This window comes from Argiope bruennichi, chromosome 8 (genome assembly GCF_947563725.1).
Source record: "Argiope bruennichi chromosome 8, qqArgBrue1.1, whole genome shotgun sequence".
Classification (NCBI taxonomy): domain Eukaryota; kingdom Metazoa; phylum Arthropoda; class Arachnida; order Araneae; family Araneidae; genus Argiope; species Argiope bruennichi.
Genome location: NC_079158.1, coordinates 72057822 through 72129910, shown reverse-complemented (window position 1 = coordinate 72129910; position 72089 = coordinate 72057822). Strand labels below are relative to the sequence as shown.

Genomic DNA, 72089 nt, shown 5'->3' with positions numbered 1-72089 from the left:
ACTTCTTTTTTTAAGGAAGAATAAATTCTTTTTTTAAATTTGGGAATAATTTTATGTCAGGTTTTCGTTCATTAAATGGATGACGACATTTCAACTATGTAGTATTTCAAAATCTGTTAAACTGATTGCTGCACTTGCTAATTCTGGAATTTTAACTAACAGAAATATAGTACATTCGCCAAACTATAATTTGTAAAGACGATAAGGCTCCATATATGACGATCTAATTGTATTCTTTAATTTGGAGAGTTTTTTACTGTTTGGCAAAGATTGTTGAAAAATATGTGCTGTTTTCTTTAGTTTTACCTAGATAATGAAGGATGGTTTGGCTCATGATCACTTTAAATTTTTTGATATATTTTTTTTAACTGCTGTTAATTAAAAATTTAACATAATCTATACTAGAAAAAAAATTACTTTTACAAAATGGACTGTTGAATTTTCTTTCTATTTAATTCTTTTTGTACTGAGTAACACAGTGCTGGTTTCTTCTTGAATTTTAGATGTCAAATCTTCTTCCTTTATTAGCAATGGCAGTGTGTTTGGAATTCAAATAAGTTAAATCTTTTTTTTTTTTTAATTGGGGTTTTGATCTAAAAATATGAAATGATTTTAAAATTATACATCAGATTAAAACTGTCGATTTTCAAATGACAAAGATTGAAAATAAATGCATACAGTTTTGGATATTATTTAATTTTTTGGATATTTATAGGGTTTTTGAAGAAAAAGTAAAGCCTGTTTAATTGGAACTAGATAGGAAATTTTCTACAAAAGTTTAGTGATTTAAAAAAAAAAAAATACTTTGGTAACATAGGAAGTAAAGTAGTTTGTTCACTGATAATAGTAATTAAACTATTTATAAAAAAATTACTGTTATGGCAAAATTTTGTTAAATAACTTAATTCTCCCTGAAATATTGAATGTAAAATATTCATAGTTTTAAATTATAAGAAATCGACCTGGTCACAAAATTGCTGTTATAAAACTTTGCTGTAATTTTGTTAAATAACTTAATTCTCCCTGAAATATTGAATGTAAAATGTTCATAGTTTTAAATTATAAGAAATCGACCTGGTCACAAAATTGCTGTTATAAAACATTTTTTTAACTACATTCATTGCATCTCTCCCCCCCTCCCCCAAGTTCTTGTTTTAGTTACTGTTTTCATTACTAGATTAACTTCATTTATTTGATCATGAAAAATAATGGGAATGTTAAAGGAAAGCTTTGGTGTACCTTTTTCTATTCGCCAAAGATAATATTAAATTCCAATTATCTAAAGAAACAATGTTGTTAATATCATTATATGCCTTTCAGAGTTAATATTGTGTTTCATTAATATTATATTTAATGTTTAATATTAGAAATATATAGATTTAAAACTCAATGAAAATATCTTTTTTATGAATAATTCTTTAGACTTGGCATTAAATTTAACATGGTTAAAATCTCATTGTTTGTTGCCATGTTAATGGCCCATGAAAGTTTTACAAACTTGGTACTAGTTTTTTAATCTAACCATTTTATAATTACAATGAAGTAATTCATCTTTTGTTTATAATTATTGACTAGTAACTTCAATAGCATAGAAAGCTAACGTTACGGCAAAAAATAGTGAATACTTGTGTCTGCTCCTATGTTTTTCGGAACTTAAAAAGATAGATAAGGAATGTTGTTTTAAGTCAAATCAAACAATTTTAAAACAAGTCGCCACTATTTCAAATATTTTTAAAAAGAAGGCACTTTTTTCTTATTTATATAAACTTAGAAAAACAAATTTTCACATGGGTGTATTAATTTAGTTTTAAATTATAGCTAAGTCTATTTTCAATTTTTTTTAATCAATTTTTTTAAATTGCTTTTAAAGTTATCATTATTGAGGTAGAGAGCTTAAAGATATTATGGCATTTTTTAATGCTCGTTTTTGTATTCTACATATTGTTGCTAATATGCAAAAATTTTTTGTCAAAACCTAAATAAAAGTCCAAACTTTTTTTTAAAAAAGTGCATGTTTTGAAATTTCCATTATTAATATTTGCCTGGAAAATTGTCATTAATTATGTGATAAAATATAAATTGATGATGGGATACTTGAAAAAATATCCGATGCTTGGTTTTTATTAATTCCTTGTTTTCAGCTGAATAATATAAAAAAAGGCTAATAGTTACACTTCTGAGCAAATAAATAGGAATGCTAAACTGACAATAAGTAATGAGCAATAATATGTTCTAAAACATTTGAATTTTATAGACTTGTAATCAGCTGGCAATACTTATTAGCTCGTAGTTAAAAACTTAGAAATGCTCATACTTTTAAACTTTACTTTTATAAAAATTGTTAAAATTTTATTTATTATTTTATTAATTAAAAATCTTGCTACAAATGTGATGAAGTATACATTCAATACTGGTTTAGCAATATTTCTTGTATTTATTTTATTAAAAAAAGAAACTTTTTTCAAGTAGGCCTGTTGCTTAATACAAAAGTAAGAAAAACCTTCTTGAACATCTTCTTTCACAAGAAACATTTTTAATTAAGAGAAGAGCGCATTACTTAGCTATAACACATTGAAAAGAGCTCTTCATTGGAGTAAGGGGTACAATAAGAAAACCAGCAGCATCTGCTAGTTCATAAAGGTGATTAAATTCAAACTCCAAGACAGTTTTCTGAACACATAATTAAAAGTATTACTAAGATAGATTTTGCTTAGTTAACCCAAAAGGAATGTGTATAATCAGAATTGTTCTAGAACAATTGCGTTATTTATATTGACTATTCTAAGAATGCATAAGTGACATACATTTATTAGAGAAACAACTTCAGATTGCTAGCGAAATAGTTTTCTGATGATTTGCAGAGTTAAGAAAAAGTCTCAAAGTCTACAAATAAATTAATATTATTCCTTCCATATGTAAAACGGAATTCTCTTGTTTAGTGTGGTTGAATTGGTTCAGATGATTTTAATTATCATTAGATCAGATAGCTTTTGCAGGACATCAACATTTTATTACCAGATTGCATAATGTTGTAACATATTAGACTACATCACAATATCTATGAAGAAAACTGGTGGCTTGGGTATGTTTTACAGAAATACAAAGAACTTAATGGTGTAAAAATTACTTCTATCTGGGCCATCTAAGTTTTTCTCGTATCCCAGAAACACTGACAGTAATAAACTTTCTAATTGATACAAATCCCATAATTCCCACTTGAAGTTATGCTTTACTTGGAAGCATTGTATGTCAATAAATATGACTTTTTGAAACTTAAATCATAAATATATCATTACTTATAAAATTATCTTATTACTTACTAAAAAGTTTTATTTTAGACTTATTATTGTAAAGTTTGCTCAAGTTTGTATTCAAAATTATTTTCATAGAAGCATAAAAATTAGCATTCATATATTATTGATTTAAATACATGGTATTAATGAAAAAGTAAACTAATTTCTACATTATTTTAGAATAATTCATCTCCAATTTATATTTTATCCCTGGTGATTTAATACATTTTTAGTGGAATTAATTATAAAATATATGTTTTGTTAAAAAAATTTTTTTATTTAGATTTTGACAATTTTTTAAATATTAACCTGTGGTATATTACATGTCACTAGAAAGAACATGGTAAATGTTATAAAATGGCACCTCTATTACCTCTCCATTTCCAGCAAAAAGTTTGTTAGTGATATTTGAACAAATTTTTAAAAATTTATTTTGCTTTACCTTTGAACTAAGTTGATATATCTCAGTGAAATTTGATATTTTTCCATGTTTATGTACATCAGTCCCAGCTGTTGTAAATATCTGAAAAGATGAGATTCATAGAATGTGTTAGGCCAATTCGGTATGAGCCAAAGGTAAAGAGCTTTGATCTTTTCTGTAGAATTGCATAGCGCATATTATTATCCATGTTTAAAACTAAACTCTGTGTTAATATTAATAAGTCATTTATGTTATGAGGAGTTTAGTAATCTCTGCATTAATATATTTTTTCTGTATTTCGTATTAATAAAAATTGTGCGCAATCATAATTTAAAGGTTATAAAAATAATCTGTTATTTTGCCTTATAGTGGTCCTCAGATTTTACAGCTAAGCAACAGAGCAAATCTTTTAAATGTTTGTATTTTATATAATTAAGCTTGGCACAATCCAAAAAATGCCACATAAACTCAGGAGCCAATATACGATGCAGATATAAAATTTTTTTAACAATATCTGATGTTGGCATTATGTAAAAGCATAAGTCAGGTATCGTTTTGCTCATTTAAATCTTGGTTATAATCTTGCTGCATTTTAAAATGTTTTGCATATTTGAACATAAATAATCTTATCCATATTGAAATTCTATATTAATGTCTTGAAGTTCTTACTTTAGATTTGATATGATTGTTTGTATTTTTTTTATGTCATCAATTTGAGTTATCTTTGACTATTGTAAGGATTGCAGTCTTCTTGCAAAATTTAATTATTTTACAAACCTGGTTTTGTTTGTATTCCTATATGTAATTCCGGATATCTATTACTGAGTACATAGCATTATGATAAGTGTTTAATTTTTTAAGGAAGTTCTTTAACCCTTTATTTACTGACAGTACTTAAAAGTACCATTTAAATCTGTTTTATATCTTCGGAATATAACAATTTTTGCTGATGGCATTCTAAAGAATATGGAAAATGTAACCCAAATAGCAAGAAAATATAAGCTAAAAGTAGGAATTAAAAATATTTAATTAATAATTAAATTAAGATATTTCTATTAATTAAAATATTTTTCTTGGTTTCCCTGGGATTATTTTGCAAGGAAACTAGTGCAAAAATGAAGTTGAAAAATTGATGGCAACATAATTCAGTAAATAAAGGGTTTAAAAAGTGCTTTTTTTTTTAAATGTGCAAATAAGGCTTTTTTTAATGTTTGTTTTTCTAGATGTGGAATACAATAAATCAAAAGCATGGCCGTAAAAGTTTGTTTACCAGATGTATCAAGAAAGAAAACCAACAAAAGAGTAGTATTCAGAGAAGGAAACCAGGATGAAATAGATCCAGAAGTGGCAACACATATGAAGGTAATCCTTACTGATCTTTCTCTTCTGCTTCCTCTTTCTTCAGAGATATACATTACAGTTTTTTGGAATAAAAGAATGTTTATTCGAAAGGGACAGTATGAGTACATAGTACGTTATATTTGTCGCTATTCAAAAAAATGCTCCAACTTTAATATTTAGTGTTTTAGATAATGAAGAATTTTAGTTAATTATACCTGATGCTTAACCTTTTATGTGTTGTAAAATATGAATGCGCAGTCTCATCCGATCAATGAAAAATAAGCAGGCAACAGAATTTGGGGCATCAAGGACTTATCAAACTTGGAAGAAGTTGCTCTAAAAACACTTAGAAAAGCCTCTTTAGTATAATACACCTTCTATTATTCCTATTAATATGTCATTTTAGAGCACTCTCTTGAAAAACCTATTAAAGGGATTTTACTACTGTAAATAGAAATGTATTTTACTATGCTGTGTTACGTTATTTGCATTGTGCAAAATCCTATATGATTAAATTTTTACTTTAAGTTTTCAATGATCATGATTTTTTTTTTTTAATGTCCCAATCCATTTGAAAATTACTTATTGGCCCAATCTTGCCAAATTTAAGTTTTTATAAAAACATCTGCTAGATTTGATGTTTAAAAATTTTAAAGAAAAGTTTTTCAAACTTTTATTCTTCAAAGTTCAGATTCTGTCATTTTTTAATGATTTTTGCCTTTTCTCTTTTTGTAATTAAAGAATTTTTGTTTCCCAGCCTAATCTCTATACATATTAAGGTTTGTTCTCTTTGACCTAATGAGGACCATTAACAGCAGTAAACCATTGAAGTTAGGAAATGAAATTTGACTGAAAGTTGCTTCTTAGGTATTGAAGGCCTACTAAAAATGAATTTTAATCGGTTTTCCTGTATAACATCAAAGTATATTGTATAGAAATGATTTTTATACAAATTTTAAATTTTTGAAAAAATAACTTTTTAATTATGCCAATTTTATTTGAATAAATTTTTTCATTAGCTTTAGTAATTAAAAAAAAATTATTTTAAGCTGCAATTTGTAACGATGATTTTTTTATAATGAAATACAAAACAATTTCATTGCTTCATCGAATTATAAATTCATTTAATTTTAATCTTGTATTGTAATAAATAAAATGCTTTCTTTATTTGATGTTGGCTACAAAAAAAAAAAAAGTTTTTCAAATTTTTGCTCATAGCAATGCTGGTAGCAAATGAATTTATGTTATGAATGAGCATGTTTAGGAAAATGACTTGCAGAATCTTGTCTTAGTAAAAAAACATTGGAGTTGCTGTTTGTTACAAAAATGTGTAATGTTTAAAAATATTTGTTTTAATTAATTACAATTCTTTGGAAATATCTGTTCTTCAATAATTTGTTGATACTATATTGTTTATAATATATTGGTAAGAAATGCTACTGATGTCTGAGCAACCAGTGCTGGAAGTATGGTTGCATGACGTTACAAATAAAATATTCTAGATTGTTAAATCTAGTGAGTAGTGCAGATAGAAATTTTTTTTTTCGAACCTTGCCATGTCAGATTTTATTTGTTGCTACATAGATAAACTTGGGTTATACTATGCTTTTATATTAGCTGTCTTCATCATCAGCACAGAAATGTCACATCAAATTTCAATATTTCTAAATGTCGACATTTTTAGAAATGATATATCCATTCAAATTAACTAGCAGTTTATTTATTTTAAGAGATGTTGAAAAAGATAAGATTTTTAATGTTAATCTTATAAAAGTTAACTTTATTTTTTTGTAAGTGTACTTTTTTATGATCATTTTTGTTTTTATAAAAACCAATAGGTCATTGTTTTATAACAGAAGATGTTGTGCAAATGCAGCAATAAATATTAAAATTTTAAAAATTCACACTTAAAAATTTTTATTTTAGAAATATTTAATAAAAACTATGCATTTAAACATAAAACATCCTGGTCTCAGAATGTATGCATGCTTACATACACATGCTTGTATAAAGGTGTTTAATGTTCTTGGCTAAGATGCTAGAAAATCCTAATTTTTGCAACAATTTCAATTAAAAAGTAGTTAATAATTCCTAGTAATAGCAAGAGTTGAAAGAAAGCAGCTTATTTTCAATATAACTTAATTTGAATTGGATTTTATTTAAAGTATGTAATGTGTAGAAACATTTACTAAAAAGTTAAGAGTGTCTCGGCACACTTATTGCAATGTTTTTAATTCTTTCTATTTGATATTTGAACATGACTATTTTGAAATATTAGTGATTAATGGATTGTAAAACATAATGTTTAAAACGACAACTAACTCCAAGAAGAGAGGACAAGTCAAGTATTTGCTTTTTCAACATTTGAATTTGATTCATAATTTTGAACTTTGTGCAATATTATTTGATATAACCTACAAAATTTCATTATAGGATTTCATTATAGAATCAGGATATGAAATACATATTATGAACGAGTGCATACTTTCATTTTATCAAATATTGTTAGTTATCAAGAAAAGAAAAGGGGAAAAAATGCCCGAAATCAAGTACTATTTAACAATGCTGTAGTAGAAAACTAGAATAAATAAATAAATATCATAGTACTATTTCAAAGAATAAAAGATCAAATTTTGTGCATCATACTTTTATTTGTAATGCTTTTTTTTAGCAAAATTGCTACTGTAAAGTCAGTTTTTTGAGTATAAGATGTATAATTCTATAAGTAAATGCTGGATTTTCACTAGGTGAAGGGAGGAAACTAAATATATTTCAAGTTCAATGTCTGGAGATGCAAAAATTTTCAAAAAAAAAAAAAAAAAAAAAAAAAAAGATGCTTTCATATTATGTTGCTTCCAACTTTGCTTATTATTCCTAATTTGTGTTTCTATTTTATGTTATTCCTCTAGATCTCTTATTTCAGTGAGCAGTATCTTGGTCTAAATTTATTTTTACATGCAAACTTGAATTAAATGAACAAATGTTCTTTTCTAAATTTTAAATAAAGTCATAAGCTTGATAGAAAAATATTATTTTCCTTTAAGTATGACATTTTTATTTTGTATGCATTCTAGAGATTTGTTATTCTAATATGTATTATTTGTTGAAATCAATTTTGCAGAAGGTCATATTAAAAGATTTTTTTTACAACCTACTTAAAAAAATAGTTAGAAAAATCTTAATTTATTTATAAAAAATTATTAATTTATAAATTTCCATATTTTTTGAAAATTTCTTTTCCAAAAGTGAAACTCTAAAAATTTGTGCCTTTTAAATTTTACTGTATTCTATGAAAAAATGAATGCAGTTATATTTTATAAAAGAAAATAAAAAAGGATTACATTAGGAAATAGCATTAATATTGTATTCAGTGTTTCAATCTGTGAATTAACAGATCTTTTCTGAATCCTCCATTTGTGAAAATCATATGTAGATGCTTGCATCCTGTAAGGGAATTTGAATTTCTTTTTATCTAATGTGTATTATTTAAACCAAATGTATCAGCAAGAATACAGGATTATACTTCAGATTTTTAGAGAATGGGTAGCTACCTAAAAACTTGAAGAATCAGGTTTCTAGGTACAGACAGAGGTTTCTTTCATCAGAATTATCCAGTCATTTTTTTGACATTTCTTCTCTATAGACTGTATAATTTTACCATTTATAGCGCAGGATACGAAAAATTATGGTATCTCGCTGTTTGACAATAGCTCTGTTATTGCATGATGAGAACCATTCTTTTAATTCTTGTGGATTGCAAACCAAAAAAAAAAAAAAAAGAATGCGATTCTATTTTAATAGAATTTAATAACTATTTTAATAATGTGGCTTACAGTTCAGTAGGATTTGAGGAGTTTGGAGCATCCCAAAATCGAATTAACAACTTTTCATTAAACTCTCAAAAAGAATAAAAGGCTGATCAAAAATTGTGGGAACTAATTAATATATCAATAGCCACACTATAGCTGATAGGGAATTTTACTTTAACTGAAAATACTGAAGTTAAAGAAGAAATATATGTTGTGAAACATTTAATTTTAATTAAATTGGTGGTGGTGGGGAAATGGAGTAGAAAATTTTTAAATCCTAAAATAACTTATATTTGGAAAAAAATATCTGCTATAAATATGTCACAAAAAAAAAAGCACAAGTGAAGATAACCTTCTCAAAATAAATAAAAAGCACAAGAAAGATAAGTACATTGCAGATAAGCTAAATGATTTATAATTGAAGATATGGTTTCTTCACTACAAGAATCTGCAAACTAGTTGAAAAAGCAGAAGAGAATAAAGATTTTCTATGCAATGTAGAATCAACTAAATTTAGGAATTGAGGCTTTAATAGAGTAATCTTAAATGTAAATTTAGAATATTTTAATGATTTATTGTTACTAGTTTTATTTGTTTCAGAGTAAACAAAGATTTCTTAATTTATATTTGTCTTGCATTTTCCCCATCACTCTGTCAAGCACTAGTTGAAAGGAAAGTTATTGACTTGTATAGATTTAACATTTTTTAATGAAATTTCTTTGAACTAAAGAGTGAAAGTTTTTGTGAAGTCAACACTCTGTAATAGTTTATGTAGAATTAGGATATAATTGTTGCTGTATGGTGACTAATGGCAAAGGCTATTTCATTATGAATTTGAAATTTATTTTATGCTGCTAGCTTTAGCATATCATATCAAGATAAACATCGCAAGTGTCATTAGTGTTCTTCTCTTAAACATTTAAAAATAGTAAACAAGAAACTAATCATGTATTTGAAATTAATAGTGAAAGTATTTTATTAAAATTTATTATTTGTATTTTTATTTCTAAAGTATGTAATTTTATGATCTTTTGAATTTTCTAAAAATGGTGCTTAAAAGTCCTTGATTTTTTCCCCCCTTCTGGAAAAGTGGGTACTGTACCTGTACTTGTAGTTTTCTTACCCTAGTTCTAAATATTTTGCTTATTGTAAAACATGTAAATTTTTTACTTTCCGAAATATGCATCGAGAAAGTATTAATTTTTACAAAGCTTGATTTCAAGATTTTGACAAAGTAACATATTTTATACTTCTCTAATTCCAATCCCCCTCCTCCCTCCCCCCTTTTTTTGAAATTATGCACATTCACATGGCAATATAGTTAAAATAAATAAAGACAGATGAAATTTGACATATGACCTGTGGATTTGTTACAGATTTTTAGGGCAATGTACACAGGTAACTTTTATAAGCACATACTTAATTTAATCAATATATTAAGAAATTAAAGGGAAGAAAAATTGCTTTATTACTGATTTTAACAAAATGTATACTGCCATTCACATAATTAAAAAAAATCTGATTAAATTAATTTTACTTGCAAAATCTAGGAGATTAAATAATTGTTGAGTAGCTATGAATAACTCAGTGTTATTACTCTATTTTTGCATGTTATCGAGAATGTTGCAAAAAATGAGATTTGTATATGAAATGTTTTGGTGGTATTATATAGATATACCTTTGATCAGTAATATGTCTTAAAAATAAAAAAAAAAAAGTCATAAAATTGATTAATTTTATTGTAAGAATATCTTATAATATTTCATGATAGGGGGTTATAATTCACATTAGACTACATGAATAGATATTGTTCAAAACATCCTAACTTGGTTCTTTTTCATTTAGAGTAATTTTTTTAGGACTCGTGTATCTTGCTCTTTCCTCAGAGTGCCAATTTATTGAATTTCTCTTGCTTTGTGTTGGGATCTCCATAAGCAACATTTATTTACATACCATTTAATTTGCATGTCGTTGTCCATTATGTGATAAATTGCAGAGGAAACCAGACCACAATAGTATAAAGTTATGAAAACAAAGTAAAAGGGAATATTGATTTTTTTCATGTCTACTTTTCTTCATAGCACTGATATCATGCATGAATACAAATTGGAAGAATGATTTATAAATATATATATAGAGGGAGAGAGAGAGCATCTTGAAGTTTAAATATATCTTCCAGATATCCTATTTATAGCTTATATTTTTAATTGGCTGTAATAATAATATATGGGCTCAAGATAATTTTTTATTGCACCTAATCAATTTACCTGCTGAATATGACATGTATCAAATCAGTGAAGTAAAATTTATCTCAACAGATTATCTGTGGATCTATGTCAAAATTCTTTGAACTCATTCAAGAAATTGATTAATTAAAAATTATTGAATAAAAATTTTAATCATTTTTTTAAAATTAGAAATTATCACTTAATGTGTGTATGATTATCTAAAAAAATGTGCGAAAGATATCAGATTAGATTGTCAGATGCATTAATTTTAGTTTTTTTGTGGGAGAAATTACTAATTTTTTAAAATTTCAGTATGTCAAAAGTGTAAAACAAATTTCTTTAGGATAATGATTATTTATTTTCTTCAATAATACTAAGTTTTTTTTCTTTCATCCTAACATTATTAAAAGCAATACTAAGGGCAACTCCTTTAACACATTTAACTGCGTAACACATTTAACTCCTTTTCCTCATTTAAATTTTAAAATTCCAAGTTTTGAGATATATTAAGCTACTATTATCGCTATCTTTGAAATCAATTCCTCTATTTTTTTTAAAAAGAATATTTTATTGCTTTTATTTGTGATTATACAATGATAACAAAAGAATGCTCCATTTTTGTAAGATTATATATATATATATATAAATGTTTTTCAAATTTGTCAACATGATGGCAAAACATTATCAAGCTGATGACAATAGTTATAACTTTGGTAACTCCAACTGGAGCTAGCATATCCCTCTTCCCGTTAATAATGTTATAAATATAATTTGTTGCATTTGTGTTAATCTTGTTTTCTATGTCATTTTATTATTATATTTTGTTTGAAAAATTGAAGAAGATAAATTATTATAAGTCAGATATCAAACTACAAGGGATTTGCAGAAAATTCTAACAGTATGGCTGTTCAGCATTTCTTTGTCAATTCTCCTTCAGCATCAGTTTTTAAAATTAAAAAAAAATCATTAAAAAAACTTATTTTATGTAAATTTTTTTCCTTAATCTTAAGAAATATAAAACTGCAGAAATAGAAAATGCTGTTTTTGACAATAATTAGCAATTGATTGTCTGTCAAACAAAAAGGTAACTAGAGTGGCTTCCAAAAATATTTGTACTCTTTTAAAATATGAAGAAAAAGCATTGTCGTCTAGTATTGAATTCTAAGTTCAGTAAGTTTTCATGTGATACTGAAAAAAAAAAAAAAAAAAAAAAAAAAATTCATTTTTTAATTACAGATAAAAAAATAATTTTAATTTGTTTTATTTTTTAATGAAAATTAAAATGTAAGGAAGCAAAGATAAAGACACATCACAAAAGTGATTGTACATCAAACATTTTTTCTAATAAATTATCATAATTATAACTTGTAAAGTGTTATTTTTGAAATGAAAATAAATGAGATAGTAAAAGTTTTTGTTAATATGATCTTCATAAGTTGAGGTATTCTGCAAGAAGCATCCTATGTAATAAGGAATGCTTTTTCATTTTATTTATTTATTTATTATTGTTATTTCCAAGCTAGTTATCACTTGTGCATTTGACTTGAAAGGAAAATATATACAAAAATTGCATTTTATTTCTTGATTTTATGAAACTCTTTCAGCTGATTTTATGCAAGCTTTGATTAATAATTTGTGTAACCATCAATAAGTCTGAGATTATCAAATTACACAGTCATTGCTGCATAATAGTTTGGAATTTAGTTTCTGCGATTCCTGACACCATAAATTACATAAATGAAATAGCAGTTGTTACTGTTCTATCTTTTTAAATTTGTTCTTTTTAATCTCCTTTTGTAATAATATCTTTGTTAAATATTGTTTTATATATACTTTTAAAAATGTGCCATATTTTCTTGTTTCTTTAATTTAATTTTTATTACTTTAGGTCCAAATTAATTTTATCATGACAAGATAGTTTCAAAGATTCGAGGATGATTTTTAACTTGCTAACTTACAGCTTTCAATTTGTTGAGCTAGATGGAATTTGCTTTTGAGAGGGTTGTTTTAAAGAATTTCTCTCAGTTGCATATATCTTTCTGGTAAAATCTTCTGTTATTTAATACTTAACATAATAGTGGAATGCAGGTAATTATATTTTATTATTACTAGCTGAAAAGATTTTATGCAAAATTTTAAATATATCTGAATATTTGCTTTGCCATTTACTTAATGTTATTTAGTGTTGTATGCTAATCTTTTTAATGATTACATATTACTTTGTTTCTACTTAAGACCACTGACCATGTGCTGTAATAGGTCTTCTATAAAGGTAATAACCTTTTGCAGTGATGCTTGAAAAATATAGTAATAAACAATTATAAAATTCATCTAAATTATTTTTTCTCCTTTATTATTATTTTTTATTACTTGCAATTTTTTTGCAGTATTAATTTATTATTGAAAAAGTTTGTTAATTTAATCTTTTAAAAACATTTTCTTAGTAGTATTTACATATTATGTAGCTATTCATTCTTCTTAAATGGTATTTAGAGATAAAAATTGAAATTAATTAGAAATAATTATCTTGAAATAGTAATGTTTTATTCTGTAAAAAATAAAGCAGCAATTTTAAACATTAAATTTTGATAACAAAATTATAATCAAATTATTTTAGAATTTTTTAATCAAAAAGGGATATATGTATTATTGTCAATCAAAAAGGGATATATGTATTATTGTCAGTGCATGAAACACCTGCATTCTGTAGCACCTAAGTATTCTTCTACCTAAGCATTTTACAGAGAGCTTCATAATTTTAGACAATGTATGAAAAATTATATATAATAGCTCAGCATTCTATGCAGTAACAAATGCTATTTAAGTAATGTATGAACAAAAGGGCTTGATAATGCCATTATTTAAACAGTTTTTGGTTTAAAAAGAAAGAATGTCCGAAATATAATTTTGATCATCTTTATTAGCAAGGACACAGATGGTGTGTATTTTTTTTTCTTTAAGGATGCTTTATCTTTGCATATGTATCATTGCATACACATATTAAATTTGCACAATAATTGCAGTTATGGAAATCTCTTCAATAAGCATGCCATCTTATATTAGTTTATTCTATCATTGCATGCCATCTCATTCATCTTTTTTCAAAACAGGTTCTTTTCTTACTTCAAAGACGGATTTCAGAATTTGCTGGTTTGTTTGTGTGAAATATGTAATTTTGTACATTGCTAACCATGTTTTGGCATTTTATAAAGTGCCAGGTATTCTAAAGAATGCTGGCTTTCATACATTGATACTAACATAATATGTTAAATGCCTTGGAACTTTATACTTTTAAAAGAAGAATTTGAAGTGAGCCAAATGCTTGACTCAGGCCTACATTTAATATAAAGTTTTGTTCTCTTAGAATTAAAAAAAGAAATTAATGTAATACTGCTTTTTTTTTTCTTCCCCCTCTCTCTTTTCTACTTGCATAAAACTGCATTATTTGGTATATAGAATACTTTATAGATTGTTGAGATAAAATTCTTGCCCTCATTTTAAAATCAATTTTTATTATGTTATTTAATATCTGCTTATTAATATCATTTCTCAAATTCTGGAAAATAAATCATCAGGTATTAAATTTTTTACTTCTCAAATTGCATGAAGAGACGAACTATGAATAAGATATTTTTGAAGTGCTTTTATTGTTTTCTTTTAAAAAATATATGAGTTGGGTCATTACTTTTTTTCGTTTTTCCTTCAGTTTGATTCTCATTGATGAGATTACAGTGATAATATTCCATGTACAGTAAATATTTAAAAAATTTTCAAAAGCTAATTGATATGAAACAAAATTTGTTAATATATTTTAATATAAGCTACACATAGATTAGTAAAAAAAAAAAAAATCTGATCAAATGATTTAAAAACTGACTACCGAAGACTACTTGCCCTACCGAATCCAAGATATATAGTTACTTCATTTAGAATAATTTTATTATTAAAATGACATGAATGCTTCAAAGTGCACTCTGATTTGCTAATTTCTCTAATTTATTAGGTCTTTATATTGTGTTCCTTTTGCTAGAATCTTGGATTTGTGATCAAATTTGAAAAATAATTTCTTTTAAAATTCATTGTGTGAGAGGAATACTGCAGCATCTTAAAATAGCTTGAAGCTGGGTTGTTATAAAAGTTTAGTGATGTTGTACTAGTTTTTGTATAATATGAATATGCATCATGATTTAGTATAACTTTTCATTTGGATATATCAGTGTAATTGGATGACTGGGGCACTCCCCCCCCCCTACACACACGCAAACGGACATTTTGTTATTCAAAAAAGCAAAAATTTTGTATTTGCTGTTAGATTTGTAGATCATTAATTAAAAGGAATTTAGAATCCATCCATTTCTATTTGAATCTAGGTAAATTGCCAACTTGTTAAATTTGTAAATCTGTCATATTACAATGTAATAAATATTAATTATCTCTTTCTTGTTTAGGACTTTCTTTGTTATTATAATTATTATGTTATCAAATATATTATCATTTTAAGTTTTTATGAGAATTTTTTTAAATTTGGAATATTTCAATCAAAGAATTAGCATTATTATTTTTGATGTTTATATTTTGATCTTCTTGACTTTTCCATTTCTGTTAGTTCTAATTTTCCATATGCAAAAACTAAAAGTTCATTGGTAGTTTTGTATTCAACATAGATTTTAGTAATATATATATTAATGATTAAATGATTCACATTTTGAATGTTACTTTATATGAAATAATTAAATCATTTTAGTGTTTGTGTTCTTTTTTGCTATCAAAAATGTGCCTTGAGATTGATGTAATTTTTTATTTTAAACTAATGAACTGTGATTTTCAGAATCTATTTATAGTGTCAATGGGAAATATTACTTGAAACTTCATGTGGGCATTATGGGTATATTGCAATTTCTTTTTTAATAATAGTTTTATTTACATAACTAAGGTTTTGAAATGTTTTTTCACATGTTGTTAAACAGCATTTCCTTAACCTTGCACATTGTTAAACAGGATTTTTGAAATTTTTTTTTCCCAAGATATCATAAATTTAAATTTTTTCATCATTTTCTTTTGTGTATTTCTAACATGAAAATTGAAAAATAAATATGAATTATAAGCATTATTCAATGATAAATAAAATGTTATTTTTTAAATCGATTTTATGATATAAACTTAAAAAAAAACACCTACCATCCATGGGCATCCAAATTTTGAATAATTGAGATATTGCAATAATTGCACAGGTACTTGGTACCTGCAAAATAATTGTCTGACCTGACCATAATTTTTACCATAGAAGAAGTTTGCCCATTATTGAAAGCACACTCAGCATAAGTTTACAGCCATTTATTGTACCTACCAGAAATGTGAGATCCTACTTACTTATATAGCAATTTCTCATCATTTGTTTGAGGTCTCATCAGAAGGATGATTAAATGTTGTAGCTAAGACCGACATTTTTATTTTATTCATAAGTATAGAAAAAAAATGGTGCTGTAAATATTTTGATGACTGGTTGCATTTGGAGTTGCCACTCATAATTTAGGACCAATGTTCTAATTTTTATTATCCCAGTAACCACTAATATGTGATTGCTGGGTATTTTCAAATTTTCAGTGATAGATTTATAATACAATAGAGGAAAAAAATCATATTTTCCTTTTGAGTCATTAAAAGTATTAATGGAGAATGTATTCCTAAAATGTTCAGCTTATAGTATAAACATATGAAAAGAAAAGATAAATTGGATATCTTATACATCAAACTAGTTATGTGAAATAGTAAAATGACAATTATAAATAATGAAATTATAAAATTATAGGCTCTTTGAATAATTGTGTACATTATAATCTTATGCAAGATGTATAAGATTATAAAAGAAAAATTCTATGAACAGTGAGATTTTTAAATGACAAATGTCTGCTTAAAATTGGAGAAGAGGGGAATGATAAAAAATAATTTCTACTTAAAACTCCCATTTGGTAGCAAATGAAATATAATTTCTCTCAATAACAATATAATAGTTTTTATAGTACAAATAGTTTATAATGAAATATAGTTCGTTAAAATGCTTATTTTAAAAATTTTTGATTGAATATTTGAAATTAGAGGAAATAAAAGCACTGATAAATTTTGCAATATCTGAAAATAGTGACTTTAGAATATTGGTCTGGATTATTACTAAATTTGTAAGAGTTAATTTTAATCACAAGTTTCTGTGTTAGCATTTTCTGGCTAGGGAATTTCTCAGTAATCTTTTTATACCAATTTTTAATTTGTAAAACAATCAAATATTTTTTTAAAAATTCTGACTTTTTAAAATTTGCTTTTTTTTTTTTTTTTTGTCTAGAGAAAATTTGTTTTGAATAAATTAGTGTTCAAATAAATCAAAATTTGGATTTAATATGTCCAAAATCAGTACTACCCTATGACATATCAAATAAATCAACTTTTGAATGAAATATGTGTTTCTGTTGTTTATTTTTTAAATTTTTATATGTGCATGATAGAATTATCTGAAACTACTTCATTTAATATTTTCATATAAAAATATCTTTTTTCTCTTTAAAAATGTAGCAAATTCTTGCAGTTGCAATTATATAAAAATCTACTTATTACAAGTAGTCTATAAGTTTTTCTTTAATATAACTTCCTTATACAAACTTCATGTAAATAAAAAATGAAGCTAATTTACATTTTTTGATTTTATTAAGTTGTTAATGGGAAGTTTTTCATTGAAATACTCTTTCCAAAAGAATTAGCATGTAAATGTAGGGGAAGATAGGGCAGAATGTTACATATTTTATTTATTTATTTTTTATTTTCAGCTGTGGTATCCAGCAAGCTAAGTACATTATGCGATCTTTGATTTTTTTTCCATTCATTTAATTATCATTAAAATTAAAAACAAATAACATTTATCTACAATATTTAAAGTTTTTGAATGGGATGAGTATTGTAACTCTATGCTGCACTGCCAAAGCACAATGTTACATTATAATAGCAACAACAATAATAATAATTAATGGGTTTGTATTAAAATTTGATTGAATTGAAATTGCTGGTACTTAATGGATCCTCAAGCAGAATTAAAATAAAATACCAAATTTAATAAATTCATGTGTAATGCTATTTTAAATATGGGAGAAAATATAGACATTACATGTTTTATATGTCTCCAGATTTAAAATCCATTTTCTTTCTTTTGATGCTTTTCTCGTGTAGAAATACTTGAATCAAAATGAACGAAAATCTAGACAAAAGGAAACTGCTAGTAATGTAAAAAAATATTGTAAACATCTTTTAATATGCAAACCTATATGGAAAAATAGTTTTTGGAAAAATTGGCCATTGTCTTTATTTATATTTCTAATTAAAAATTTTAAATGAAAAATGCAGAGCTAATGTAAGTAATAAAATGTATATTGTGAATTATGTTTATTTGTGATGTGTTAATTGGATGCATTATGTATACAATGGTGTCTATTTCATTTTTTAAAACTGTACTCCAACTGAAATAGCTTGAAACAATTTTTTTATAGCTACATAATGTGAATTTATAACATCCATTTTAATTTAATTGAAGCTAAACACAATTGATTTGTTACTAAAATATTATTCATTGTAAAATAAATTCATGAATAAAAAGAATTTAATTACAAACTCTGAATTTTACTTTTAACCTGTAAAAATACTTACTTACTTGTAGATATGTAACTAAGCAAATGTAATGCAAATTCTTCTAAAACTTATAAAGGTCTGGAAAAAAATGACAGACAAGATTTTAAATTAATTAAAGATAATGTTACACTACTCTAAAATGAAATTCACTGTAATACTGTGCTCCATCCACTGCATTATAGCATCCCCACCTCCTGCAATATTTAATTTTTTCCTAAAAACATTTAGAGGAAATTTGTATTGTAGGTGGGACCAGAAGAATCATACTACATCAAGGAAAAATTATTTCTTTTGATTCTGTATAAAACATTAAAGTTTAAATAAAGGAACTATTTAGTTTTAGAGTTTTTTTGTACATTGATCTAATCTGTAAAAGAAGGTTAAAAGTGTTTTGAGTATTATTTAAAAGAGGAATTTTCAAAAATTTTATTTAGTGATGTGATTATTCTGATACCATTCTGTTACACTCAGAGTCATGGTACTATTCTTTTTCAAACTATAAGCAATGAATTCCATATAAAATTGGAAGTAATAAATATCAGTTAAATTTGCATTTTCATTGCACAATTATTTTTTATAAAAGTAACTAGAGATTAAGGTGTATGTACACACTTGAAACTTCAAAAATCGTTCAAAATATCGAATATTTGTTTATTGTTTAATAATATTCTCTGATCCTTTAGCTTTCAGATGATACCAAGATGTTGTCAATATTCGAAATATTTTTCGAGTTATAATTATTTTTCTTGAGGTGCTTTCATTAAAAACTCTAGTTATGGTGTTTTCAATACTCATTTTATGAAGAATGATATTTTTCCACTATGTTGCTTCATTCAAACAATCATAACTCAACAAGAAATGAACCAAATACAGTTATTTATATATCAAAATAATCTGTATGAAATAGCGGATGTTTTGTACTTCAATCAAAGTTATATGTATAGAAATAAATTTTTTATAGCTATTTAAAAGTTAAAATTGCAGAAAAAATCAACGATTTTTCTATTCATCGCTGATGAAAAAATTAAAAAAAAAAACTATATATTTTTATAACTTGATTGAGGCAGACAACATGAAGACTAATATTAGGCATAATTTCGAACTAGAATTGTGTGTTTGTACAAATTAGAATTTAAGATATCATGTTTCAAAAAATAGGCTAATTAGCTCATTAAATATTATTTAATTAATTAATAATTAGTGCAATGTGGTTTTTTCTCGCAGAAATGAGTTTAAACATATATTAATGACCTACTGTGAAAAAACTGGATTTTTAAAGTTAAAATTTTAAAAAAATTTTCAAGTGTGTATGTACATCTTAAATGTTTTCCAAATTTCTGAAACTTTGTTCAGATTCCTTAAACAAATTTATTTCAGGAATGTATTATATTTTTTATAGCCATCAGTAAAATTATTATACCTGATAAAAGTTGCATTTAAAGTTTTCGGTAGCATTAAACGCATTGTAATCTAATAAGGCCTATTTGAAACAAAAAGTGCCTCTGTGCTTCATCTGTGCCATATTCAGCACAAATTATACAAATTTCAATTACTTTTGAAAGATTTTCATTGACTGAGTTACCTTCACACGATCCCTCTTATTTAAATCATCGTCATCAATAGAAAATACAATCAAGTGTTAATCGTCGATTATAGGTTTAAAAAAAATAAACCTATCAAGAGTGGCCTTTGGAATATTAAACCATATGGCCATACTTTTTATTGACTTCCCGTCCATGATTTGCTTTAAGTTCATTATTTGTCCATTTTGATTTTTCAGCTGTTCATTTTCTTATGGAAAACATCTAATAAATTAATGGAAATTGTTAATTATATTATTAGATAATTATTCTAAGTTCTATCATAGCGGAAATAGTCCCAGTTTTAATGGCCGCTGGGACAATCTAATCGATCCTTATTCATAAGTGAAAGACGCTTATTTATAAATATTATGATATAGAAATATTAATGAATATTTGAAGAAAGCGCCTACAGATTAATTATGACTAGAAATTAGCATATAACATTTATCTTTATCCTTGAATAAACCAGAAATTATTAGGAAACTATAAAAGAACAATATTTTCGCAATTTCTCGAGCCGGATATTTAATAATCCCGAGACAATTTCGTGAGATTACAACATACGTCGGGATTTTTCTACGCATATGGAATGCCGATCGATATTATCCCTTATGGCGCCATTCCCCTGTCTGCCCTAACAGATAAGTTTTGGAAGATGTTCAAAGATGGCGCTCGTAGCTGAAATAAAAATTCACTATTAAGATTAAGCAAATAGACAGTTGCTTACTTCATTTGGAAATAGTAATATGCCAGCAATTCTTTTTACTCCTCTCTCATAAATCACTAAATTTTTTTATGAATTATAATAAATTTTACTATAAACTGAGGACTGTAATTTTTATATTCTTTTTGAACTTCGAATTGAAATAAATATTGTCACCTTTCTTTAACCCGAATGGCATTGGGAAGAGTCTGTAATTCTTTGATAATATCGTTTTCAATAACTAAGCGAAAAAGTTGACTCATACTATTACGCAAATAGTTCTTGAATATTTTAGAACAGAAAGAACGGTTTCTCAACTTGCATTACAGATGCGGCATGATTCGGCATTACAGATTCTCTTCGTTAGATTTAAATTTGGAGAAAACTAAACAAAATTCAACCAAAGAATTTTTATTTAAATATTTAATCACCATTTATTACTTACTGCATTTAGAACGTATTAATTAACTATAAAAAATAGTAATTTTATACTTATTAATTTAAGTCATTTGACATTATTTATAAAAAAGTACTCGCATTGAGCAATGATGACACTTTTGAGGTTGAAAAAATTAAAATCTCCTCATTACTGCAACTCTTATTCAAACAGAAAAGAAAAATCGTATTATAGCATCAGAATTCGGCGATTGATGTAAACGATTACTATTCAAAATTAATTCTTTTCATTTGATAAACAAAAGATTAATAGATATTCTCTTTTGCCTTTAGTTTAAAAGATACTAACCTATTTCGGAGATCAGCTGTTCTCGGTTCATTATTAAAAACAATAATTTAGCCATTTCATCTACTTTTGATCAACTGCATTTTCCCAGACAAATGAAATAATATTGCTTTAAAGCATTCTTCTACAGTAAACACAGACTGATTAGCTATGGGTGCAAAGAGACGAAATTAATTGGCAAATAAAATTGACATTTTCTGTCTGCGTTATAGTTTTATTTTGCATTAATTCTAAAAATGGAGTGGTGGAGCAGATCATTGGCGACTTATCATGAAGCTTCCTGTGAAATAGAATCTAACTGATGGTTAAGGCTGGGTGACTAGTTAATAGTTACCTAATTATTTTAACTATAGATTGTTGATTTAATAATATCGCGTTTTTTTTGTCATATACACTATTTGATAGTCTTTTCTTTCTTTCTTTCTTTTTTTATACTCTATATTTTCGTCAGTTTTTATTCTTTCCAACATTTCATTTAGCTTTTTTTTATATTCATTTTTTAAAAGTAAAGGTAAAAGGTGAAAATTCTGTGAACAACGCCAAAGAAAAAAACTGTAGACGACAAAAGAAAAAAAAAAGATATAAAATATTTAATTTAATTAAAATATTAATTATTCCGACTGGTTAGTATTGATATATATCGAAATAGATTTTGAGGCCGCCTGTAGATCTCGAGACACGAGGCGACCACCTTCACCGCATGTGCGGAAAACCGCCAATGTTGCCACTCCCTAATATCATTTACAGTATAGAATGGGGCAATTGAACGCAGGACATTGTATTATCTTATCGCTGCGTTTTCGCATTTGGTTTTAAAAGCTGGTAGATGCGCAGTAATTCTTTCTGTCTGTGGAATCCTCCGCCCTGAGCATTTTTAATTCCCATTGACCTTCCATCGCTATGCCCTTGTATTTATAATGTTAGATTAGCATAGAGTCAATCCATTGGGATTAATATATCCTTTACTGGATTCATTTTTCTTTTATATATTATTTTACTTTCTCACATTTGAAGAGTACAAAGTGAAAGTAGTATAATAGTAAAAACAATTTGAATCGAGATTTCGACGAATTTCTCCATTGCGGCTTCCTCTAAGTCTAAAAAATACATTGCTTGAATTCTGTCTGTGTGTGTTTATGTTGATGGAGAACTTTTTTAAAGATAATTTGAAAAATTAACTATATATACGATTTTTTTCCACTTTTGTATAATGTGTAAATATTTTCTAATTAAAATGTATGCATAATACGAATTCCTACTAATTTTTTTCCCAAGTATTTTGGTTGTACCGAACACTCGGATATAGTGATTACTTTGGCTTGAAACCAAAGTTATCATTAATAGTGTGTTTACTGTACTAATAAAGATAAATATGTGTATGTTTGCGTGGTGTGTGTGTTGGTGCTCTACAGATCAGACCATTTGACCTAGAAGTACCAAACTGTGGAGGAATATTCATCTTGAAGCAATTTTTTGTTGTTGAAATTTTTAATAGAATCTTATTTTTTTACAAATGCTTAAGATGAATGTGTCTGTGTGATAATACTGTATAGCCTTGACTACTTGACTTGTATCTACCAGATTTGACGCATGTTTAATTTGGAGGGTAAAAATGCGCACCTCGGAGGGATTTTTTTTTTTTTTTGAAATTTTTAGAATTTTAATTACTAAAAATTAAGTTGAATTTTGGAGTTTTTCCGCAATAATTTCCAAAAAATATTATATCACAAAGATGAACTTTACACTGTTTCAAAATTAAAAAAAAAAAAATTGTCCTTTTATTGATATTAATTTAATAATCGTGCGAATTTTTCCTAAATATTGGCATCTTTAATTTTTTTTTTTTTTTTTTTTTTTTGCATTATTTCCAATAATCAATTACATTGTTGTCCTGAAGTTCAAACTTTTATTGCTTTATCAATTATCTGATTGCATGATTTTCTTCGATTGTTGAAATCTAAAAAGGAAATATTTTGTGTAATTTTATGAGACGGATTTAAAACAAAAATTGAAGGTATACAATACCGTGAAATTTAGGAGAGAGATAAACAGGTCATTTACGTTTTTAATAGCGCTGTAATGTCACGGGATTTATCTCCATTAGAAAGATTCATGTACAAAATAAATAAAGCGAATGTGTGGCAATTAAAATAACACGGCTTTGTTGTCAGATAATTTCGCAGAATCATGAACATAAAGTTATGTGTAGTGATTGGATTTTGAAGCGTTAAGAAAATAAACGTTCATAGATGGCGCTAGGCAACTAGCGCGAGTGTAATTCAAAGAGTGATGTCATTCGAGTGTTTGCTCTTGGAGGAGAAGGAGTTACTGAGCAGAGTAACTCGAACGAATCTGCAATAAATTTGTTAAGTTTTCTATTTGCCTAATTTTTTTCAAAGCACTCACGAACCAGCCACGACATTATGCCTATATGATTTGAATGAAATTAAATTTAACTAATATTACTGACAATTAAAATCTAGTTATTAATAATTAATCACATTTTTTCAACTTAACCTTTGAAAATATTACAGCCCAAGAATGACTTTTATGTCATCATAAAATTTTTTAAAAATCTATTTTTATATTACATTTTACAGTATAATTTTTCTATTTCTAGTTAAATTTTTAAAAATATTTTAAGTATATTTTCCAGCAATATATTCCATTGTTGAAGTGAAATTCAAATCGTTTTCATTATTGCTACTGATATTTCATCCTGGCATTTTTTGCCTTCGTTCTGGAGCAAGATTCGGAGCTTATGTAAGGGATAGTTTTAATAACTTAAAATTCTTTTTATAATTAATGTTTGACTTCAGAATCAAATAATGTTGACAATTTTTAAAGTGTGTTTAAATAGTTTTTCAACATTGCTATTCTCTCCTTTTACCTTTTGAGAGCTAATTACTCCAAGTTAAAGCACTTAGATAGTAGCGATCGCTGGTGTTGAATACGTGTTCGCTTATTAATATGGTTCTTATCGGCGACATATTAACTAATATCCTGGTTTAAAGCTGTAGGTAATCTATTTTATGACAAACCTTTTAACTCTTGGTCAATTGGGGTAATTAATTGAGGGCAACTGAATAACAATTGGGGACCCTTTAATTAAATAATTCAATTAAAAGGATAGCCGACTCCTGAGCTGGCAATCCCCTTCTGAACCTTCGCTGTATATTAGAAGGATAATGTTTGATCTTCGAATAGCTTAAAATATGACAAGTATGTTCACATAGCAGATTTTGGGTGAAATGAAATCTGGAAGCTACAACTCTGCCATGAGGTGGCCATCTAATTATATGATATGCACAGTCATGTTTGTCATATGAATTAACGTAAGGCAATAAAAGAATTTTAATTATTTTCCTTAATTAATTAATTTCCTAAAATGATATATGTTTGAAGGAATGGAGGTTCTCTTTTTAAACTCGAAACTGATTGATGTAACAGGTAATTATTTTAAACTTTTGATTCATCTGATTCATTATATTATTCATTTTGTTTGAAATTTTGCATGGCATTAAATTTAGGGAGACCTTTTAATAGGTTCTGGTAAAAATATTTTAACTTTCACTTTTTTAGAGCATTGAAATCTCTGACTCTTCTCGTTATATTCTAATTTATAAAGATAATAGACGGCTATGACGACCTACTGTTTCACCGGGAAAATTATTATTACGTAAAATTTCAGTAAAATCTTTTAACTTCACCCTAATTGCTTCTTCAGCAAAATATTTTTAAACTACAAATATTGATATATTGTCATATAATTCGTACTATTTAAGGTTTATTATACAGTTATGTTCATTATGCTGTATAGGCCTTATTAATTTTCTGTCATTTTACATAAAATTTGAATTTTGAATGGAAAATGGTTACACTTGAACTAATCTGGTAACATGCCTGCTGAATTGCTGCTCTTTCGTAATCTATAATAATTGTTCATTAAAATTTTCTCTAATTTAATAAAAAAGATCAATGTAAATAAGGAAATAAATCTGTTGTCAAGTTAAAAGTGAGAGTTAAAAAATTTTTTAAACATGATGAAATAAAAAAAAATCATAATTGCTTACTTCTGAAGTTAAATGTTAGATGTAATTCTCATAGTAAACAAAAAAGTAAATAAGTTCATGCATTAAATGAAAAAAATCTCTTCAGTTTAAAAAAAATGAGTTAACAGTGGAAGAATGAAATATTATTAACAACAGTGAAGACGATTTGGGTTTCATTTACAAAATAAAAATATTATTTTAAAATATACTTAACATTTTAAAAAAAAGTTTATAATAACTAGGCAAAATTTTTTTTACAAAAACTAGGTTGGTACCAATGAAAAATTAATTGTTTTAAATTTTAAGACTGTAAAATTTAAATTTGTGAAATTTTTTGTAGTATTTAGTTAATATGAAAGCTATAGCATAAAAATGGCTCGATCGTTCTTAGTTTTTAAATAATTAAAATACTAATTAAAATTTTAAAAATCATTCCAAAGTGCATATAACCCCACCCCCACCCCAAGGGTACATATGCTAAGTCTAGAAGCTCAACGTCTGTTAAGCTTACCGTTTTTTTTATTTGTTTTTTTTAAAGCGTTATTATATACACGTTCTCTTTTATTATGAATTGAAATGGAATTGGATTTACACAAGAATGATAGCTTTACAGAAGAAAGAGACAAAGTTCTTGCTTGTGTTTTTTAAAGTTAATATGTTTCTTTTTAAAATATTACCAATATTAACAGGAATTCTCTTGAACATCGCTTTATAACACAAATAAACCGTAAAGTAGAATTTATTTTTGCATCTATTAAAAATAATATATATACAATTATTTTTAATTACATCGACTCTTTACAAAGAGTCGATGTAATTATCTTTTACATGCGTCTGGTTAAATTCATAACAGTATTATAATTTTTGTTTCAGGTGCACATAAAATTAAGAACCCTTTCCAAAAATAAATAAAAAATAAAAAGCTGTTTTGGTTTTTCATTAAATTTGGAAAAGTATGATAATGTGAAACAAATAGACGCATAGAGAGAGAAAACCAAAAAAAAGAAAAGAAAAAAAGTGGAATACTGTAGCTTTCTTCAGTAGCAAGATTTACTATAACTAATAACGAGCGATCATATATTGAGTAATATCAATCTTTTCATTAGTGGTGGTAATCAGGAGCTTTAAATTTAATCTTCACTCATTATTTTTCCATTACGGTCAAAAGATTGCACTTGAAATCTAGTATTTAAGAGAAAGTAGTGTCAAAATAAAGCAGCTTACAAGTCTTTTCACCTGAGGTTACTATCCATCATGCTAGCTCGTGAAATAGTAGGTTTTCTAGTTCATTGACATCAAAGAGAAAGAGAGTTGGCGAGAAAATTCCGATTGCGACATCTTTCATATTGCGAAATATTGCAACTTTTTCTTTTCATTATATACAAAGAAAAAAAAAAGAAAGAAAGAAAGAAAAGAAGTACACTTAACACTATATTTTCTGAAGTTGATTGGTTCTTTTTTTTTACGGACTGAAAAAGATGTATTTGGACATATGGGCTAAAATTTTTTACATCAGTTTTGTTTTGCGTCAATAGCGGAGGGTTGGCCGTCGCCTGACGTAAATAGAAAGATTATCTCTAATTGGGTTTTTCAGTTTTTTCGAAATCTTCGAGATTTTGCCTTCCAGCATTAGGCAATATTATATACTTTTACTATGTTTTTGTGTACCAAGTTGTTTATGATTCTGCCAAATTGTTAGACATTAAAGCCGTGTTATTTTTTTAGTTGCCTTACTTCTTTGTTTATCGTGTGCACGAACTATTCTTATATGTTTTAGCATCATAGTCCAGTCATCCACTAACATCCTGTATCTAACATCATAGCGCTATTGAACATGCAACTCTATTCTCTAATAATCTAATTTTCACTATATTATTACTTCACTTTTTTATTCGTCTTTTAAACAGTACAAATATTAAACAAAATCATTCTTCTTTAGCTCTTAATAATGGAAGAAAACCAGGCGATCGGAAAGTTAATGAAACAATGATAACGATTTGAATTTCAAGATAACAATGTACAATACGTTGTTGGAATTCAAGGTAAAATATATATAAAAAAAAACTGGCAAGATTCAAAAAGAATTCGCGCAACAATTAAAATTGATAGTATGAAAAAGTAATTTAATTTTTTAAATTTTGAAATAGTGTAACATTTATTTTTTGCAGTAATATTTTAGGAAGTTATGGTGTTAAAACGTCAAAATTCAGGTAATATATATACTAGCCGCCTTTGGCGACCAGCCGGTTCGCCAATCTTAATGTTCGTTAAAATTTTAATAATTAAATATTTTATGCAATTCCTACTTTAATAGCTTCTTCATCAAAATATTTTAAAACTTCACATTTTGATAGTCATATAATTCTCTCATAATATTATAAACGCCTTCAGTCATAACGTAATATGTATCTCTCTAATTTTCTGTTAGTTCCCGTAGAATTTATACTATAAATTAAAGTGGAATGGATTAATCTGCAAGTAATATAATAATATTTTTTACTGAAACAAAGTATTTTTTTTTTTGTTTTTGTAATATGATTACTGAAAACAGTCACTGAGCGTTTAAACTTTATGGGCACTAAAGAATATCTTTCCTAATTTATGTAATATTTCAAGAATTTGTCAACAAAATATTCTCAGATTCATTATGACCAGAACGATTAATTAATAATGTTTAATTTTAAATGCATCAAACACTAAGAAAATAAAACGAATCGTTTAAAATAATCGGTTGAAAACAGGTTAAAAAAAACTAAAAAAAAACGATGTACTTAAAACTATAAGCGTACACAAAAAATATATAACTAACATAAATACAATTCAATTACAAAAACATGCAACTAACCTAAAAGTAATTTAAATCATCCGTTGATAATAGTTGTCATGTCAACAATCAGAACACAATGCGCATGTGTGAATTTTCTACGCCAGTTGGGGTAACGCTATGCAGATTAGAAATTTTTAATTTCCTTTATTCTGTTTTATTTTAATTCAAAAGTACTTAAGAATGAATCTGAAAGATCGATTAATTAACAATGTTTAATTTTAAATGCATCAAACATTAAGAAAATAAATAGAATTGTTTCAAATAATCAGCCGAAAAATCTTAAGCCTAGCCTCATGACTGTTGGGAAAAAAAAACTGAAGCCGTATTCATTTGGCGGTGGGGAAAATGAAAAGATTTTTTTGGCGGGAAAGTTAGTTTTTAATTGATAATTAAAATTCTAATTAAAAATTCAAAAAAAGGGCTATCCTATCTTTTAAGCTAGATCAAACTGCACACGGTGTGCAAATTTGATTAAAATCGGTTAAGTAGTTTAGGAGTCCATCGCGGACAAACAACGTGACAAGTAATTTATATATATTAAGATTTCAGATAACAATGTATAATTCAAGGCAACAAGTATATATTATTATACATTGTGGAAAACAGGTAAAAAATATTTTTTAAAAAAATTGCTGAAATTTAGCAAAAATTTGCACAACAATTAAAATTGATATTATGAAAAGGTATTTTTTTTTTTTTTAAAATTTTGAAACAGTAAAATTTTTTTGCAATAATATTTTTGGAAGTTATCGTGGGATAAGGCCAAAATTCATTTAGTTTTTAGTTATTAGAAATTTTAATAAAAATTTCAAAAAAAAAAATATATTTTTTATGATGCACGTTCCTGACCTCCAAGGTATACATGTATGAAATTTGACATCTATACGTCAAACGTTCTGGCCATTAAACGCACGAACGCAAGCACACACACGCACGCACAGATGCACGCATATACACAAAAGTTATACTCAAAAGTATAATGATCGGGCGCATTTTAAAAATTCATCCTGGGAAGAAAAGCTGCTCAATCACAAATTTATGATCCAAATAGATAAAAAAAAAAAAGGACAAGGTTGTTAATAATGTTCAATTCACAAAGAATTCATTGCCTTCTATGACCAGCTATATGCACTGTTTAGCAATTTTTGTTTGCCAATAGACGGATTTGTTGGTAAACAAACTAATAATGCTCTCTTTGGAAGAGAAACAAAGCACGTGTTATTGCACGTGGCTTGAAGATAAAGGTTAATTATTATCAGTAATTATCTGCTGAAAAGTTTTGACACCTTAGATAGAAATCATTCCTTTTTCAACCTTTTAAATGGATATTTATTGACAAGTTAAAAACAATAAGCGCATGCTTTGGAACATACGTGACAAAAAAAAAAAAAAAAAAAAAAATATTTGTTAATAAAATATCCCACAGAGATTTTATTAATATGACAGAGATGGTTCTATTCCGTATTTAATACATCCCATGACGGCTCATTGCCAGAGGCTTGTTGTGTTTTGAAATATTGTTCAAGGTCATTTCTAAGTAGTGTTTTATTTGGAAAACTTTATATGCAAGAAACTAAAGACGACTGGATATTATTACAAAAAAATTATTAATGTTTAGTTATTAAACATGTAATTTCCTTACATATTTCAGATGTTAGATAAAATTCCTTTGAAATAGAACTGTTTTAAAAGAGGAAATTCCTAATTCAATTTTTTTTCTAAAAGTTCTTAAAAATATTATTAGAATTATTCGACATCATTTGTTGTCACCAATTCAATTTTATTTTTAACGATGCTTGAAACGCGTTAAGATTGCCTCTACTATTAATAAGAAAGAATATGTGTATGTGCGTTCGCACTCTGCAGAGCAAATCGTTTGGCTCACGGTCGTTCACCTTACTAAATTTGGCATATATATATTTTGGAGGCTCATAATGTGCATCTGGGAGGGATTTTATAGTAAATTAATTAAAATTATGAGATATTTTAGCATTTTTTCACAGTAGCTTTCGAAAATATTACAGAACAAAAATGATACATATTCTATTTTAAAATATATATTATTTATAAATTTTAAAACAGTGTATGTATTTTATATATATACTAGCCGTCTTTGGCGACCAGCCGGTTCGCCAATCTTAATGTTCGTTAAAATTTTAATAATAAATATTTTATGCAATTCCTACTTTAATAGCTTCTTCATCAAAATATTTTAAAACTTCAAATTTTGATTGTCATATAATTCATTCATAATATTATAAAGGCCTTCAGTCATAACGTATTATGTATCTCTCTAATTTTCTGTTAGCACCCGTAGAATTTATGCTTTAAATTAAAGTATAAAGAATTAATCTTCAATTAATATAATAATATTTTTTACTGAAACAAAGCACTTTTTTTAATAATATGATTACTGAAAATAGAGTCACTCAGCGTTTAAACTTTATGGGCACTAAAGAATATCTTTTTTAATTTATTTAATATCTCAAGAATTTGTCAACAAAATTTTCTTAGATTCATTATGAGCAGATCGATTAATTAACAATGTTTAATTTTAAATGCATCAAACGCTAAGAAAATAAAGCGAATCGTTTAAAATAAACGGTTGAAAACAGGTTTTAAAAAAACTACTTTAAAAACGATGTACTTAAAACTATAAGCATATACAAAAAATATATAACTAACATAAATACATTTTAATTACAAAAGCATACAACGAACCTAAAAATAATTTAAATCCAGTCCGCATCCGTTGATAATAATTGTCAACACAATGCGGAATTCAGAACACAATGCGCATGCGTGAATTTCCAACGCCAGTTACGTAACGCAAATACGTGATTTTTTCTACGCCAGTTGGGGTAACACTATGCGGATTAGAAATTTTTAATTTCCATTATTCTTTTTTATTTTAATTCAAAAGTACTTCAGAATGAATCTAAAAGATCGATTCATTAACAATGTTTAATTTTAAATGCATCAAACATTAAGAAAATAAACAGAATCGTTTGAAATAATCCACCGAAAAATGTTAACCCTAGCCTCATTATTGTTGGAAGAAAAAAAAAACTGAAGCCTTACTCATTTGGCGGTGGGGAAAAATGGAAGATTTTTTGGCGGGAAAGTTAGTTTTTAATTAATAATTACAATTCTAATTAAAAATTCGAAAAAAGGAACCCCAGGTGCACATTCCCAACCTCCAAGGTATACATGTACCAAATTTGGTAGCTGTAGGTCAAACGGTCTGGCCTGTAGAGCTCCAACACACACACACATTGAACTTTATTATAAGTATATATATATATATTAATCTGATTTAAATCCTAAATAATTTCCTAATTTTTATCTTAATTCAGCTTATATTAACTTCATTCTAAAATATTCTCTATTTCCTGATCCAATTCCCACTTTTTATTGAATTAATTCTACACGCGTTCTATAAAACTGTTGGTCTCATGCTCCGAATAAAGAGATAAAAATCCTTAATGTTTACAGCATTTTTTCAAAGGTACCTAAGACTCCCTTTCCTAAATCGACATGCGTCAGTGAAATCCCTATCAAAATTTCACAGTAAAACCACTGAAGGAAAAAATTCTGGTTATTTCTTTTGTGCTGGGATGTAGTCTGGCGTACTTCTTATCGCTTAATATTTGTCCGTAAATGTTTAAAAAAATTTTAAAGTTTCAAAAGTTTTTTTCTATTTGGCCACGCAACTGTTAAAACATGTTTACACACACACACACCATTTTGTGGATAAAGATTTCATTACTTTCTTAAATTTCAATTTTTTCACAATTTTTAAATATAGAATTTGCGTTTTATAATTTAAAAAAAACTAGAGTTGAATATTTTAAAACATCACATTATGATAGGCATTAAAACTGTTTTATTTTAAAAGATTTATAATCGTTCTGTTTATTATGTACCTGAACGTTCATAAGTTCCATCACGTCATAGAGACATTGAAAACGAAATTGTTCTTTAACTATCATCTAATTACATTTCGTCTGGAACTTTATTCTTTATCCCTCATGCAAATTTTCCAGATAATAAACCGAATTTTTCATCCTTGGCTTTAATTAAAACAGTTCGGAGAAATCATACGAATTAGTATTTGAGGAAACAGTGATAACGATTTGAATTTAATTTCAACATTGAAAATTAATGTTAAAAATATGCAAAAAATATTTTTAAAAATTACCGAAATTCAGGGAAAATTTGAAGGGCAACTAAATTAGTATTATTAAAAAGGAAATTAGAATTAAAATCAGTTTTGTATAATATTTTCGAGTTATCGTTGAAAAATGTTTAAATCTCGCTTAATTTTTGGTCATTTAAAATTATAATTTTTTTAAAAAATCGTTTTATGGTACATATTTTTATTATCATCTAAATTATATCGTATCAAATTTGATAACTCTAACCAAGTATTTTGTCTAGTAGAGTGTCAACACATCAGCTCAATTCTACGTATTTAATTTTTTGCGGTTATACTTTTGAATTAAAAAAAACTTTTATTAAATGTAAAAGTTTCCTTTATATAAAATATTACAATATGCTAAAACTTTGCATGCTATGCAAGTTTATTTCAATTAAAATCAGAAAATCTGTTTCACTAAAATTTTTTAATATCTTAAAGTATTTGGAAAAAAAAAAAAAAAAAAAAAAACCCATAGAAAAACCATTTTTAAAAATTGCATAGTGCGAATTTTTTTAAAATAATTTGTGGAGAATGATAAACATTTTTATTACGTACTAGCCGCCTTTGGCGACCAGCCGGTTCGCCAATCTTAATGTTCGTTTAAATTTTAATAATTAAATATTTTACGCAATTCCTACTTTAATAGATTCTTCATCAAAATATTTTAAAACTTCAAATTTTGATAGTCATATAATTCACTCGTAATATTATAAAGGCCTTCAGTCATGACGTAATATGTATCTCTTTAATTTTCATTTAGCTGAAGTAGAATTTAGGCTTTAAATTAAAGTGGAAAGAATTAATCTGCAATTAATATAATAATATTTTTTACTGAAACAAAGCATTTTTTTATAATATGATTACTGATAACAGAGTCACTGAGCATTTAAACTTTATGGGCACTAAAGAATATCTTTCTTAATTTATGTAATATCTCAAGAATTTGTCAACAAAATTTTCTCAGATTCATCATGAACAGATCGATTAATTAACAATGTTTAATTTTAAATGCATCAAACACTAAGAAAATAAAATGAATCGTTTAAAATAATCGGTCGAAAACAGATTTAAAAAAACTACTTAAAAAATGATGTACTTAAAACTAACTATAAGCATATACAAAAAATATATAACTAACATAAATACAATTTAATAACAAAAGCATGCAACTAACCTAAAAATAATTTAAATCAAGAATCATCCGTTGATAATATTGTCAACAATCAGAACACAATGCGCATGTGTGAATTTTCAACGCCAGTTACGGTAACGCAAATACGTGAATTTTTCTACGCCAGTTGGGGTAACGCTATGCAGATTAGAAATTTGTAATTTCTTTTATTCGTTGTTATTTTAATTCAAAAGTACTTCAGAATGAATCTGAAAGATCGATTAATTAACAATGTTTCATTTTAAATGCATAAAACATTAAAAAAAAATAAACAGAATCTTTTGAAATAATCGGCTGAAAAATGTTAACCCTAGCCTCATTACTGTTGGGAAAAAAAATGAAGCCTTACTCATTTGGCGTTGGGGAAAATAAAAAGATTTTTTGGCGGGAAAGTTAGTTTTTAATTAATAATTAAAATTCTAATTAAAAATTCAAAAAAGGGACCCCAGGTGCACATTTCCGACCTCTAAGGTATACATGTACCAAATTTGGTAGCTGTAGGTCAAATGACCTGGCCTGTAGAGCGCCAACACACACACACGCATTGAGCTCTATTTATAATATAAGTATAGATAGATTCTGAGATTTTATGAAGCAACCAAGTTTACTACTTGGAAGATAGCTATTATCAACGCTGAATTTCAATCTCTATCGACAATTAATCTATCTAATCTAATTAAATCATTCTATCGACAACAATGAAATAATCAATTTTTTAGGTTGTTTCAAAAATCTCAAAACATATTTCAAAAATGTTTTTACTATCAATATGGTTAAATAAATCTTACTGGAATATCTCTTTCCAAGTTTTGGTTATTTTCAGTCTAGTTTATTAAACAAATCTTGGTCAAAGCCATATCGTAATTTGTGTACTACTGCATATGTGCAATGGAAAAATTAATTACCAAATAATTAAGTATAAAATTAATTGAAACTTAAAATTCCTGGAGGTCTTCTTTATGCAAGTAAAATTTGAAAAACAAAATCTATTCACTTGTTTGAATTTCTAAAGGGAACAAATACGTATGTATTTTTCTTTTATTTATACAGATTTATTTATATTTTAGATATTGTCAGCATAATGATATATTAAAATAATTTGAAATCGAATTAAAATAGTTTACCGTTTTTCCATGTATTACATTGTTTGAATTAGATAAATAATTTCAAGTATTCAGAACTCGAATAGTACGTTTTTCCTTTAACTACATCATTCAGGAATATCCAAAGAAAAATGTATTTAAGTAGTTATATATATTTTGAAATATTAACAATATTCTGAATAAAAGTTTTTTTTTTAATTGCTAATGAATCTTTCTTTTACCCATCTTTCTTCTACTTAGTAAAAGTTTTTTTTAAAATTGCTAATGAATCTTTCTTTTACCCATCTTTCTTCTACTTAGTAAAAGTTTTTTTTAAAATTGCTAATGAATCTTTCTTTTACCCATCTTTCTTCTACTTAGTAAAAGTTTTTTTTAAAATTGCTAATGAATCTTTCTTTTACCCATCTTTCTTCTACTTAGTAAAAGTTTTTTTTAAAATTGCTAATGAATCTTTCTTTTACCCATCTTTCTTCTACTTAGTAAAAGTTTTTTTTTAAATTGCTAATGAATCTTTCTTTTACCCATCTTTCTTCTACTTAGTAAAAGTTTTTTTTAAAATTGCTAATGAATCTTTCTTTTACCCATCTTTCTTCTACTTAGTAAAAGTTTTTTTTAAAATTGCTAATGAATCTTTCTTTTACCCATCTTTCTTCTACTTAGTAAAAGTTTTTTTTAAAATTGCTAATGAATCTTTCTTTTACCCATCTTTCTTCTGCTTAGTAAAAGTTTTTTTTAAAATTGCTAATGAATCTTTCTTTTACCCATCTTTCTTCTGCTTAGTAAAAGTTTTTTTTAAAATTGCTAATGAATCTTTCTTTTACCCATCTTTCTTCTGCTTAGTAAAAGTTTTTTTTAAAATTGCTAATGAATCTTTCTTTTACCCATCTTTCTTCTGCTTAGTAAAAGTTTTTTTTAAAATTGCTAATGAATCTTTCTTTTACCCATCTTTCTTCTGCTTAGTAAAAGTTTTTTTTAAAATTGCTAATGAATCTTTCTTTTACCCATCTTTCTTCTGCTTAGTAAAAGTTTTTTTTAAAATTGCTAATGAATCTTTCTTTTACCCATCTTTTTTCTGCTTAGTAAAAGTTTTTTTTAAAATTGCTAATGAATCTTTCGTTTACCCATCTTTCTTCTACTTAGTAAAAGTTTTTTTTTTAAAATTGCTAATGAATCTTTCTTTTACCCATCTTTCTTCTACTTAGTAAAAGTTTTTTTTAAAATTGCTAATGAATCTTTCTTTTACCCATCTTTCTTCTACTTAGTAAAAGTTTTTTTTAAAATTGCTAATGAATCTTTCTTTTACCCATCTTTCTTCTACTTAGTAAAAGTTTTTTTTAAAATTGCTAATGAATCTTTCTTTTACCCATCTTTCTTCTACTTAGTAAAAGTTTTTTTTAAAATTGCTAATGAATCTTTCTTTTACCCATCTTTCTTCTACTTAGTAAAAGTTTTTTTTAAAATTGCTAATGAATCTTTCTTTTACCCATCTTTCTTCTACTTAGTAAAAGTTTTTTTTAAAATTGCTAATGAATCTTTCTTTTACCCATCTTTCTTCTGCTTAGTAAAAGTTTTTTTTTAAAATTGCTAATGAATCTTTCTTTTACCCATCTTTCTTCTGCTTAGTAAAAGTTTTTTTTAAAATTGCTAATGAATCTTTCTTTTACCCATCTTTCTTCTGCTTAGTAAAAGTTTTTTTTAAAATTGCTAATGAATCTTTCTTTTACCCATCTTTCTTCTACTTAGTAAAAGTTTTTTTTAAAATTGCTAATGAATCTTTCTTTTACCCATCTTTCTTCTACTTAGTAAAAGTTTTTTTTAAAATTGCTAATGAATCTTTCTTTTACCCATCTTTCTTCTACTTAGTAAAAGTTTTTTTTAAAATTGCTAATGAATCTTTCTTTTACCCATCTTTCTTCTACTTAGTAAAAGTTTTTTTTAAAATTGCTAATGAATCTTTCTTTTACCCATCTTTCTTCTACTTAGTAAAAGTTTTTTTTAAAATTGCTAATGAATCTTTCTTTTACCCATCTTTCTTCTACTTAGTAAAAGTTTTTTTTTAAAATTGCTAATGAATCTTTCTTTTACCCATCTTTCTTCTACTTAGTAAAAGTTTTTTTTAAAATTGCTAATGAATCTTTCGTTTACCCATCTTTCTTCTGCTTAGTAAAACTTTTTTTTTTAAGGCTAATGAGTCTTTCTTTTGCCATTCCTTCTTCTGCTTAGTAAAACTTTATTATTTATTATTTACTTTTTTTATTACAAATGAATCTTTTTTCTTTTGTCATTCTTTTTTGCAGACATAAGATAAAAACGCAATAATATGTTTGTGCTTATCCGTGATTATTAATTAAATCAGTTTGTATACTATTTAATTGTCATTGTTTGTTAACTTTCAAGTATGTGTTTTATAGATTTATTTTATAATATTATATACTTTAATATTTTATACTTATTTTTTTAAAGTTTGATGACCTAAATTAATAACTGCCTTTGAGAATTACATTTTAAAATATTTAACTTTTTTGTACTTCATCGTTTTTTCACTGTATTTATTTCAATTTGAAAAAACAAAAAAATGTGAAATTTTTTAGAATTTTTAAAATTACAGTTTAAAAATTTCAAAATTTTTCACATTTTTCTACAATGCATTTTAACGCATATTAATGCATTTTAACGACTTGTTTTAACGACTTGTAACATTTCACTGAAAAATTCATTTATAAACCTATTTAATGAAATGTAAATGTTGTCATTAGAGTGCCAGATTAAGTAGTATGTTTTCTTTTGTGTATTTATTTTTATATGATATATTTCTTAAAGACAAACATGCAAAGTATAAATATTGAATTTTTTTTTTTTTCAAATATTAGTAGATTCTTGGACTTCTTGTAGCAATTATTTCGATTTCTAGAAAGTTATGAAAATAGGCGAAGACTAAAACATTTAAAATAGAATTCAATGGACAAGTTTTTTTTTTTTTAATTTGTTCACTTTTAATGTATTAAAACGTTTTAAAAAATAAGCAAAACTTTTAGTTATTTTAATTAATTATTACTGTGTCTAGGGATTTTTCACAACAGATCATTAAAATTTCAAGAAAAGTATGAAGAAGATTTAAACATTAAATATAGAATTTTATATCACCGAGTTATAAAACATATTATGCATGCACTTAGTGAAATTCAAAGTTAAATAATGCGAATCTTGAGTGGTTTTATTACAAGATTTGTTGTTAACACTAGAATGCCTTTGATAAAATAAACTATAAACATTCAGTTATAGTTAATTAAGATTTGTTTTTAACTCTAGAAGACCTTTGATAAAATAAACTATAAACATTCAGTTATAGTTAATTAACTATTATTATGTCCTTGGACAGACAGACAGAAAGCAGACATTCTAGAAAAACATGAAAAGAGACGAAAAATAACCAAAATGGTATATGGTAAAATACCTCACTCAATTGCAGCTTGTCAGCAGGTTCTACAAATTTCGAAAGAAGTGTGCAAATAACAACAATAAAACGGAAAGTTCTAGATCCCTGAGTTTTTCATCTTTAGCATCAACCGGGAACTCGTTTTTCCACGGAGTCCTTAAGGCTCGCTACAGTATTTCTTAACCTTCAAAGACTGAATTGGACATTTCCCTCGTCGACATCATCAGAAAGGGTTTCAGTTGCAACAGTCGATCATCATTGAGGAGACATTCTCTTTCTGCAGGTGAGGATCATTCAAGCAAAAAATAATCAATTTATAAAATATCAAATTAGATTTTCTTCGTAGTAAATAAATTTATTTAATTAAATAATATTCTCTTTGGAATTTCTCAATTTTATAAAATAATGAAATTTGCATTTGTAATTTTGTAATTTTTATTGTAAAAGCACAATTTGGCCTTCTCGATAACAGGAGAGAAGTATTAGATTGTATAAATTAAAAAAATATATAAAATAAATAATAAATATAAATAACTTGGGTATTTTTATCGTTTTGATTGCGACAGTCACTTTCATATCGGAGATTTTCTCTTTCTAGGATTAATGATCGTCCAAGTATTAACTAAGCAATTTATAAAATATTAAATTAGATTCCCTTCCTAGTAAATAAATTTATTTAATTAAATAATATTCTCTTTGAAATTTCTCAATTTTATAAAATAATGAAATTTGCATTTGTAACTTTTTAATTTTCACTGTAAAATTACAATTCAGCCTTTTCGATAACAGAAGAGAAAAATTAGTGGGTAGAAATTAAAATATATAAAATAAATAATAAATATAAATAATTGAGTATTTCTATCGTGTTTAATTCGACAGTCACTTTAATACCGGAGATTTTCTCTTTCTAGGGTTAGTGATCATTCAGGTATTAACTAATTAATTTTTAAAATGTTAAATTGGATTTTCCTCGTTATAAATAAATTTCATTTAATTAAATAATATTCCTCTTTTAGTTATTTTTATAAATTTTATAAAACTGACACTAGGAACTTTTCATTTCACGTCTGGAAATCATAGTTTAGCCTTTGATGATAAGGAAGAAAAATTGGATTATGTGCAGTCAGAAAATTTAAAATGAGTATTATATATCAGTAAATACTTTAAATGTGAATGTATCTTAAATTCTTTAAAATAGAAATAAATATATAGAAATATTTTATACGGTAAAAATAGAATTTAGAAATATTTTATATGGTAAAAATAGAATATAGAAATATTTTATATGGTAAAAATAGAAATATTTTATATGGTTATAAATTATTTTACAAAAAAATAAATAAATAAAATTATTTTTTGTTTAAAAGAGTTAATTGTATATTTTAAAAATTCTTTTTTAAGTTTATATTTTACTTTTAAATTAGAGTTGTTACTGGAATAAGAATGGAATAGTTACTGGAATAAGAATGGTTACTGGAATGAGAAACAAAACAAAAACACTCGTGAATTTTTAAAATAATTTGTGTATCCTTTGAGGATCTACCCACTTAAAAAAAAACTAATTTTTACATGCAATTTTTAAAAATTATAGATAAATGCCGATCAAAACGTAAATTACCACTTTAGTCAAAGAAATTAGTTCAGTTTATCATGTATTACTAAAGTAAGCAAATTTTTCATAAGTTTTTTTTTATTTATTAAATAATTAAGTAGTAATTATGAAGCATAATACATCATTCTGTTCAAAGTATTTATTTAATACTTTTACATAAATGCATTTAAATAAGCTTTTCAAAGACCTAAATATATTAGCTGATATTTGTAATGTTATTCCTTATGTTATTATTTTATCTCAGAAAAACTTTTAACATAATATCTAATACGCAATATTTTATTTTTTCTGATATTTTGATAAATGAACCAGACATTTTGTTTTGTTGCATTGAATCTTTGTTATATACATCTTCATTGGTCATTAAAGTAATGAAATAAAATTAAAAATTATTGATAAGATAAATTTTGAATCTTGAAATGAATTTATTCTGAGCTTTTCAAAATAAATATATTAACACTCATTGCCAATTAGAGCAATGAGTGTTATATACTCTTTACTCTAATATAATAACTTTATTATATTAGAGTTATAATTAATATATTAATGTATTAACTATAATTATAATATTAGTTAATTATAGTTATAATTAACTATAATATATATTAATTATTAGAGTTATATTATAATAATAATTATATTAGTTATTATAGTAGAACTATTAGAGAGTTCATGAATATAATATTATATACTACCCATTTTTCTAATACTCTAATATAAATTTACTATATCAGAGTTTAACAGCTATAAATTTACTGCCATTCATCAGATAAATATTTTATCATGAAAATTAATCAAAAGATTAACAAAATTTAGCAATTTGAATTAATATCCGTTTCGGAAACTAGTTTTGAAGCTGTAATTACTTCATTTCGTGTGGCCAACACCGAAGAACAATTTGTTTAATTTTATACATTGAGGGAATGAAATAAATAATTCATTCTTGTGAAATGTGTGATAAACATGTTTTACCTATTATAAATAAAGTACGCATTTAATGTGACCTTTAAAATAATTTTTTTTGGTTTTTAGCTATTTTTATTTATTTTGAAGAATATTATTTAAAATTTAGCTGTAATGAAATATGTGGCAGCGGATTAATTTCGTCTTATATTTTATGCTACCTTACAGAAAGATCATTCAATCTTCTTATAAGATGTTTAATTTCTGTTGTTTTGCATTGAAATTCTGCTATTGAAGAGATTTTTTACTCTCAAACAATACAGCTGTTGCTATTTTATAGCCATTTTATATGGGCAATTCTGTTATTAGAATAACTATATTATAAGATGCATGATTCAATACTTTTCATATAGGAACCGTGTTACAGAAAGTTCTATTGTTGAAAGTTTGTCGGGATTTTTGCACTGTGTTATTACAACGACCTATTGTAAAACGATCGTGTCAAATAATGAAACGTATAACTAAAATAAACTATCGTAAAACGGTTGTACAATTAATGTATCTTGTAACATGGTATCGTATTATTCGAATATTGGTTGACTACGCAACATTTTGGTTAAAATCATTAATAAATTCTTGTATGACAAACAATTTAGTTTAAAGATAATCAAATTAAGTAAGTCTCTTGAAAGAATTGTATATAATAAGATCTACAAAGCGTTTTTCATTTTGTTAAAAGAATAAACTTTAGTTATCGTAATGTGACTACGTTCGGAATGAATTTTTTGAAAAACGTTCGAAATTAGTTATATTTATAAATATTTGCATATAAAAGAATAAAACAACATTTACGAAGCCAAAATATACCAGTAAAGGAGCAAATGTTTTTCAAAAATTGGAAACAGAGCTGTTTTTTTTTTTTTGGCTTAAAAGAGCTGTAAATGGAAAAATCATTTAATTGAGAGATTTATCAAATGATCTGCTTAAAATGTTGAAGACAGCTTAAGAAATATATGTCATTTAGTTCTTGAATTAAAAATTAAGCTGTATTTTTATCCATTCTTTAAAAATTGGTCTGATGAAAAACACGAAATTTTCAATTTTTTTTCACATTGTGAAGCACTAAAACAATTATAAAATATTTCTAAATAAATAGATTACTTATTCTTTAGTTCAGAAACTGCGGAACGTATTAAGAAATTATTAAATCCAATTTGAACAAAAAACAAACATGCAATAGAATATAATTTATAAGGTTTTTCGTCAGAAAATTCTATCGAAGATTGAAATTCGGGAAGATAGCATTTGAAGATGCAAAAAAGCTTTAAAACTTATGCAAATGCAAATACAAAAATCAGTGTAATTTCCTAAAATAATAGAAATTAGAAACAAAATCCCAACGGTTTTATAAAACATGTTCAAACATTAAGAATATTAAATAAAATAAAAATTCATAATTTTGCGAAAAGTGGACTTTTTAACGTGGTCACTTACCTTAAGAAAACATTATTATATTATATCTTTAATTTTTTGAAGTTAATTATCATCTTTATCTACAAATGATGAAATCATACTTTTAAATCAATATCAGTTGCTTAATTTCAAGACCAAATTATAAATTTTTCAGAATTGCATTCCATAGTTGTTGCCTTTTAGCAAGTTTTTAACCTAAAAGAAGTAGAAGACACAGTCTTCGAGGCATCAGTATGTTGGTACATACTGTAAGAATCCTCCACTCGGAGCTACTATCCTCTGTTAGCAGCAGATGCTCTCCAGCAGTTTGGCATCGCTTCATTAACACCAGTGGCATTAAGGAAGATCTTCCTGCAGCCAGTGTTGTTTCTCAGGGGAAAGAAGTGCCTTATGAAGAAGTCATCAGGGAAAAGGAGATAAAAATCCACACTTGTGGCAAGCTGTATCAGAAATGGCGAAGTGAGAAACGATACTGGACAGTTCCCAAATCGGACCTTACCTTCGATGTGAAGTACATCGACACGGGATGCAGTGACAAAAGATCTTTTAAGCCAACGGTTGTTTCTTTACATGGATCACCTGGAAATTACAAAGAATTCTTTCCTGTTATATCACATCTGTACAAAAAAGGTGTTCGAGTCATTGCCCCTAACTTCCCAGGTGAGACAGCATTTGACAATTTTGAATTGTTATATTAATGGCTTGAATTATAAATTGAGCAAATTAAGTGTTGTGATTGTGGATCTGAAATATTCTTTATAAAAGCAATGCAGCAATTTTAATTTAGATATTTATATTTTGTTTCATTTTTATGAAAGTAGCTGTGTTTGGTTCAGAAATTTTGAGATTTAGTTTTAAGACAAAATAGCATTTATTGGTCCTAAATCTGCCGTAAAATTTATGATTTTTTTATTACGGTTTACTATTTTAAGGTGTTGGAGAATTATAATGTCTGCATTTGAAGATTATGAGAATTCCTGTTTACATGAGTACCACTGAATTCATCATTTAACTCTCTGAATTTCCATTCCACTCTCTGAACATCCATTGAACTCCAATAGAAAAATGCTTAATCGTTGTTATCAAACAATATACCTAAGGTCTATGTTCATTTTGATGAAATCGAATTTGGAAACCATATTCGATTATTCTATGATATTTCATCTCATTATTCTCTCATCTAGAAGCCAAGACTCTTTACCAGTTCATTGCATAGTGGATAGCACACACATAAAATAGTACAAAATCTTTAGGCCTATTTATTAGATTGAATAGAATGTACAGGCTTAAAATTTATGTATATTATTTGATGAATGCTCTATTTTGAAAATAAATTAGTAGCAATGGAAAGAGAAATTTTATGATGACATGAACGACATTTGTTCAGCCGATTTTTTCTAATTTTATACACTCATCATTGAAAAGAATCTTGATAATCTATGCTATATTTAATATGTTCTTCCACATATATTTTGGGAGAATCGAGTCTGAAAACCGTTATTTTTTGATTTTGAAGCACAAATACCGAATTAGATACTTGCATAATACATAATAGACATAATATGATACATAAAAAAGCGGCATTTTAATATGGTGCTAAGAAGTATTTATCTAAAAACTCAATTTTCCCCCCAGAAAAATATAATTTAAAATACAAGAGATAATGACTTTTTAAAACTTTTCAAAATCTTTTTTTCTTGTTCTATTCGTACGTTATTTAATTTTTAGTGATTATAACTGTTTTCTTTGTTTCTTACAAGATTATTTATTTTTTAAAACCCATTAAAATGAATGATTTTTTTAAAACTATTTATTTAAAAATTATTTTTAATTAGATTACGGGTTAGTTTATTGTAATTATGCCCCTTTTTGTAGCACTAAAGTATTTTCCGATTAATATGGTATATTTTGAGGAAAAAAAATGAAAAAATGTAAAAAAAATTATAACGCATTAAAAGGTTATTTAATAATATTATTGGGAAAAATAGCGAAAATTCATAGTTCTCCGCATTTTAAAGTATTTTTGCTGTTAATTTTTTTTAAAATTTTTATTAAAACTTTTACAGTTTTTAAATCAATGTTTCGGAAAATTTGGGGGAAAAAAAAGAAAAGGGGATGTCTTAACGAGAAAAATTATTAAAAAATATTTTGCAAACTTTTAGGATCAATATGCATTTAAGCTTTAATTGAAATCTTATTATCGTTTATAAGATATTGTAAAAAAAGCCTTATATTATCGTGCAAAAGGAATTTTCATTATTATGAAGTTAATAAGAAGCAATAGATGATATCTTGGAATAATACTATAAAAAATATCGTTCAGTATTATAGTCAATATCGTTCTATATTATTTTCATTCAATAGAATAAAGCAATCATAAAATGTTACATCATGCGTTTGGTTTATATTTAAATAGATATTATAAAAATATCAAAAGCTTTTATTTCGTTCATTATTTGAATGTGAATTTAAAAATATTTAATTTTTGTGCATTATAGAAAATAGTATGATTCAGCCTAGTGATTAATATTTTTAAAGAAACTGTTGCCGAAATCATTCCATATTTAACTGACTCTAGAAATAATGAAAGCATTAGTTTTAATAGTAATCTAGAAATAGTAATAGTAATCTATAAAAATTATTCCAAAACTAAAAATTTTGTGCAGAATCTAGTAAGACGAAATGCATTTTGTTATTGTGATTAGATTCCTTAAAAAAGTAAAATGAAATTATCATTGGTTATTTTAATGCATGAGAAGAGAGCTAATATCAAAAATATGGAAGATTTAAAATTTTTTTTCTGATAGTTTTTAATTTATTGCATTGAATACTTTATATAACTGAAATTTAGTATTGAATCTGTTGCCACCAAATAGAGATGATTGATAAAAATTTCCTTATTGATTTAATTATTAACTTGTGCAAATTATGGAAAATCCTATGACTGAAATGGTTCACTTTTTTGTTAAAATAGTTGAATTGAATTTATGAAAAAAGAATCCTTCAAAATTGCTCTTATTTCACTGCGAGGATCTACGGATTAAAACCAGTGAGCCTCAGATTCACAAGTATTCCTGTTGTGATTTTTTTCATACCCATATATTAGTTGTAACTGTATGTCTTGGCTGTAACCGTAATTTGTATCTGTGCATATATAAATGCTAATATTGTAAATAACTCAAAGTATAATTTTTCATGCTGACATAAAGTAAAAGCCTTTGTTTCATTTTTAAAATGGTTCGTCTTATCCATCATCTCATCCGTACATTTTTTCGTGAACGTTCGTAAGATATTTCTTCTAGAAGATTTACGCAACAGGTCTCGAAGCCTCTCACTCGATTAAAAATTGTTCAGAACAGAAAATTCCATCACAATATGCCCTTCACATATAAAGTGAAAAATGTGTTTTTGATAAAGACGGAAAAAAAAACCCTTCTAAAAATCATTAAAAGTTAGTGAAAAAATTTAGGCCAATTCCACGGTCAATTGCGTATTACTTAACCTTTCGATGCAATCGATAGAACCATCGCGATTGAGTTAATATGAATTTAGAGCCTTGACATAGCTTTAGATACTGATAATACAGTAAGGATTGATTGCCTGTTTATTTCAGAAGTGTTATCCATCTATATTTTGATTCGATCTTAAATTCAAAAGCCTGTTTTACGAGATCAATTAAAATAGCAATCATTATAAAATTTGAAAGAAATCTGCTATATTATTTAGCTTCAGCATTTTAGTTTAAACAGCTGTTTTGTAAATTTTGATAGCTTTACTTTTTAACCAAGATCTTACAAACATCTTTTTTTTGATAGTATATTTATTTAAGATCTTAAATAGTCTTATATGAGATCTTTATATTATTATTGTTAATATTATAATGTATATTATATAAGATAGTCCTTATATAAGATCTTACCTAAAAAGTAAACCTATCAAAACTTACAGAAGAGCTGTTTTACCTAATATGCTAAATATAAATAATACAGCAGACCTCTTTAAAGTTTTGTAATGATTTGACAGTCTAATTATTTTTAAGACTTTATTATGGCAATGGTAATGTACTCACAGAAATATATTTAATCTGGCTCCAACTTACATGTGTATAAATGTGGTTACTAATAATTGCATTTAAACTTTTATTGCAACAATAAAAAATATTGTTACAATATCTGTTTGAATTTTAATAAATAAGGTACTATTATTGAAATTTAAATCCGGTTTATGCGTGAAATAATAAAATGTGAAATGTTTCGAATTTCTTATCTAAATCATTGGAGAATGATAATGTTGTTTTCGGATTAATTCATCTATATTCATATTATTTTTTAAAACTTCACTCTTTACTATGGAAACGGTAATGCATTCACAGAAATAATATGTTTTTATCGTTTCAAATTATATATATATATATATATATATATATATATATATATATATATATATATATATATATATATATATATATATATATATATATATATATATATATATATATATATGCGGTTACTAAAACAATAAAAGGTATCGTTGAAATATTAATTTAAAATTTTTAAATTTTAAAACTGGAAACAAAAATTATATGGAACTAAAAGCTATGTCATTGAAAAACTTTAATTAGATTAGTATAAAAATGTCTATTGTTACAGCAGTATGTTTTGAAACTATTGGGAAAAAACATTACAATTTCGATTAAATTCTTAGCTACAAATCTAATTAAATTTTTGAAAAATCCTATCTTAGTGTGTATCTACTATCCGAGTAATTTAACTGTGTGCCAAATTTATAGTTCTATGTCCAACAATCTGCTCTTTAGAATGTTTTGCATAATTTTTAATCATACATGTCGCAATTTTTTGATAGCGTGCCAAATTATAAATATTATCATGTTTAAATAATTTTTATTATACTCATATATTTTTTTTAAAAAAATCAGTTTGTCTAGAATATTTTGTAAGAGTTGAATGTAAGAATTTGAAAAATTCAATTCGTTAAGCACAAAATATTCTGTAGATTTCCATTTTCTTTATTGAAATATTTAGCATATTTTTTTGTGTTTTTTATTCGTTTCTTGCTCATTATCAGTTCTTGAAATGGATGCTTTTAACTTCACAAAAAATTAAATAATAGCAACTCTGAAAGTTAGTTAATGTAACAAAATTAAGGCAAATAATATGACAGATGAGCCAGTTAGTTGACAAAGGCGACTAAATATATTCTTAAATTCTGTTTCTCATAATAATATATGATTCACTTTCATTATATTGTTTTAGTTAGAGTTTTGCGAAATCGTCTTTTAAAATCAATAGAATAAAGTAATTTCCACGATAAAATATTTTTTTTTCAGGTAGCGATAACATACAGCCTACGAAATTTCGTCACACCCCTGAAGAAAAGGCAGAATTTGTGAGAGATTTTCTGCGAGCTCTTCGTGTACCCAGGTATGAATTTAAATAGTTAAGTTATTGCAAAATATTTGATTGTCAACAATTTTTTTAAAATAATTACCAGAATTTTTTTTGTTATAGTTGGTTTAATTAGTGATGCAAGGAGATTTATATTAAGTTTAAACTTTAAAATATATTTATAAGTTTTAAATTCGAATATCTTGCCTTAAAGTATTTTCTTTTTATCTTTCTTATCTTCTATTTTGAGTGGCGGTAAAAACAGTCAAAATAATTCCTAAATAGTGACTAAAACTGTGGTATATTTTGATACATAAATGTAAGAACCGTTTATTTGTTTTTAGGGTGTAACAACATAAAAGTATTCTTGCTTTTTGAGAGTATAAAAGGAAAATCAGAGAGAATCGTCTCTACTAAACTTTCTCATATATTTCTAATACAGATGTTATCCCCCACCCCCCGCATGGAATTGTGAACCTTGGTAATCCGTGAATACTTTATATTGCACAGATGAACAATAATTACGAAATATAGATAATTGGTAGGAAATCTAGCATTTTTGCTGAACATAATGGCATTTAATCCATGTCGTTATGCGGCTATTACACAAGTATCATAAAACAGAATATGTATTTTGGACATCCTTTTTATAACTAATTGAAACCAAAATTTCACACATAACTACAGTAGTCATAAGATCACGTATAATATTTCATTTGTTTAAGTCATTGCTTTTTTTGAATTATTGCATTTATATGCATAATAAAGTACAAACAGATAGACGATAAACTTTTTGACAGATTGAGTTCAAGATTTTTGATTTTAAATGCTAAACCTGTGTACCAAATTTTAACTATCTATGTTTTGTAATTATTGAGTTCACTTGTACAGACATCTGTCTGTACACAGGTAGATTTCTGTACACAGATAGATTTCCTTTGAATGGATTTCGTTCAAAACGTATTGAAATCTTTGTTAAAGTCTATATACTAGAGCGTTTTTGAGTTATTGTGTCCATAGACATACCAATGAACGAATGCACAGACAGACAGACATTAATTCTATGAATGTATTTTTTTTTTAACTCAGGAAGTCCGAGTCATCATTTTTGAGGTTACAAATTTTTGGCGATTGAAATGCTTCCTCTTTTATACTTCATACACGAGAAAATAAAAATGGGTCGATTAAAATGAAACCATAATATACCTTAATGCACCGAATGAATATAAAATAAGTATCCCTATCTGGATACATCTGCTACTAGAACTAATGAACGAAATCAAACAAAATTTCATTTTTGGACTGTGAAAGGCACGGAGAGATGAATTTCATAAAAAAAAAAAGAAAATTTACAAATTTTTTCAGATTTTTTCAATAAAATATCATAGACACAGTGCCAGCGCATTGAAAATGTTGCATGAGAACCGGGGGGGGGGGGACTTAATGTAATTTATAAAAGATTATTTTCTGTAAGTTTCATACTTATCCTCTAATATATTGAAAATTTTCATAATCTACTTAAAATGTTATCAATTTGTTGATTGATGATTATGCATTACATTGGTTCATGCATAATCATCAATTTTCTTCATTAAAATAAATATTTGTGGTTTCTGATGTTATTTAAATTTTCACTCTTTATTTGTTCCTGTATAAAAATAAGAATAAAACGAAAAAACAATGGTTCGAGCTGGAACAATGATATTAATTTAGGCTAATGACATAATAAACAAAGAAATATTTTTTATTTTTAATTAATTAACTAAATTAGAACATTAAATAAATTTTGATTTGACATTATTTTCAAAGTAAAAAACAACTTATATATATTAAACAATTATTACAACTTATATATATGATATATTAAAAAAAATTGTTATTTAATTGAAGAAAAGACTGAAAAGAATTTGCTAAATCTTACTTACATTGAAGAGTAGTATTTAAAAGAAACTATTTCTTTCTTTTTTTTTTAGGTGCACACTTCCTGGCAACTTATTTTTATTTTTAAAAATATTTTAGCATGAAATTTAAAAGAAGTTTTGATTGTAAAATAATATCTCACTCATTATTTGTTTTGTATGATGTATATTAAATAAAAGCACAGTAAACATCATGTATTCTTTAATTTTTAGTGTGGATTTAATTTTGTGCCATAGCAGTGCATTATTTCCTGGCCTTCATTTAAGCCTGGAAAATAAAAGCATATCTGTGAATTCTCTGGCTTTAATAAATCCAACTGGTTTGGATATACCTAGGTAAGAACGTAAAGGTGAAATTAAAAATTCATTTTTTATGCAAATACTATTTTTAAAATTTTATTAATATAATTTTTTAATATGATAAGTTTTAAAAATACTAATCAATGCATCTTTTACATAAAAATATGTTTAGTAATTTCATTTTATTTGCTTTCAATGCAGGACTTAAAAAAATATTTGTATCGTGTTTTTTAAGAAGAAATGTAGATATTTGAAAGCCGTGAATTGTAATCTCTTTATATGTTGCTGAATTTTAATGATTTGTTCAACCAAACTTTAAAACAACATTCTTTCATGTGGACCGTTCAAACTTTGACAAAAAAAATATGAATTCGTGAAATACATTGGCAAAGATCAAAATTTACTGAAATAAATAAAAGATTCTACGAAGAAGAAAAAAATGCAAATATAATTTATAAATTAAAAAACAACTTATATTTTTCTCACTATTCTACAAATTTTGAAATCCTAGGACATAATTTTTTTAAATGGTGGGAGTGTTTTTTTCTCATCTTTCTGGAAAACTTGAACATTGCTGCGGTTTTATATTTCAATTTCGTAGTAAAGTGAAATAAATATAGTATATATTTTATGTCTTTTTTTTCGACCGAATGAGTAAGGAAATATTTTTAATAATTAAAAATTTTGATATCAAAATATATAATCGAGATTAATTTATTTAGTTCGTTCCTGTTTTGGGCTATTGAATGGACATATGAAGGAATAACAATGTACACCAAATTTCATCCATCTTGCTCGTTGTATTTATGTAGTTGAACAGATAGACATTTTCTATGACTGATTTCATTCCAAATTTGAAAGTGGTTTACAATTTTACTTAATTGCTACATTTCTTCATAAAGAAGATACATCAAATTTCACTCATCAAGATCTTTCTGGATTGAAATTTTTGGACAGTTACAGTATTTTATACGAGGAAATAAAAAGCATATTCCAACATTAAATTTGGTTTTGGATAAAAATATTAAAAATTATTTTCCGAGCCTCGATCACAATTTTAATAAAAGGATAAAATTGCCAAATTATATGATGAAGAAATAATAATTATTTTTTAAAAGCATGTGACTACATTCGGGCTGAATTTTTCCAAAAACGTTTGAAAATAGTTACATTTTTGAAATTTGCATAAAAAAGATTGAAAAAAAAACATCTATGAAACCAAAATATACTGGTAAGGTGGCAAAATTCTTTTAAAATTGGAAAAAGGGATTTTTTTTGGCGAAAAAGAAGTATAAAGAAAAAAACTTCTTGTTTAGAAATTTATCAATTGATTTGCTTAAAATTTTGCAGATAGCTTAAGAAATATATAATCTAGTTCCTGAACTAAAAAATAAGCTGTATTTCTATTTATTCTTTAATATTAAGATTCGGCTGATAAATAACACGACATTTCCACTTTTTTTCGCATTGTGAAGCACTAAATGAACTATGAAATATTTCTAAATTAATACATTATTTATTCTCTAGTTCAGGAACTGCAGAACATACTGATGAATTATGTTCTGAAGTTCCTGAAACCTCAGAATTCTGTTTTGCAGTTCCAATTTGCACAAAAAGTATACATTAGATTTTAATTTATGAAGTTTTTCGTCAGGAAATTCTGGCAAAGATTAGAATTTAAGAAAATGGCATCTGAAAATACAAAATAGCAATAAAACGTACGCAAATGCAAATATAAAAATCAATGTTACTTCCAAAAAATAGGCTTGGAAACAAAATTTTGACGATTTTACAAAGAAACTTTTTCAAACATTAAGAATGTTTCGGAAAAAATATAAAAATTCGATTTTAATGGTGGCTAAAAAGCACTAAGGTAAAATTTCGGGAATTCAAAATTTTCTCTTGGTGCTTTTTGGTTGCCGTTACAACCGACAAGTAACAAAGATATTAAATAAAAAAAAAATCATAATTTCGCAGAATATCGATTTTTTTAATGTAATCTTCTACCTTAAAGATATTTCAAATGAAAAAGTTACTTACTTGTCACGTGTTTTCATTTTTAGGCTTTTGAGACCTGTTTGGCTAACGAAACCTCTGGTTAGACTGAGCGAATTTCCACTGGGGTACAAGCTGACAGAAACGGTTGGAAGACGGCTTGCAAAAAAACCAGAATTGAAAGGTGGTTCTTTTGAAGAACATTTCCTTTCTGCTTTTACCCTGCTTCATTCATCTATCCCTGAGGTACGGGACTCTTCTTCTTTCTGTACATCTCTGTACAGTCTGTAAGCAACTTTTACACTTTGTCGATATCCTAGTTGAATGTATACATTTTAATCCACTGGGGTACAAGCTGACAGAAACGGTTGGAAGACGGCTTGCAAAAAAACCAGAATTGAAAGGTGGTTCTTTTGAAGAACATTTCTTTTCTGCGTTTACCCTGCTTCATTCATCTATCCCTGAGGTACGGGACTCTTCTTCTTTCTGTACATCTCTGTACAGTCTGTAAGCAACTTTTACACTTTGTCGATATCCTAGTTGAATGTATACATTTTAATCCACTGGGGTACAAGCTGACAGAAACGGTTGGAAGACGGCTTGCAAAAAAACCAGAATTGAAAGGTGGTTCTTTTGAAGAACATTTCCTTTCTGCTTTTACCCTGCTTCATTCATCTATCCCTGAGGTACGGGACTCTTCTTCTTTCTGTACATCTCTGTACAGTCTGTAAGCAACTTTTACACTTTGTCGATATCCTAGTTGAATGTATACATTTTAATCCACTGGGGTACAAGCTGACAGAAACGGTTGGAAGACGGCTTGCAAAAAAACCAGAATTGAAAGGTGGTTCTTTTGAAGAACATTTCTTTTCTGCGTTTACCCTGCTTCATTCATCTATCCCTGAGGTACGGGACTCTTCTTCTTTCTGTACATCTCTGTACAGTCTGTAAGCAACTTTTACACTTTGTCGATATCCTAGTTGAATGTATACATTTTAATCCACTGGGGTACAAGCTGACAGAAACGGTTGGAAGACGGCTTGCAAAAAAACCAGAATTGAAAGGTGGTTCTTTTGAAGAACATTTCCTTTCTGCTTTTACCCTGCTTCATTCATCTATCCCTGAGGTACGGGACTCTTCTTCTTTCTGTACATCTCTGTACAGTCTGTAAGCAACTTTTACACTTTGTCGATATCCTAGTTGAATGTATACATTTTAATCCACTGGGGTACAAGCTGACAGAAACGGTTGGAAGACGGCTTGCAAAAAAACCAGAATTGAAAGGTGGTTCTTTTGAAGAACATTTCTTTTCTGCGTTTACCCTGCTTCATTCATCTATCCCTGAGGTACGGGACTCTTCTTCTTTCTGTACATCTCTGTACAGTCTGTAAGCAACTTTTACACTTTGTCGATATCCTAGTTGAATGTATACATTTTAATCCACTGGGGTACAAGCTGACAGAAACGGTTGGAAGACGGCTTGCAAAAAAAACCAGAATTGAAAGGTGGTTCTTTTGAAGAACATTTCCTTTCTGCTTTTACCCTGCTTCATTCATCTATCCCTGAGGTACGGGACTCTTCTTTCTGTACATCTCTGTACAGTCTGTAAGCAACTTTTACACTTTGTCGATATCCTAGTTGAATGTATACATTTTAATCCACTGGGGTACAAGCTGACAGAAACGGTTGGAAGACGGCTTGCAAAAAAACCAGAATTGAAAGGTGGTTCTTTTGAAGAACATTTCTTTTCTGCGTTTACCCTGCTTCATTCATCTATCCCTGAGGTACGGGACTCTTCTTCTTTCTGTACATCTCTGTACAGTCTGTAAGCAACTTTTACACTTTGTCGATATCCTAGTTGAATGTATACATTTTAATCCACTGGGGTACAAGCTGACAGAAACGGTTGGAAGACGGCTTGCAAAAAAAACCAGAATTGAAAGGTGGTTCTTTTGAAGAACATTTCCTTTCTGCTTTTACCCTGCTTCATTCATCTATCCCTGAGGTACGGGACTCTTCTTCTTTCTGTACATCTCTGTACAGTCTGTAAGCAACTTTTACACTTTGTCGATATCCTAGTTGAATGTATACATTTTAATCCACTGGGGTACAAGCTGACAGAAACGGTTGGAAGACGGCTTGCAAAAAAACCAGAATTGAAAGGTGGTTCTTTTGAAGAACATTTCCTTTCTGCTTTTACCCTGCTTCATTCATCTATCCCTGAGGTACGGGACTCTTCTTCTTTCTGTACATCTCTGTACAGTCTGTAAGCAACTTTTACACTTTGTCGATATCCTAGTTGAATGTATACATTTTAATCCACTGGGGTACAAGCTGACAGAAACGGTTGGAAGACGGCTTGCAAAAAAACCAGAATTGAAAGGTGGTTCTTTTGAAGAACATTTCCTTTCTGCTTTTACCCTGCTTCATTCATCTATCCCTGAGGTACGGGACTCTTCTTCTTTCTGTACATCTCTGTACAGTCTGTAAGCAACTTTTACACTTTGTCGATATCCTAGTTGAATGTATACATTTTAATCCACTGGGGTACAAGCTGACAGAAACGGTTGGAAGACGGCTTGCAAAAAAAACCAGAATTGAAAGGTGGTTCTTTTGAAGAACATTTCCTTTCTGCTTTTACCCTGCTTCATTCATCTATCCCTGAGGTACGGGACTCTTCTTCTTTCTGTACATCTCTGTACAGTCTGTAAGCAACTTTTACACTTTGTCGATATCCTAGTTGAATGTATACATTTTAATCCACTGGGGTACAAGCTGACAGAAACGGTTGGAAGACGGCTTGCAAAAAAACCAGAATTGAAAGGTGGTTCTTTTGAAGAACATTTCTTTTCTGCGTTTACCCTGCTTCATTCATCTATCCCTGAGGTACGGGACTCTTCTTCTTTCTTTACATCTCTGTACAGTCTGTAAGCAACTTTCACACTTTGTCGATATCCAAGTTGAATGTACACATTTTAATCGTCAAGAATACCACTTTTCAATTCCCCCATGCCATTTATGTTACTTCATTAATATTTTTATCTTCATCAATTTGATTTTTTAATTTGTATTGGATTTAATCTTTTAATTTGGACCTTTTGAGTATATTTTGATCCTACTATTTTTACACCTGCATAATTTCTACAGTTTATTTGACAAATATTTGATATATAATTACAAGTTTAGAACATTCAAATAATTGCTTTGGTTCAGTCTTAGTTATAATTGACTCGTCGGCTTTAAACATTGTAACATTAGACTACTGACAATTAAATTTTAATTAATAGTAAGAGATAAATGTGTCATATTTTGATACTTTTGTCCTAGACTGATTACACTGAAGAGTTTGGGAATTAGAAATATTCGTTAAAAAATCGAATACTAAAATGACGACAACTTCCATCATAGTTTTAAATAACATTATGTAATTTTTAAGTTACCTATCTAAATAAGACCTTCATTGCTTTAAAGTAAAAAAAAAATAATTGAACCTCTTGTCCGATGTTATAATGTTTTTGTGCATTGGTGATACTATTTCCTATATATTATTTTCTGTATCATGTTCGCAAATTCATAAAATTAAATAAAAAAATTATAAAATGTAAACTTTTTTTAATTTGAAGCGAAAGTATGTTAGTTAATATTTTTGAAATGCAAATTATCTAATTTTTTTTAAGTAAAATGATTTAAACTAAATTAAATTCATTAATGAATTTAAATGATGAAATAATAAAAGAATTAAATTAAATGAAAACGGACTCTATAATTAAGGAGACTGCTAGTCATTTCAACAGAGAATTAATGGTAAAAATCTATTTCTTCAAATATTGCATAATATATTTTGAAAAACTGAATTTAAAAAAGAAATTCATGGAAAAAAATCAGTAACATTGAAAAGTTTTTTATAGTGTTAAATTAGTGTAAAAACGGTTTTTGTAATTCGTAGTTATTGAGGAAATTCGTAAAAATTTCTATCACTTTTTAATTAAAATTCTAATTAAATATTTTGAAAAATTCTATCTTAGTAAACATCTTTTGCTCACGAAAGTAACGATGTTCTAAATTCGGTGGCTCTGGATCCTACAGTTTATCTTTTTAAATTGATTCGAATGATTTTTAGCTACAATGGATGCAGTATAGATCTACAATTTACAGATAGAATGCCAGCCTAAAACATTACCAGATTTAATAACACCTTTCACTAATACTAATAATTAAATACTAATTATGTATTTTTCTTTCCACAGCAAGTCGTACCTTTCCAGGCATTGCTCAATCAGAATTTCCCAGTCTTGTTGGCTTTCAGTTACAACGACAAATTGATTTCGAAAAAGACTTCGTACAAGATGGCTGAAATGATGGTAGACATGAAAGATGTTATAATATACGACAAAGAAGGAAAGGCACATGGTTCTGGTAAGATATCAATTCTGTCTTGTCTGTTCGAAACACTATTTTCTGCACTGCATTCATTCTAGAAACATTTGAGATAAGCTTATAAAATGTAATAAAATTATTTTTTAAAATTGTTTTTATAGAAGTATCCAAAGAGAAAATATTATAATCATCAGAACATTTTACCTCCCGAATCTGATGAATATCCACGTTTAAGTCTTCTCAAATCCGAACAAAAAAACTTTTGTGATTGGATTTGCCTGTTTTTCTGTGAACACAGTAACTGAACAAAAACTGAACGTGACAGATAAATGAAACATTATATAGTTTTTACACCAAAATTGCATCTATGTGTTTATATTTTGAACGAAATATGTCAAAGAAAAATCCTTTGTCAGTCATTCCATGTGTATGAAAACTCGAAACTGCAAAGGGACTTAAGGAGTATAATAAGGTAAAAAATAAAAAGCATTTTCATTCAACGTAAATAACTACGTGAAGCTACAAAAACCTTTGTATTTAAGCCATTTTTTTCTGTTATTTTTTTAGAATAACGTAAACGGAAAAATCTCTCTTCCATTCGGAGCAAAATTTAAACAATGGTTCTGCAAATTTGTACTTAGCACCATGAGCCAAATTTGATTTATTTATCTACTTCATTGCGTTTTGAGTTTATGGTACATATACGTATAAATAAATGGTAAATAGATAATAATTTCATAAATATTTTTTGTGACTTGGATTATGTTTAAATCAGAATTAAATAAGTTATTAATCAAAATCTTGAAGAAGTTTTTGATATCCATGACTGAACATTTCTGTTTTGCTTACTTTGTTTATAAAAAAAACAATAAATAGTTTTTTTTATTTATTTGAAATAAATTATTTGCATATTAAATACAATTATATACTTACAGGTGGAATCAATCCTTTCCGTAAAGTGATGGCCTTTGAGAAAGGATCACATTTCCTTTTCAGAACATATCCAGATATCATCTGCGAAGCTATTTCATCCTTCCTCTTTCATCAAGTTGAGAACAGGGTGAAGTGAGCCCCCTTGCATATTTAATTGTGCAAGGGGAATAATAGGAAAAAGCACTGAAACTATTATAGGGAGATTTTGTACCTGTGAATATTGAACGGTTTCATGATATTTAGTATTGTGAAGGGAATGGTTATATTACTAATGGGAACATATGTGGTTTATATAGAAGCTTGGAAATACTGTATATGTGTAATTTTATTCATGAATGAGATACTTGAAAGTGGGGCTATGAATTAACTCAAAAACAGAAATCAACAATTTTTAATAAAAGGAAAATAAAAGATAGTTTATGAAATAGGGATGAAGATAATTCGGGTATATTACATTTGTGCTCACTAATTAAATCACTATTGGAATTGTCAATGAAGATGCATAATTTTTTATATTTACGGTTGCTGCTTTAAATCGTCAAAAAATTAAAAACATCGCCAATACAAGTCGCCATCTTGGCGATATCCCGGCATATTATGTAAAACGCAGTTCGATGTAACCTAAAAATTGCTAAGTAAACTGGGCAACGTAAATATCAAGTACCTGAAAATGTTCCATCTATTAATGTTGAAAATAAAAGCGATAAAAATGAGCTGAAAAATGAATATTTGTATCTGACCAAATAAAGTTATTCGCATTCGAAGACATTAAAGTACTCCAACGAAGTTCTCAAGTATACTTGTCATTTCAACGCTTGTAAATATTTTGATTCTGCAAAATAATAAAGTTATTTCTTTCTCAGTTATTTGGTTTGCATATTTCACATTCTTTCTTGCATTAACCAGAACTTATACAATAAACACATTGCACGTAATTGATAAGCTCAATTTTAAACGAATAATTTACTAATTTTTAAGTAAATTACTTATTTTATGCATTATTAGCCGGTACTAGTAGTTCGTCAGGAATATTGGTTTGTTTAATTTCAATTAAATTTTCTTACGCATAATATCGTTTACATAATTCTTTTAAGAATGCATTTAGTAGAATCAAATCGTGATAGACGTTAAAATATTTATTTAAAAAAATATTATATTTATTCTTTTTATTATGTACATGAACTTTCTATATGAAGTCGAATCCCATGACATGCTTTTAGAAACATAACTTTTCGGTTCATCTAATTTTCGCCGAACTGTAATTTCATTTTCGAATTCCTTATATAAACTATATATAAATAAAACAATTCTTATTCCTTAGCTAACAAAACTGAAAGAAAATCACATTAACAAATATATGCCGGAACAATGGAAACATTTTAAATTTCTGTTCAACAATAAAATTTATTGATGAAGCATATATATATATATATATATATAAAAACATAATTTTTCAATGCAGAGTAAAGACCGCAGAGAGAGTAGACACTTTTAAATTTTTAAGTTCGTTTTATTCTCATTCTACCCCCATCCAGGAATATTTCTTTCCAAAGAGGAGAGCAAAATTACCGGGGCAAAAATAGAAATTAATTGTGATGTTGACCCTATACTCACTTCTCAATAAGACTACTGTATTTGAATTTATGTTGTGATGGCGCCTATCACAACATCATCATCATGAAGAAAAGGCAAAATCTCTTAGAAAGGGAGATAACGGGCCAACCTAAGTTGGGGTTTATGTGGAAGAAACAGGGAACATTTAATCTTTCCGGTGCGTAATAGGTTATTAATTTTGATACATGGACAATGTCATTAGCTTTGTTTGTAAATGCATTTGGTTTAATTATTTCATAATTTACATCTCTATTTCATATGGACCTGAAAATCCTGGAGATAACTTTCTACGATTTGGATAATTAAATTCCTCATACATTATAATGTCACCAGGTTTGAATGGAGAATCTATAAATCTAGCATCATATTTCATTTTTATTATGATATTTTTTGGTATTATCTTTAACCCATTTTCTAGCTTCTTCTACTGGAGGATAGAATTGATTTTGAGTTAAGAGAGGAGGATAAGGTGAAGTGCCAAATCACAAATATGTAGAAGGAAATTTTTTAGAATGAAGTTAATATGGGCTAAATTAAACTGAAAGTTAGGAAATTAATTCAGTTTAAATTAGATTTTAAAATATCATTACATATATATACAAGGGATGTTCAAATGAAAAAGTACGACACTATGGGTATAAATGAAGACTTTGAATATACCCACAAGAGTATATTCAAAGTATACATCTTAGGCTTGGGCATAACGATCCCATTGATTAACAAGCCGAAGGATTCCTTTTTCTCAGAATTCCTGTGGCCGTGACAAGACCCAGTCCTTCACAGCGTCTTTGAATCGCGTCTTTCGCCGCCCGATTTTAAGCACTTCCCTTTCAGATGTTTTTTCAGGGAACCAAACACATGAAAATAACTGGGCGACATGTCCGAGCTGTAGGGCGGATGGCCGAGTTGCTCCCACTTGAACGTGGGCAGTTCCGCGTGTGTGATCCTGTAGACGTGTGGACGCGCATTTTCATGGACAGAACCACACTCTCAGAGAGTAGCCCCAGTCTTTTGTTCTTGATTGACCTGAGTAGTTTTCGGAGTGTTTCATAGTACACATCGGAGTTAATGGCTCTGAAAAAACATTTGAAAGGGAAGCGCTTCAACTCGAAAGGCGAACTCAAGGACGTTGTGAAGGACCGGGTCTAGTCACGGCCACAGGAATACTGGGAACAAAGAATCCTTCAGCTCGTTAGTTAATGGGATCGTTGTATCCAAGCCTATGGTGTATACTTTGAATATGTCGTTTCGTACCTTAACATTTGAACACCCCTTGTATATATATATATATATATATATATATATATATATATATATATATATATAGTCATCAAAAAGATGATATTTAAAATGGTATCCAAATCAACTTTGAATAATGATAATTTTAGAAGTTATTGCGGAAAAAAGTCAAGATCTCACTTAATTAATCGAAATTCTAATTCAGATTTCCACAATATCACTCAAAGGTGCACATTCCCACCCCCAAGAGTATATTTGTGCCAAAAGTGGTAATTCTAGATCAAATAATCTGTCCACAGTGTGCAACATACTTACATACCTTTACCATTAATAAAGATATATCCTATTACCTTCATATTTTTTATTATCTTAACAAACACCAAGAAATAGAGCAGCCTTTCTTCCTACATGATCATATATACTATACGTCATGCATTCCTTAGCTTCCAAACAAAATATTTTGCTTCTTTCTTGAAAGATGGTAAATCCCTTGTTGCTCTTTATCGAACAGCTTGTGACATTTCTCAAGGTATTCACCTCGACAAAAGGATTAAAGTTGCAGAAGCATTTTCTGAATTCCGAGAGGCAGAACTAGAATTCAGCATTTGATCTATTTCATAGGAAACAATGAAACTCTTTATCAAATTTCATTTGCAAAATAAGTAAATAAATAAAAAAATGAGTCATTGCAACCGAAATCAGGTTCATTCGTTATTTTCGATCTTTTTTTTAAAGTTTTAATTCAAATGTTTTCAACTTGTATTCGTTTTAAAATAATTTAATTTTTTAAAATTTTTCTAAAAAGAATTTTTTTAATGCTCCACATTTTACATTGAATATATTTTCAACTATCCGATAAAAACGAAACCAAAGGATCATTAAATTAACTTACGCGTTACATAGCAGGGATTTATTTAAATGTATATTATAGCAGCAAAACTTATGTTTATTACACAAAACATTTCAAAATTTACCAAATTACACAGAAAATTATACTATATAAATATTGCAAAATATAATTCAAAATCCTATTCTCTAAGTTATGCCAAGATCACTGACATCTGCATGCAAGGATTTGCTTTCACGTTAAGGCACCTCAATTCCTTTTCTAAAAACAACGATTTATTAAAAGATAAGTGTAATACTGGAATAAACTTGAAAAAATTCATAAGAGATGCATATATTAATGTTAGGATTTCTAGTAATACAGAGACAAAGGAATAAAGCATTTGATATGATTATTTTCTTTGTTTTGTTCTGTTGCACATATCAATAAGATAATAATTTTAATTAAATATTGAATAAATATGAAACAAGAATACTTTTGACTTATCGCCGTATGCTTGAGATCAACTTTTTCAATTATCTGATGAAATGACATTCCTTTTTGGGAATGTGTTGTTTTAATTTAACTACGAGTCCATATGAGAAATCAGATGATCGAACGACATATCTCAAGATGCCACTATAAGTTTAATAAATGTTATTAAGTATTTAATAACATGATATATAACGGTTTTAGATTCATCAAGATATAGTTTTGACAATTTTAATTTTCTATATTGTCTAATGAAGTGATATGTTCTATTTTTGGTACATGTCCATTTTCATTCAAGAAAGAATATATTTATATATAACACCGATATAAATATTAAATGGAATTATTTATATAATCCCATTTATTATTTATATCGATGTTGAACAATAAATTCATTTGGTGGTTTTATTTTCTGCATACGATATTTATTTTATGTACGTTCTTCGATGCTGTTTAAAAAATGTATGAAAGAATATTTATAAAATATATACGGAATGTATATTCCGTATAAATATATACAGAATCATATTTCTGTATAAAATATATACAGAAATAAGATTTTCGTCTATTATTCTTGAATAAAATTAATTACGAGATGAATGTTTCCAAGATGATAATTCTATTTATTGTGCACACAAAATTATAGAAGGGAAAGTTTCTTAGCTAACATACTAGAGAATTAATTTAATTAAATGATTATAATTTCATCCTTCATTTCAATGCAAATTTTATAAATTAGATATAATTGCAAATTAAAAATTGTTTTTCAAACTGTTAAAGACTTCTTGAATATTATTTTTAGTAGATAAAATTAGAGAAATAGTATTTAAAAGTGAGAAAATATAAGTTTCTATTTCGGTATCCATATAGATTTCAATTTTATGCAAAATTCAGCCTTATAAGAATTTCGAATAACTTTTGGGAATTTCTTATTTTAATTCAATTTGGAATAATTTAGCTGGTATACTAAATACAAATATCCATACACCATTTAAAAAAAATTCTTTTTTTAATTCATTACATAAAAATGAGTTAAATAATGCACAAATAACGCCAAACGATTTTCGAGAAAATGAGGAACAAAATAAATAATTTATTAGAATTTTCTGGTTTCTGCAATAATTAAAAATTTGAATGGAAAACGACTTTCGAAATATCTCCAACCAGGAACATTCTGTGCATAATTATCCAAAACAAATCATTTTGTTGATTTTATTTTCGTTTCAACAAACATTTTCCTTTTATTTCTTCCACGTAATTTCTTTCAGACTTCCTGATTTGGAATTCGAATGCTTGAATTTTTCAAAACTGTTTCCTAATAATACGCGTTAACAAATGCAATTACTGTATAAAAAAAAACCAACAAGTAAAACACAAACATTCATTGAATAAAACTATCCTCATGTTTGAACTTGGAACAGTTTTGATTTCGAAAATTATTTATGAAATGCATCAACCTCTTTTTCAAAAAACACACTTATCAGACGAGGAAGCAAAGCGAGTAATAGGAAGTTTAAGTGCTTAGATAAACAAACAATGCATCTCCACCCACATCCATGCAAAAGAATACAATGGCCAGAAGACCAGCGCAGTGTATGGAGGAGTTCTTTGGCTTGTGAAACTCTCAGCTTTGTTCTTCATTTTAGCCCTATCTAAGTTAAACGGAAACGTGTGCTATGCTGACTGCCTTAAAAAAAAATGTCTTTGTAGTTCATTATTCAAGGAATGATAATTAGTTATTATATATTGTGTCAAGATTCTCAGTTTTGATACAGTTTTTAAATGTTATCAAAAAATTATATTTGCATAATGTTTCAAAGTAAATAATCAATCTGTAAATGGGTTAAGTGCTTATTTATCATGGGACTTTGAAAGGACAGTGGGTGCGATGGTCTAATAGTAAAGTCTTAAGATCGGGCCCATTTCTTCTAATGATTCATGGCAAAATTGCGTCTAGGTAAACACAGCGTCTTTGCGTAAGTATAGCATTGATGACAAGCCTGATGACAGTGCAACAATCAGTTACGGTCATTAGTTTTCATATAGTTTCTAAATGGTATCAAAAATGGCACTTCAATGAAATAATCAATCAACAAATAATGTTTTATGACAAGCCTATATGCGATTTACAATGCAGTGCACCTTCGTTACAGTTCTCAGTTTTAATATAGTTTCTTTTCTCTTTCTTTATCTAAATGATATCAAAAATGGTATTTCAATCAAATAATCAACCAATAAATAAGTTAACATGGAACTTTGAAGTGCAGTGGCACGATGATTTGGTGGTCCGAAGATTCATGTCTTATAAACACAGCGTCTTAGTATAAACATAATGTGGAACGTTTGATGACAAGCCTGATGACAGTGCAACAATCAGTTACAGTCATTAGCTTTTATAAAGTCTCTAAATGGTATCAAAAATGGCACTCCAATCAAGTAATCAATCAATAAATAAATTAACTGTTTATGTGGGATTTTGAAGTGCACTGGGCCCGATGGTCTAATGGTAACCTCGTTGTTCTAAAGATTCATGTATTATAAATACAGTGTATAAATATAAGCTTAGAATCGAATGTTGGATAAAAATGCTCATATGCATTGAATAGTATTGTATGACAGTGAGTAATATATTTAGATACAGTTATGCTTATTATGCTACTGCAAGTCATACAAGGCAACTCTGTCGATCAATAAAACCGTGGTGGTATAGAGATAAGGCTTTGTTTCGAGTTTTGGAGGGTTTCAAATATGAAATTCTATTTTATCAAAATTTTGATTTCGTTAAAGATGGAATATTTTAAAACTTGCCGAAAAAGATAAAACTTTTTTTTCTTTGGAGCTTTTCTTAAGGAGTGGAATATTATTTCAGGCGCTGTCTTCTTCATTTAACCACAGTTCACAATTATTACATTGGGCTCCTATGTACCATACTAATCTGACTAAATTAAATGTATGATAATGGCAAGAATCAAGAATTTTTTAAAGCTGTTGATTAGGAGTTTAAATTTTGCAAATGTAGAATTTCAAAAGAAATGAAGAATGTTTAAAAATCTTTTTTAACTTAATTAATTTAAATGGAAAATTATGGTTTTGAAAAATATGAAGGTAAAATCATATTGATGTTTATCGACTCTGTAAGCTGTTTTTACTTTCCAATTCTGTAGCTTCTTAGCCATTTATGTTCTCAATAAACGTTTGCTATTAATCGAGATTCTATAAAATACTGCGCGGGAAATATTATAATCTTACGCAAATTCCAAATTCGATTAATATCTTTAATTTACTTTAGTGAACATACTGCTGATATTCTTTAGAATCTGTCTCAATAAATTTCGTTTTTCAATTGAATTTAATGGTGAGTTCTTTTTAAAATATGCGAAAGTACTTGAAATTTGTTAATTAACGATTCTATAAGCATGGAAATTTTGAGAAATTACTGAAAATGATCTCCTCGAAGCTTCCTCGTATACTCTCCAGTAAAGTTCTTGTGCCCCTTCCTTTGCATAAAATCAGGACATTGGACAGATAGGACATCCACGAATTTCTTCCATGGCATTGGTGAATGGTTGTTTCAGAGTTTAGATCTTTGGCGCCAATCTAACAGTTTTAATGAATTTGTCCTGAGAGTATGTATTTTCCACGCCTTTTTAACAGTCAATTGATACAAAATTACAGATCTACTACAAACTGCAGATTTGATATGTCATTAGATAGCATAACGAATTTCATTGATTTAAGTTATTGTGTTTATGATTATAGAGTTTACATGCATACAAAAATGCAAACCGACAAACTTCCAATCTTTGGTTGAAAATTTCATGAGTATCTATGTTCTAAATGCTAAACGTATACCAAATTTTATCTCCTCAGCTCTTTACGTTTTGTAATTTCCGAGTTCGCTTGCATTCTAACAGCCACTCAGACTTTCTCAGAATGGATTTCGTTCAAAATTTGATAGAAGTCTACAGATTTGGCATAAAGACCATGTACAAAATTTCATCCATATAGCTCAAAGCGTTTTTGAGTTATCGTATTTATCAATATAAACATATTGCCATAAATTATGTTTTTTGGAATCAGGGAGATTCATCAAAATCCAGACTTCGAATTTATTGATGATTATAATATCTTATAGCTTTAAACGAGAAATTCTTGTGCACACACACACACACACACACATATATATATATATATATATATATATATATATATATATATATATATATATATATATATATAAATCTATTTGTATATCTCGGAAATTTCTCTAATTAACTGGATCAAATTTTATATTAAGATAAGATTTTGCTTTTTAAGTTTATCTATATAGGCGCCTTTCCTGAAAACACACACACACACACACACACACACACACACACACACACACACACACACACACAATTTTTATGATGATAATTGGTACCTATTGGTACCTCAAAATTTAGTGTGATAGATTTAAATGGCATTATCTTAATACGAATACGTTCTGCTCACATCCAATAGCAACAATGCATTTATTGTGTTAACGAATACGAATATGGACTAAGAAACTAATATGAAACTAAGTGCATTACGAATATGAAGATACGAATATATATATATATATATATATATATATATATATATATATATATATATATATATATATATATATATATATATATATATATATATACGAAGATACGCATATATATACGAAGAATATGAAGATACGAATATATATACGAAGAATATGGAAATACGAATATGAAACTAAGTACATTCATGACATTTTTCATTTATATGACCAATTCAAATGTAGGTAAGATTGAAAAATATTCATATGCAATATGTGATTCAAAATATTTTCTCAAAAAAAAAAAAAAAAAATGCAATTTTACAAAAAAAAAAAAAAAAAATGTTGGGCGAAGCATGGTTTTTCTATACTTTTTCCTATACTTTTTATACTTTCCATGGTACTTTTCTCTATACGAGAAAATAAAAAAGACAATCTAGACACTTATTTTAATTTGAGTTGTTTAAAAATTCGTTTTAAAGGTGACGATAAAAAATGCTTAGGAAAAATTTAGTCTCAAAAGTTAAAGTTAGAGAAGTACTGCAATGCAATAAACCAAAGTGTTCCAGATAATATACAGTAGCTAGTAAGTCTATACTTTTCTTTCTATTCCAGTTCACACAGTCATCACGCAGCTGACTTTCTTAAATTGTGCTCGTCTATGTACCGGTTAAGCAGAGTGGCAGGCAAACGGTTAAGAACAATGATGGCGGCTGAAAATTATGGGCTTATGTCCTTACCGTTGGACCGTGCAATTGCGTTAGTTCCTATTCTCTCCGCGTTTTGTAACAATGGAGAATGTTTGAGTTGTCTCCTCTTCGCTTTCTCATGAGTATTAGATTTTCCCTTTAACTCTTTTGCCCATTCAAGAGAAAATCAATTTCAGATTCATGTAGAGCTAACTCGGTGTACAAAGTGGATAATTTGGCTGTCTACCTTCTCTATTATGATCATCGTTAACTATTCGGATTATTGAATTTATTTTAATACAATGTAGAGTATAATCGATTTAAAATCATTTCCGTGTTAATAATTATAGTAGGCTATTGAATTAGATCTTATTGTGTACAGTTACTGAGAAGAAAATTGTAAGATTTCCTGGAAAGCTAAATCCAGATACTGATGTAGAGAATGGTAATAAGAATGAAATGTCTCGCCATAATTCACGATGAATTTACATATGTCTTCCTTTTTTCTACCTTTGTCATATAAGAAGTTCAGAAACAGTAAGAATTGCAATTGTCAAAATATATAATCTTCATAAGTTGACGGATCCCCAAAATTTGTTCCTCCTTGAAAAAGAACAACTCTATTAAAAAAAAAAAAAAAAAAATTCAAACTGCCTGTTTGTGAACAGGAAACTTCAAACGTATAACATGTTACAAGGGGAAATTTGATGTATGTCTTTACAACCCAATTGTAGATTTATAGCCAGTTCTGAACGAATTATAAAACAGCGAACGTGAAACTGCAACGAATCTCATAGATGAAATTCTGTATACTAAGGGCTTACACCACTCGCCCCTACTTGCCCTACTTGGGAGTTACGCTCTGCTGAATCCCCCCCCCCCCGAAGTATCACGTAATGATCCCACCTCGCGTTGCTCGCCTGCCATGTAGTTAAGCATTTACTCTAGTTATAAGAAATTATAAATATAGTCAAATATAAAAATCAGAAATTACACATAAAGTCAAATTATTTAAATTGCAAAAACTGCTAAGATTGATTTTTCATTAATTATTAAAAACTAAAACATCAGTTTCTAAAACTAAAATTTTCAAAATTGAAATTAACTAATCTATCAAACAGAAATAAATGCTCAGTTGAAGATACAGAAGCAAAAATACATAACTTTAAGTTTTTAAAAAATTAAAATTGTCATTTACTTCTTTGCCCTTGTTTTGATAAGATGTATTTCATTAAAATTAGTGAACATAATAGTACTAACATGGAAATAATCGCCGAAGACGGCGTGTATTAATAAGATTAAATTAATTATGTCAATAGACTGATAAACTGCAATTATTACAAAGATATATCACATTTTTTAATCATATTATTTCAAATTATGCTTGAGAAATAATGGCAGAGGCATTCTGATTGGCTAACTATACTTCAAAGTAGCGAAATTAATTGGCGATGATGCTGTAGTTTGGAAACTTTGCTCCATGTATAAAAAAACTTTACACATCTATTTCGTTTCGATTGGATTTTCTTATGAGCGATTCATTAGTACTTCCATTTGTCCTAACTTCTCGTTTTCAACAATTTCAGTTTATAATCGAACCTATTCTACATAAACTCATTTTATTTTTTCGTATTTCCAAGTAAAAAAAATATCGTTTGTTCTTAAATATTTTTTAATCTAGAAGATAGTGCATCTAATGCATAAATAAGGATTTTAAATTCGACTGTAATAAAAATGGTGTCAATGAAGCATTTTTTTTGTTACATAAAATACAGTTTTACAACCTCAGTTGAAGATATGGATACATCCAAAGTTAGGATCACTGATTCTTTGTCTTTAGAGATAGCTGAAATGTTGGCAAGAGTTGGAATGGGTGATCGCAATGAAATTTACTGGCTAAAACGTAGTAACTTACTAGTAAAAATTTTGTAAGCGTTTTAATAATATATAAAAATAACAATTTGCCAAATTTCATAATTTTTTCAAATAATTTTTTTTATCAGGGAAAGACCTTGTGACCGCTCTGTATCATAAAGCGCAAAACTACTCCAAATTGTATTAGAATAAGAGACAATCTGACAATTATTGTCAGTTTTGTAATAAACAAATAGGCTATTCTCTTAGTTAACTACCATTTTAATAAAAATCTCTTTTAATATTAAAAATTTTCAGATTATAATATTTTCTATGTGAAATATCTTTCATACACCTTAAAAATAATTTTCTGAAATCATTCCAACTCTGCTATCAAATCAGATTATTTTTACTATCGTATTGATTCAACTAATCTAGATAATGTCTGACATATTTCTGTCTGTAATTTTTGTTTTGGATTATAATGTTCTTGTAAAATTTTCTGCTTATCAATTCTTTTTGAAATGCAATTGTTCGATGTATAAATAGCTTGTTATCATGGTATTTAAGAAGTCACTTTATACAAGAAATGTACTATAAAATTATAAAAGTCACTCTGTTCTGATTTTATTTTTGGTTCAATGATTTCAGAAACAGAAGTTTGTTTCGTAAAGTCATTTATTGCATATTCTCTAAATCATGATTCAATTCAGTTAAATGAAAATATTATAGAATGTGAAACATAACACATGCATATTTTCAGATTTTAAAAGTTCGTACCCATTATTAAATATGATATCGTGCAATACGATCTTGCAAAATTAGTTACATTGAAAATGCGTTGCATTTTTCTATGTGATAATACTTCTTTTATTATCACTTTTAAATTTAATAAAAATAATTAATTCTCTGTTGTTGAAAACAACTGTTAATATAAATAAAACTATTTATATTATTAAAATTTTTTGAAGTGTTCTTCTAATTTAATACATTTTCAAAAAAATTCTGGAAATATTTATTTATTATGCTAAATAATTAAAGAGATCTTGTCTTAAAGAATTAAAATAATTATTTAAGGATTTAAAAAGAATCCCATTATTAATTTGTTTAATCATTATAAAGAAAATCCTTTCTTTCATGGATTTTGAAAATTCTTCCTCTAAAAGCTAGTTTTCATGTATATCTAACGTTCGTACAACGGATATATTCAAATCATTTTGGTCCGTAAAGAATAATGAAAATTACATTTCTAAAGTTTTATCATTTCCTTTTCGTTTCATATCGTTTTGAATCATCTCAGAAAATCATATCTAACATTTATTTACACATATTTTGCAAGAATTCTTCCTCATTTTATGATAAAAAGGAATCCGATACATATGAAATCGAAAATGCTTTTGTTTTTCTTGTGAACCGGAAATAATACCTAAATCAAGATACATAAAAGATAACTTTTGACACTTTTTTCAGTATCCTGATGACCAATTAAGTTTAAGTTACTGGATTTCCAATGTATTGATAATATAAAAGAATTGATAGAATCTTAACTGAAAAATTATTCAAGGAAATAAATAACCGAAAAAAAAAACTTATGAATATTCGAAAACTAAGAATTAAAGCTGGTGAAATATCAAAGGAAATGAAATAAACATGTAACCAAAAGATTTAAATAAATATGAATATAATTAGAATATTAAAATGTTTGAGTTTAGAGGAAATAAATCGTTTGGCAACAGAAAATGTTTATTTTTAAAAATGTTGATAATTATCTAATATTGATATTCTACTGATGATTTTATTTTCCTCGAAAACTGAATTATTTCTTTGAATTTTAAGAATAACTTAATGTTAAGATATAAATTATAATAAAAGTGTGGCTATATATACATTAAATCTTGGAATTAAAATTTTTTAAGAATCTTAAAGAATAATTTTTTTAATATTAAAATTTTGATTTAAAATTCTGAATTTTCAGATTGTATTTAGATTTTTATGAAAACTAAGGGCTGGAAAGCATTTTTTCAGAAAGTTAAACATTTTATTTTTTAGAATATTTTGGTAATTACGAAATTATAAGGCAAAAACAAAAAAATATTTAATAGCATTAATTTAAATGCTTCTGAAAACAGTTTTTTTAGAACATTCACAGAAATGTTAAAATACATTTCATGCCAAGTAATCTCATTATTTAATTTCATATAATTTATCCACGTTAATATTTAATTAATTAAAATTTGATTTATTATTGCATAAATAAATCAAATTTTTTATATCTGAAATGTATTATAAAGTTTGCTAAAGGAATTATATTAAGTGAATGATGATTTTGAAATTTCATCTTTATCCAACTTAAAGAGGCAGAGAGGTTTAATAAGAATGAAATAAAAATAATTCGTTTACCTAGAAAAATAGTTTTCGAATTATAATGGCAAATTTAAATGCATTTTTTCAATGTAAAAAATTTGAATCCTCAATCTAGATAAGTACTATTTTGTACTGTATTGTACACATTTTGTATGCAATTAAAATTGCTATTGCAAATTTTAATCTTATTAATTCATCTTTTGCATAATGTTGTTATCAAAGATGAAGAAATTAAATATAATTCCTTCTTAAAGAAGTATTACCTCATATAAAAAAACAAAACGCAGTTTTTGTTAAGCAAAAGAATTTTAATTATGTGTTTTTCCATCTAAAAGAAGAGTTTTAAAAAAGGAAATTACAGCCTGACGTAAGCCAAGAAAGAAAGAAAAAAAAATCTGAATTAGTTTTGCAACCTTTCTCCTCAATCAAATCTAATGTCTTCAAACATAATTTAGTCGAAACAGCTTTCAAAGTTGTGCAATGAAAATAATTGTTGTTCTTGTCAACTGGTAAGAAGCACGATGCAAAGCTACCAGTAATAGTGTTAATCGAGCAAAATGGGTGCCTTTCATGGATTGCGCAATTTGAAATGAAAACGCTTAAGGCTAGTGACATCTGGAAACAAAAGGCTTTGTTCTTTATAAGGGCAAAATTTGGCTTATCGCTGCCACTACCGAAAGTGAACTTAAAAATATTCATCTCTTGAATCAAGAACAGAGGTTGTCCAGATTTCAAGCACGCGTAGAAGGTCAGATGAAGTGACTATGCAGATACAGTTGAGTTAATTTTTTTGGACCACAACATGAATAATTGTTTTTAAAGGAAATGAAAGAAGCATTTGCATCCAATGAACTGTCGATTAATGCTATAATGCTCACTTAAAAGACTGATTAGTTATTTATTCAAGATTCTAGATGTGATCGTAAACAAAACTGCTTTTATTAATTTTTATTGCAGCTTG

General features: G+C 27.1%; 1 protein-coding gene across 1 annotated transcript; it reads left to right on the top strand.

The window, feature by feature from the left end:
- Positions 1-38712: 38712 nt before the first annotated feature.
- Positions 38713-57638, top strand: LOC129980663 (uncharacterized). The gene is made up of 8 exons (XM_056091044.1): positions 38713-38861; positions 42721-43226; positions 47914-48007; positions 50104-50226; positions 52254-52472; positions 54852-55071; positions 56433-56601; positions 57498-57638. The coding sequence occupies exons 2-8, from the start codon at positions 42800-42802 to the stop codon at positions 57629-57631; spliced, it is 1386 nt and encodes a 461-aa protein (XP_055947019.1). The 5' UTR covers positions 38713-38861; positions 42721-42799; the 3' UTR covers positions 57632-57638.
- The last annotated feature ends 14451 nt before the right edge of the window (positions 57639-72089 follow it).

Bases quoted from the DNA above. Each gene is read 5' to 3' on its own strand.
- LOC129980663 (XM_056091044.1), top strand. From the start codon at position 42,800: ATGTTGGTACATACTGTAAGAATCCTCCACTCGGAGCTACTATCCTCT. The intron at 43,227-47,913 runs GTGAGACAGCAT...TTTTTTTTTCAG, and splicing joins CATTGCCCCTAACTTCCCAG to GTAGCGATAACATACAGCCT. The intron at 50,227-52,253 runs GTAAGAACGTAA...TTTCATTTTTAG, and splicing joins ACTGGTTTGGATATACCTAG to GCTTTTGAGACCTGTTTGGC.